This window comes from Euprymna scolopes, chromosome 9, assembly GCF_053919585.1.
Source record: "Euprymna scolopes isolate OS-2025 chromosome 9, ASM5391958v1, whole genome shotgun sequence".
NCBI classification, from domain to species: Eukaryota; Metazoa; Mollusca; class Cephalopoda; order Sepiida; family Sepiolidae; genus Euprymna; species Euprymna scolopes.
The window spans coordinates 35,327,339-35,399,427 of record NC_136490.1 but is presented as its reverse complement, the minus strand read 5'-3'; positions in this window follow the sequence as shown (position 1 = coordinate 35,399,427).

The window sequence follows — 72,089 nt, the reverse complement described above, 5'->3', positions numbered from 1 at the left end:
ATATAAATATACATATAAATATAAATATACATATACATATAAATATAAATATACATATAAATATAAATATACATATAAATATACATATAAATATAAATATACATATGCATATATAAATATAAATATAAATATACATATAAATATAAATATACATATAAATATACATATAAATATAAATATACATATAAGTATAAATATAAATATAAATATACATATAAATATACATATACATATAAATATAAATATAAATATACATATAAATATAAGTATAAATATAAATGCCGACTTTCAATTTTTCAGTTTTGACCTCTTAGTAGCTATCGTTACCGGCTAAAAGTCTAATCGAATTTGTTTCTGAATCTTCTTTATATCAAGCTTCAAGTCTGCAGACAAAATTTCGACACGGTCACTTTATATATAACTAGCGAGGGGTACCCGGCGTTGCCCGGGTGTTTGGAGGTGTGTGTGAAAACTCCGGGGGTTAAAATTAAAAAAATGTTTCGGTAGGTAGGTATGAGGATCGAACCCGAACCGTTGAGGCAAAGTTGGAAATTAAAGTGTGAAAAAAAAGAGTGCGACGGTTGTAACCATTGGGCCACCGCGAGATGCTAACGGAAACACGTTTGAATTTATTTAATTACTTGGATTTGGCAGGTGCACGTTTTAATGAGTTAACGAGGTCAAGTTTGACTGCGGGATAGTATTTCATTTACTGCGGGAATGCTTTTTTTATTTTTATTTTCCCAAGATGTTGGGGGGACCAGCTCCCCTTGTCCAAATTGAATAGCAATTGTTTGATATATGGAAAATATTTCCACATTGATCAAAGCTGATTGCTTTCGGACATTCCCGCCGATAGACGGAAAATACCGCCAGAATTAGTGTCGCTTTCATTATAGGAAAAAGACTAATCCACATGCGGCGAGCGACAAATGTTGAATATTTATCTTCCCGAAGTCGAGCAAATTACATAGACAGGCGAGCTTCGTTGTTAACACTGAGATATTACGATTTATATGTGATATAAAAAGTTGTGAACCGACCGATCGCTTCTCTGAAAAAAGCCTTTTGTAGACATACAGAGAAAGCGAACACACATACAAACATACATACATACATTTTCGCTTTTATATTCATAGACTAGCGAGGAGTACCCGGCGTTGCTCGGGTGTTTGGAGGTGTGTTTGGAAACTCCGGGGGTGGGGGGTTAAAAAAAAGTATGAGGATCGAACCCGAACCGTTGAGGAAAAGTTGTAAATTAAAGTGTGAAAAAAAAACATGTCACTTTAACCATTGCCCCACCGCGAGATGCTAACAGAAACACGTTTGAATTTATTTAATTACTTGGATTTGGCAGGTGCCTGTTTTAATGAGTTAATGAGGTGAAGTTTGACTGCGGGATAGTATTTCAATTACTGCGAAACGCTTTCTTTTATTTTTATTTTCCCAAGATCTTCCCGAAATCGAGCAAATTAAATAGACAGGCTAGCTTCGTTGGTAACTGTGAGATATTACGATTTAGAAATGATATAAAAAGTTTTAAAATGTTGTGAACCGACCGACCACTTCTCTGAAAAAAGCCTTTTGTAGACATACAGAGAAAGCGAACACACATACATGCATACATACATTTTCGCTTTGATATATATAGATTATCTCTTTTTCCTCTTCTAAGTTCAGCAATTATGGGTTAACAATAACAGTTGCTACGTGCGTCTTTTCACTCCAAACCTACACCATTTCCTATATTTTTACTTATTACAAAATTATTACATTTATTCCTAGATTACTGCCTTCTAAATAGAGGATAGTAAGCATATTATCTCCCTATAGAATATCTACCAACACGCCACTACTATACACTGGGTTATTAGTTTGTACAAGGGAAAATGTTACTGCACCGCTAGATTACATGATGAAAGATCTAAGAGGGATCACTACGAAAAATAGTTACGAGTTGTCGCCCTAAGATTAGTGTTATTTTGTTTTTTTCTGAATCCAATATTACATTTTTGTTTTTGCATTTTATTTCTTATGAGCTAGTTATATTTTGTACTTTTTAGAAAAGGTAGATTGGAGGGAACAAATGTTTTGTTTCCTTTGCTAAAATAAAATATGGCATTAGTTTTGAAATTTAATATGCATGTAGTTTTGGATAAACAATTGTTACGAATACGATACGACCCGATGGGTTCCAAATTGGAATTCTCGATTACGTGTCGTATTAAGAAAAGAAAAAAAAAGCAATATGCTGGTCATGGTACGTTACGACCCAAATGGCAAGGTAATCTAAGGTTCTTTTATCCCAGAGCACAATTCGACAAGACAGGAGAAAAAAATGACCGGACATAACAAGGAAAAAGTGGTATAGTAGCGAGGTTCCTCGGCGTTGCTTGGATCGAGAAAGGAAGTGGGGAGGGGGGATAAAAAAGTGGAATATTAGCGGGGGCAAACAACAGTAGGCAATTTGTGTGGAGAGGAAAAAGTGATAGTAAACAGACAGGCTCGAACGTGTAACGCGAAGGAAGAAAGAAGGAAAAAACGTGACGTCTTTGCCGATGTCTCCACAGTCCTACCGGAAGTTCGGAACGTTGAAACTAAGCGAAGTCAATCCAACTGATACGATGACTTGCAAAAATAGCGATGCGAAAAAAATTGACCACTCCTTGTAGAAAACCGCCCAGTTTAGGGTAAAGGAATTAATGTTTTGTTGGTGAATTTTTCGATATTTGGCGTCCGAAGGGTCGAGCTTTAAAATGATACCGATCTTGTGGATCTCTGTCGCCACTGTCGAAAGTTTTTGCGAGACATAAAAACGCACACACATTTTGCCTTTTATATATAGAGACTAGCCTGCGTGCCCGGCGTTGCGCGGGTGTTTGGAAGTGTATGTTGAGCAAAACAAAAAAAAACAGAAAAGGTAGTAGGCAGGCAGGCTCGAACCCGTACTGCGAAGGAGGAAAAGAACGCGAAAAGAAACGTAACGTTTTTGCCATTGCGCCCATCGCCAAACCCGAAGTAGCGAAGGTTTAAATTAAGATTAGTCTTTCGAAAATATCGGCAAAAAAAAACGACTCCTCATTCTAGAAAAGTGCCCAGTTGAGGGTGAAGAAAGTAATGTTTTTAGCCAATTTTTCGATATTTGTCGTCCGAAGGGTTGAGTTTTAAAACAATACCGCTCGCGTGAAAATCCGTCTCCTCTGTCAAAAGTTTTAGGCAAACATACAAACGTACATTCATACATACATTTAAACACATAGGAGAGGTTTATATGATAGATAAGACTAGTCTGGGTGTCCGGGTGTTTTTAGTTGTGTGTTGAGAAAAAAAACTGTAGTGCGCAAGCAGGCTCGAACCCGTCACGCGAAAGCCGAAAAGAAGGTGTGCGTAAGGGTATTGGTTGAGCAAAAAAAAGAAGGAAATTGCGAGCGCAAAAAAAAGTGGTAGCAGGCAGACAGGCGCGAAGGGGGAAAAGAATATGAAAAAAAAACGTAACGCATTAGCTGTTGCCTCTATCGCCAAACCGGAAGTGACGTAGGTTTAAATTAAGCCTATGACTTTCGAAAATATCGGCAAAAAAGCGACTCGTCTCTGTGGAAAAATGCCGAGTTGAAGGTGAAGGAATTAATGTTTTGGGCCAATTTTTCGATAATTATCGTCCGAATGGTCGAGCTTCAAAACGATACCGATCTCGTAAAAATCCGTCCCCTCTGTCGAAAATTTTTGCGATACATACAAACATACATACATTTAAACAGACAGCTGAGATTTATATTATAGATAATATATAGTCACACCAAAACAAATGTCTGAAGATTTGAGTTTAGCTATTCATGGGAATGGATAGAAATGAGATATAAAAAGGGGGAGTTGATAATCAGAGAGTACTTATCTCTTGGAAAAGGTATAATACGGAGGAGATGAATGGTCCTCAGAAATAAAGTATCCGAGAGAAGTCATCGTCAATTCCGAGCTTGCCGGAACTTTCATAGTTCTTTGATATTCGCGGTAACATGTCCGTTCCCTGACTTGCGGTAAATATTATTTTTTGATGTGTCTGCCTTTTTTTTTTCTTTTTTTTTTTCTTTTTTGCTGCTGCATTGATAAATACATATAAGCATATTGGCCTTTTATCCCGTGCAGTGATCTCCAAATTGAATTAATTAGGGTGAATTTAACAATTTATTAACCACAGATTCTGCGTCTGTCCCCGTGACGGTTGACTTCCGAATAAGTTTCTTTTTTTAATATTTTCTACTCCATGTGTTTCATTTGTGTGTCAATTTTATTTTAATTTATTTGCCTCTCTTCTCTCTCTTTATTTTTAGAGAGAAAGAACGAATATGGGGAGGGTAAGAAGATAAAGAAATGTGTGATGTGATGAGGTGTGGAGTGGCTGTTTGTCTATGCTATTTTCGTTAATAACTTCACGCGTGGGTGTCATGAATGTTCCGCTTTTCTTTACTTTTCGCCGATCGAATAAACAATCTAATCAAGAAAGGAGCGAAATCTTTATCATCACGCATGTTAACTGATTCGCGTAACGGTTCTACCACTTAATCGCGAACGCGCGTAACACCTTCATTCATACCAGAAAAAAAAATCTTTCCTTTTTTCTTTTCTTTTTTTTCCTTTTTTTTTACGAGTTAGCGTCGCTCCCCCCGATGCAATCTTATTCCAGGTTTCATTTCTGCAATATTAAGTTCCAATTTTGCAGTATCGCCTGTATTTCTTTTCTTAGCACTGTGAGTTTCTCATTGAGAACTATAGAATTTTTCCATTTTACTGAGGTATTTCTCAATCGCCCTTTGCCTCCCGCTGTCATGTCATTCATATTGGCTTGGTCGTTATTTCCTGCTAATAACACAGGTCTGCCGGTTCTCTTCGTCCGATATTTATGATCCGTGTGGGTTTCTCGTCTCCTCCCTGGCGCATTTCTTTTACAATTTGACTTGTCGATTCTATCGACTGCTTCATAAAGGCCTTTATATTTTCGTCGAAGCGTGAATCCTTCACTGATGCCCGTAACCCGACTTTCTCGTTCACGCAGTTCTCTGCCCCTCGACTGTTTAGTAGGTGCTCTTCTCTGTAACTGGTGTTTTTTCCTTGAGTCGACGGTTAAGTCACCTGTCGTTTGGGCTGTCGGCCCGGATTGGAGATTTCTTCATCTCTCCATTTTGATTTGCTTTCCCGGTCGCTTTATTTCTCCCAGGGTTTTTCATCGAATATGGTAACTCAATGGCCGCGTCATTTCCCAGTAGTAAGGAGGCTCCTTTGATCGGTATCTAATTAACCCCACATCGATTTATTTTGCCCTTCCGCTCACTGTTAAATTGATCGAACATACGAGTCTTTTCTCCGATTCCTTTTAATAATATGTGTTTACGCGGTTTTTTGAGTTCGCCTCTTGTCATTTTCTAAACATGGTGATTGGCATTTTCGTCTTTTTCCTACCCTGGACAAAGCCATGGATGAATGATTAATATATATCATTCCTCCGACTGGTCCACACGGCTCCTCGTGGTTTGACCTCCAGCTGCGATCCGTTTGACGTGGTTTGACCTCCAGCTGCTATATGTCTTGATTTTCCGCAGTTGAAACACAATTTGGGCCTCATTTCTCGTCCTACTAACAGTCTGCTAGCTGAAATTCGAGAATTTTCGATCATCTAACTGCTGCCGTATTGATTACTATAACGAACAAGCAAACTGTTTATATTACAACGTGTGTTTATATCGTTCTTTTTTATGTCTAAGAAGTCCTCGATTATCAAGGTCGATACGCTACTCGAGGATAACTGTTACTGAGTTCGTCAAGGGGATAGTAAAACAACGTGAGAATTGGTATCAATGGTTGGGCCTGATCAGAAATTTGATAATTTAAGAGGATGACTCAACAAGAATTAGTTAACATTAGACTTGAAACGTCCACGTTATAGTCATCTAGAAAGCAGCCCCATGATATTGTGTTCTCCTGGCGGATAATTATCGGAAAGAAACTTTGCTCAAGAAATTTTCATTTTAGGCACACAGAAGGAATAAGGAAAATTATCAACAGTTGTTGTAAGTAGACGAGTACATACTATATGTTTTATAAGGTAGAACCATAGATTGGAGCTCAGTCGAGCACCTACATTCTCGTGTTAAGCAGTATCCCACTTATGTTCATTTTGAATGCCGATGATAACAGTTCTATCATTGTTTTCTTTCATTCTTTGCTTGTCGCAGACAAATATCCACTCCTCGCCCCACCCTCGTCGTTATCCCTCCCCCACCCATTGAGCAAGATCTTTGTGCACCCAACCCCTAGTGAATGAAGAATCAAGAAAGAAACATTTAAGAAAGCAAGAAAATAAGTTTGGCATAAAGCGTGGGAACTTTTTGGAGGTTCGGTTTCATCATAGATTTAAAATTATTGGCCTTCCACTCCACACACGCACACACACACATAGCAAGTAAAAAAAGATCTTCAAATTATATATATATATATATATATATATATATATATATATATATATATATATATATATATACTAGCAGGTAGACCCGACGTTGCCGGGGATTGAATGATGATCAACGAATGTTTTATACTCCCATATTTTTATTGTCATCGAAATCGGTGAAATAGCCTATTGATTATAGCAAATCGATTGATTGTCTGCTCTAGTTGAGGACACATCGCGGTGCACCGGGAAAACCTTCACATGTCTCCTTGCAGTGACTTAGTCCACAATACATTGTAGTCTATATTGCATTGTAGATAATTCGCTGTTCATTTTATAAAATTATTTTAATGTATAATGGATTGAATTTAAAATGCAAAAGTCAAGTATCCTAGTTCAATTTGCTCTAAACAGAAACAGTCACTTCGAACGCGCCCCTGTCAAATAAAAGAGCTTACTGTTGAATTTATGTCAAGCCTTTTGGCTTGTGTGGTAATAAAACTTCTCAAATGCACTTGTGATGTTAGGCTGTGTTAGGTGTTAACTTTAATCAAAATCGCCTGTTCGTTCTTTCATCTTATTTCGAGTATAGATACTTATCGAAGACATTCCGACACAATGCCTATCTAAGAACATTACCTTTGTGTAAAATTTTATAAAAATCGACCCAGTTGTTTTCGAGTTCATAGGGATCGAACTCGCAGAGGCACAAAGTTCCTTTTATATAATAGTAGAGAAGAAATATTTAATTTCGTTATCACTTTGTTCAATCTGGAGATGGGGCATCCTACCGGATCCAAAGCATTCACTAACTCAGATATTCCAACCAAGAGATCTTTTTTAAAGATTCTAACCGTTCCTTTAAGTGCAATTGTTTGGATCTCTCTTGCACTTGATTCACCGGGTATGTTTGCCAGATAGTTTTTAAGATTCTTTTTCATGTATGTATATGTGTGCATATATATATATATATATATATATATATATACACACACGTGTGTGTGTGTGTGTGTGTGTGTGTGTGTGTGTGTGTGTGTGTGTGTGTGTGTGTGTGTGTGTGTGTGTTTATACTGAATCAAATAAGATTCTGTGAGCGGGGCTAGAATTACTCAATGTAACAGTTTGTACTTTTAAGAAATGCTTCGCTTTTTCATCATTTTCTGAGGAGAAAAAGCGCGCGAAGATTTATATGCGTATGATGTAAATCGAGATCAGCGATGGATTATTTTTATGTTGTTTATAGAAAACGAAAACGATATTCGTCTGAGACTATAAACTCCCTAAAGTATTTAATAGCTGCTAAAAACTAAGTTTGTAGCAGTGGCAAACATTAGCAATTTCTTCTTCTTGTGGAGAGCAGACCTATTGAGGTGGTTTGGTCACACAATGACTAAACAGCCTTCAGAGATTGTTAATTCCGACTGGAACTTTGAATAAATGCATTAAGACCTTTACGAAATTACGAACATGGTGAGCTTCTGGGCACCCACGAAAAAAAAAATTCTTGTCTTGCACGAAATATTTGGTCCAAATCGCAACAATCATTCAGTGAATGAAAGAAAGGAGATGTATAGTTTGTGAATGTTGAGAGTGTAAATGTGGTAAAGGAGGAGTAGAGGTGGAAGGGAGAAGAAAGAGGTGGAAGTACGATCCCGTGTGGTCAGGGTGTCGCAACAGGGAGATATTGGTTTCATTTTTACAGCGGTTATTTATTGGCCTAAGTTTTTGTTTTGATCTGAAGTAATATTATACCCTCATCGCTGTCGCTTCTCTATCTTAAGTCTTGGTAGCTGGTTTTTCTTTTCTGGTGGCGACTTCCTTATCCATGTATTTTATTGATATACTGTATTTATTATATTCCTTGTTTTTTTATCTATTCGTTTGTTTCTCGGTTTTAATTATTTAGTTATTTATTGTTTATTTATTTCAATGTGAAATATAAGTGCACATAGTCGAATTAACAGTCAGTGAACAAATATACAAACTTATTTATGATTTTAAATGTAGTTTACACGTTTTTTTTTTAATTTCGAAGAATCAAGAAGTAATATATATTTTTTGCAACTTTTAACGAGATTTAAATTTATATCTTTTGCGTTTGAAAACATTCGAAGGTGGATATACTAAACATTTTCGTCTTAATACGAAAATTTAAAAACACTTCTCGGCAACGTCGAGTAGATACAGATAGAATGAAGTAAATAAAATCCATTTTCATTAAAAAAAAAATTATAGTCATTATTTACACTGTACTGTCAGATTGCAAGCAGTATGCATAGCAATGCACAGAGTAGCCCATTTAAAAGTAGCCTGATCTCTCATCTTTCTCTAATCAATTTATTTTAGATTAAACGACCCACTTAAAAGTGGCCTTTCTCTTACCGACCAACTGACACCATATGACAAAATGCAATTCTTTTTCCAACAAGATGGCGCTACATGCCACACGTCTCACAGAGCACTAACACGAGTTCATGACATGTTTACGGAAGAGAGAACAATAAGCAATGGGTTATGGCCACCACATTCCCTAGACTTGTCATCAGGTGATTTTTATCTTTGGGGGACTTTAAAACAAAAAGTTTATGCAAATAATTCTCACAATCTAGACAAACTAAAAGAGAACATTACCAACGCTATCAGGGGAATCACCAGAGAAGATCTACAGGCAGTATCTGCAAACGTTGCATTAAACGTGCCCAGAAATGCATAAATGTCAACGGGGGGCATCTTTTATAACACTACAGATAATTATTTAAACAACACTACATGTAATTTAAACAATAAAAGAATGCTCCTCCTCTCTACTACATTTTCTAAAGCACCCAATGACCTTTAAAACAGATTCTATGGTCATACACTGTCAATGAATAATAAAGCATATGCTACGGACACCTCGCTCTCAGCATACTACTGGGAGTTAATCGAAGCAAACACAACACTTTTAGTCGAATTGAAAATCCTTAGGAAGGCTAAAAATACGTAGGTCATTAACTTCACCTTGTTATTTAGCAGAGAACCCTGAGATTATTAGATTTAAAGACCGTGAAAAATGTCGGCTTTTTTAATGGTTAGTAACTTCCGTCTCTCCCTCAATAAAGATGGGACGAACATAGATAGATGAATGAATGAATGAATAATAATAATAATAATAATAATAATAATAATAATAATAATAATAATAAAATCAAAAAAAAAATAATATTAGTTAATAATTAAATGAGAATACAAATAGTCTCGGTCCTGAAGGAAAATTGTCTCAGTCCCGAAGGAATTCTTATACACAGATCGAGGATAATATATGACTGAGAATTTTAATTCTTTCTAGTTAGTTTTTTTCTAAAATAAAAAAAATAAAAAATAAAAAAACGGTTGCTACTTACACGAGAGACCATATGGAGGTTGCCAACATCTTAAGCGAAAGTGTCTCCGTCGAACGAACTGGATTTGAACTTCGCACACTTCGATTATCAGTCCATGTCGTTTATCACTCAGTCACTGTCACCTTCTCCCCATGTTAATCTGTGGTGTATAAGTAGATTTCATTAATTTGAAAGAGTGCAACTTGAAAAAAAAGTGCAGCTGTTAGTTCAGATAAAGAACAGAGAGAAGACCAAACTATAAATCCATCCACAATGCCTTCAAGATTCGTCTCTTCCGGTCTCAATTAGAAAAATCTAAACATATTACTTGAAAACATGCAGCTTAATTGCGTGAGGTGTTGCATCTTAAATGGAGTCTTGTTTCCAACCAAGTGAATAGCCGGTTAATGCTCGATCTTATATGATGCTGCACGATCCGAAACGAGAAACGATTTATCTCGCAGCATGCTCAAGATGTATCTCTTTCAACAATAGAGGTTGTAAATATATATATTATAGTATATATATATATTTATTATAGTATATATATATTATAGTATATATATACTATATATATACTATAGTATATATATACTATATATATACTATACTATATATATACTATAGTATATATATATATACTATATTATATATATATACTATAGTATATATATACTATAGTATATATATATACTATAGTATATATATACTATAGTATATATATACTATAGTATATATATACTATATATATACTATAGTATATACTATAGTATATATATAGTATATATACTATAGTATATATATAGTATATATATACTATAGTATATATATACTATATGTATATACTATAGTATATATATACTATATATATACTATAGTATATATATAGTATATATATACTATAGTATATATATACTATATATATACTATAGAATATATATACTATATATATACTATATATATACTATAGTATATATATAGTATATATACTATAGTATATATATAGTATATATACTATAGTATATATATAGTATATATACTATAGTATATATATAGTATATATATACTATAGTATATATATACTATATATACTATAGTATATATATACTATATATATACACTATATATACTATAGTATATATATAGTATATATACTATAGTATATATATAGTATATATACTATAGTATATATATAGTATATATACTATAGTATATATATAGTATATATACTATAGTATATATAGTATATATATACTATAGTATATATATACTATATATATACTATAGTATATATATACTATATATATACTATATATATACTATAGTATATATACTATATATATACTATAGTATATATACTATATATATACTATAGTATATATATACTATAGTATATATATAGTATATATACTATAGTATATATATAGTATATATACTATAGTATATATATAGTATATATATACTATAGTATATATATATAGTATATATATACTATAGTATATATATATAGTATATATATACTATAGTATATATATAGTATATATATACTATAGTATATATATATACTATATATATACTATAGTATATATATACTATAGTATATATATACTATAGTATATATACTATATATATACTATAGTATATATATACTATAGTATATATACTATATATATACTATAGTATATATATACTATAAACAAAAGTATAGAGGTTGTTTTGTTTGATCAATGTTAAAAGCATACTTAACATAAGTAAATAAATAAAATGCTCATGTGTATGCATCGATGATAGATAGTTTAAAGAATTTATTAATTTGTGTATAATATATTTATGTGTATGTATTTATATATGTATATATAGGTATGCATTCGTGTATGTGTTTTGCTGTTCGTCCGTCGGAACGACAAGAACCATATGATCATCCTGTAGAGTAGGGTGAGAGGAGTCATCATCGGTGAGTGCGGTGTCATCATCGGTGAGTTTTCTTTAAAAGTTCTACTGTAGTGAGAACAGGGAATCGTAGCAGATGTCAAGGACTTCAAAACATTGTCCTTCCCGCGCTTGGCTCTATTTAAAGCTGTCTGCTGCCATAATGACAAATCAACGTTGAATGCCTTCGGTGATGCTTTCAGAGTGTCTTTAAATAGTTTTCTTTGGCCGCCATGGGGACGCTTGCCATGTTGGAGCTCAAACAGAAGCTTTTTGGGCAGTCTGTATTCTGGCATGCGGGCTACATGACCAGCTCAGCGAAGCTGAACCTTCATCAGGATAGTGTAGATGCTTGGGAGTCCAGCACGAGTGAGGACTTCTGTGTCTAGTATCCTTTCCTGCCAGCCTGTGTCAAGCAGTTTCCTCAGTGTGGTGGTGTGGAAGTGATTTAATTTGTTACTGTCCGTTGGTAGACAGTGCACCACTCACATAGAGTAAGACTGGACTAACGTGTATATGTATATATGCATTATATACGGCATAACACGTTGATACAGTGGTTTTTATCAGATCACGGAAGTTAAGCAACGCTTAGCCTGGCTAGTAACAAATGGGTAACCATTTGGGAATTCTAGGTGCTCTCCGCTTATCTCGGCATTGTATTCGCTCTCTGCTTATCTCAGAATTGTTTAAATGTGCTGTGAACAAATATCTCGCGCACTGACAAATTCATAATCTACATTACTTTTTGTGATGTAAGGGAAACCATCCTTAACAACTAAGGAAAATACAGACTTTACACCAAAGAGCAAACGTAGAGCTGCTGACTATTAAATTGCAGACTCGAATTAACCAGCATATTCCAACAAAAAAAAGATTGGGTAAGCCTTATCGCTCTCAACCCCTCTCTTCCACCTTAGAATCTGCCATTAGCCAACATCTCCATGAAAATCCAGCATGTGCCAATGTGTATAAAATGGAGTGTTTTAGGATTTTGCGCTGGGCTTACTCTCAAAATCACTTGCGGATTTTGGAGTCGGTCTCCATTCTCTTACGCAGACCTTCTCTCTGTCGACAGAAAGAATTCGTTAGGTCATTCGACTATTTGGGGATATATTTTAACTCTCACCTTTGCCCCCATTTATATATATATATATATTTTATATAATTGTAAATATTTTATTAGTATTGCCACCATTCATTCCTTTTTTTCTTCTCACCCTCGGTAAAATTTACGCGCACACCTCATTAAGTCTGTTATTGCGAGATACTTTATTTTTCTATGATCAACGATTAACTCCTGGGGAGTCTATTGATGAAAGTGGACCGCGGGTTTTGCCGGCTATTTTCTTTAAAGTAATGTGTGTGTGTGTGTGTGTGTGTGTGTGTGTGTGTGTGTGTGTGTGTGTGTGTGTGTGTGTGTGTGTGTGTGTGTGGATATGTGAAGCTCTTTGGTTGTAAATTAAATAAACATACGAGCACTATAAGAGTAGAGGTGAAATGTTTATATAGACATTTGAGGAAATCGTTTGCTAGCGCCAATCTCATAAGCTGGAGGTTAGAACTATCGATTATCAACTAGATATGTGTAGGTACGATTCCTGACACTGATTGGTGCTAGTCTAACCACACTGAAGAACTGTGATACAGCGAATTAGTCTGTAGATGACTAAATATATATACATGTGTGTGTGTGTGTGTGTGTGTGTGTGTGTGTGTGTGTGTGTGTGTGTGTGTGTTTTATACACATGTGTATATATTATAGACTCGGTTAATTCTTGGTTAAGGGTTGACTACAAAACAAAAATATAACATTGTGTGTGTGTGTGTGTGTGTGTGTGTGTGTGTGTGTGTGTGTGTGTGTATGTGTGTGTGTGTGTGTGTGTGTGTGTGTGTGAATGCACGCATATATTGAGATATTATACAATTGTTTTCTAAACTGCAGTCAACACACACCAAGAATGTTACAGACAGGCAATCATATACCTTAGATTCACCCTAACTTTTGCTCTTCACTAGAGAATCCGAACTGTTAGACACTTGCCTGCGAGATAGTAACTCTGATGCTGAGTTTGGATGTATTCTACTGAGAAGCCTAAAGAAGGGTTAAACTCAATTCTAAGATTTTCGTCTGTAGCTGGCATGGTGTGTGAGAGATAAAGTGTTAAGTATGTTATAGAAAATGCTCATAGGCTAATATATACGTAGAAAGTTATGAAAATATATTTATGGCTATTAAGCTCCACACAGGCGCACACGGAAGCCTGTGTGCAGTTTAATTGTCATAAATATATATATATATATATATATATATATATATATTATGTTTTATAATTTACTATCTAGCTCTACTGGCGTATGAAGCACTGCTAAAATGAATACTGAAAATCGATACATAATGTATTACATCTATTTATAATATTTTATGTGAATACTTAAAATTAGGCACCGCCAAAAATGGCCGCAAAATCAAGTTGTTGTTGTTTTTTAAAACGAAATTACGTTTATTAAAATCCATTATTTCTGAGTAACTTTTTTTTTCCAGAAAGATAAAACCCTGAATTTTATCATATAGAAAACAGAATAATGTAAAACTTTTTCTACTATTTTTAATTCAATTTTAAATGTTAAATTTTCCCAAAAAGTTAACAATTGACATTTTTTGTCTTGCACAAAAAACGTACTTAAATATTTAAAAAAAAGGGTTTTTGAAATAATTAATTAATTTATTTATTGTCTAACTAAAATTTAGGATGATTTTCTAAGAGAATATGCAAAAATATTATAATATAAGTACCTGAATTTCAAATAATTCCACTTATTCATATAGGTAACCAGATATTCGCGTTGACGTAGAGTTCAGATCGACTCTGTTTACGTTTTCGTCTGATAAAAAGCAAACTATGGAAGACCAAACAGGCCAAAAAAAACTTATTTTTCAGTGACGAAAATTTCAATGTATTATTAAGCTGAGGCTGGCCAGTACCAGATGGGTGACCATTTGTATGCGTTTGGTTTTTAATGTGTATGTGTGTGGGGGCCAGACTCCCCAAAATGGGGGGGGGCAATTTAAAGCAGAATAAAAAAAAATTATTTCAGCGCGTTTGGTCCACCATAGTCGAAAGGCGGCAAACGTTTTCAAACGGGATCGAAAAAAAAGATGCTATTTTTAACACAAAGGGCACAATATTTATCGAATTTTTTTTTTTGGTATCGATTATTCAAAGCATGCCCTGTTTAATAATGGTCATGCATTATTCGGCTCGCTAAAAAAAAATTGTTAATTTATTTATCAAAAATTTTAAAATAGCTTTTTTCGTATAAATATTAAAAAAAAATTTTTGTTGTTTTGCTTAACTTAAATTAATTATTTTACTTAACATATTCACCGAATTTCACACTTCAAAACTCAAAAGCGGGATAATTAAACACAATCGAAGTTCTGATATTCAGACGTCAAAATAAGGTATGCAAACAATTTTTTTTTTTTTAATCTATAATTCTGTCCCTTACAACACAATATGTTGATTTCAGTCTCAGATGATTATTTTAAGCATATTTGTTCCCACTTCAAAACAAGGGGGGGTTTTGTAAGCAAAAAAAAAATATATATAAATATCGTTTATGAAAAATAAGTATACTGTTATAAAGTTCATTCTTCTCCTAATAATCGCTGAAAATTTCGTATTGATCGGATAATTACCTGATTTTTGGTAGATTTTTAAAAAGACGGTCCGTCAAAAAGTACTGACCTGCCCCCCCCAGTTTTGGCGGTGCCTACTTAAAATAATATTAATATATATGACTTACACATATTAGATATACTAACCCCAAAATTCGAATGACGAATATTAATCACGGTCTATAATGACAGTTCGGCGTTTAACTTCTGAGCTAACTTCTCTACTTCTATAAATTGTGTGTGTGTGTGTGTGTGTGTGTGTGTGTGTGTGTGTGTGTGTGTGTGTGTGTGTGTGTGTGGCCTTGAAACTAGTGAACGGAGAAACCCTAGAGATTCCTTTTATGATCCGTCTACGCAAATACTGACCGACATCCTGAAGGTCGTGAAAGCTCCTTAGCCCTAAATCACACAAAGTAATTATATTTATTAACATTACTAGTGTGCTGCTGGCTATGTGGGTCGAACCTTCTTACATTTAGAGATACACATTAACCAACATATCCCATCACAAATTATCCCTCCTTCTACCCTGGAATCTGCGATTATTCAACGCCTTGAAAATCTACCGTATGCCAATGGGTACAAAATGAAGAGCTTTAGGCAGTGTAGTATATGTTCGTTTGTTATATTACTATTCTTCCAATCATTACATCCTCCTTTTTAGGGGTGAGATTGGAGTGTAGTATCTGATAAGTGGTCATGATACAATCCCCGGGGACTTGCTTCAGCTGATATATATGACAAAACAGCTGTCCGTAGACGCTGCCCTTATTTTTTCCTCGAATTTCAGGAGCGATGTTTCTAACAAAGAGAGAAAGATTGTTGCATTTTGGGGCAAAATTCATTCAATCTAACACATATCGTTGGCATTTTTTTTTTACTTTTAAGTAGTAGTTTAACTGCTTATATCAAGTGGCTTGTCTGGAGCGATGTGTGTGCGTGCGTGACCATCCTCAAGATGTAAATCCACAAAAACTCGGGTGTTTATCAACATTTTCAAATAGCAAGCAGAGTGTAATCATAGTATGTTCATTTATACAAATATTATTGGCTACATGTGTGCATACATTTTTTTTTGTTGTTGGGATTTCCTGAATTACCATTTAAAATACGTTTTCATGGTAATATCTGGCCTGATGACGTTTCATTTCGAATTAAATCGCAACGGAAACATCTGCACACACACACATATATATATATATATATATATATATATATATATATATATATATATATATATATATATATATATATATATTGTAAAATAGGATTTGGATTTAACTTTCCATGATGAGAATTAAGGTGCATGTTGGGTGATTTAACGTCTTAAGGACGTGCCAGACTGGGGAAATCTGAAGAGAAACTGATTTGATTTTTCCTGGTAAATCTCTATATAGGGAGGTTCTATAATGTTCCAACCAGTTTACTATATCTCTACGCGAGAAAACATACCATAGTTCCTTAATTCTATGCACACGAGTGGCTTGATCACGACGTTGTGTCTTTGCGCCTTCTGATTGCTATGAAATGTTCCTGCCGTGGATTTGTTCTGGCTACACTACACATTCTTATGAGGAAAGGAATATTTTCCATAGAGAGCTATGAGAGTTGTCCTGTTTTTAAATCTCCGAAATAGCAACATGGTAAAACACTGATGACTCCGTTTTTTATTTAATTAAAATTGACGTTTCTGTTTTTTGTTTTTGTTTTTTTTTCCAATGTTATATAATTAAATCCTCTCTTGTAATTGTGAATTTTCTAGCATTAAGTCGGCTAAGTCTGCGATAAGTTGGATTTAGTTTTTAAACTGTATTTTTTATTTTAGCATTTTATTATAGATACTCCAAGCTCAGTTAGACACACACACACACACACATATATATATATATATATATATATATATATATATATATATATATATATATATATATATATATATATATATATATACAGTGATGATCATATTTATTGGCACGGTAAAATAAAAGTTTAATTTTGTCTAATAAATTCTAAAAAAGGGATAAAATTAAAGAAAATAACAAAGTATATTATGTATTTTTAACTGGCCTTTCCGATGCAGCAATCGGATTTTAGAAAAAATAAATAACAAAGGAACAACAAACATAATTGCAAAAAACCCTTGTTCAAAATTATTGGCACGGCTTTGTTTTTCTTTTAGTATCAGTATAATATCAATCAATTTCCGGTTTACGTGCTTTCTGAACTTTTTTATAGCCATATTATGCTTGTTTAACGCTAATTCAGTGAATAATTTTTTCAGATAATTTTTAGATAGCGATTTATTTAAACTATTATAAGTGACTAAATTATAATTTTCAATCGCCATGGTTAAAACTAAGGAACACAGCGAAGACGTCAGGAAGCTTGTTGTAGCATGCCGTACCAATGGGGAGGGCTATGATAAGATTTCAAAGAAGCTAAACCTTCCCAAATCCACTGTTAGAGCCATAATAAACAAGTTCAAATCGCAAGGCCACGTTATGAGTTTAGAGGGTAGAGGGAGAAAAAGGATTCTTTCCCCAAGAGATGAACGGAAAATTGTTCGACAAGTAAAACAAAACCCAAGGATCTCTGTTGGGGAGATTGTTGATGATCAGAGCACCTCTGGAGTGAATGTATCTCGACATACAGTTGGTAGAGTTTTGAAGAGAGCTGGTTTAAAAGCATGTCGTCCGAGAAAGACTCCCTTATTGAAGCCTATGCACCTGAAAGCAAGGCTAGCCTTTGCAAAACCTCATATTGATAAAGATGTTGCATTCTGGAAACGTGTTCTATGGACTGACGAAACGAAAATAGAGTTATTTGGCCATAATAAAGTGTCTTATATTTACAGAAAATCTGGCGAAGCTTTCCTGCCTAAGAACACCATACCCACAGTGAAGCATGGTGGAGGCAGTTTGATGTTTTGGGGATCCTTTGCTGCCTCTGGACCAGGGCGACTTGTTAAGGTCACAGGTGGCATAAAAAAGGAAGATTATGTTAAAATATTGGATGAAAACCTGAAAGACTCTGCTAAAGAGCTCTCACTTGGTCATCGTTTGTGGTTCATGCAAGATAATGACCCAAAGCATTCGGCTAAACTGACTAAGAAATGGCTTGAGGACAATCATATTAATGTTTTGGAGTGGCCATCACAAAGCCCAGACATTAATCCAATTGAAAATTTATGGAGAACATTAAAATTGAGGGTAATGCAAAGGAAGCCTAAGAATCTTATTCAATTGGAGGATTATTGTCAGGAAGAGTGGGCTAAAATTACTACTGAAGAGTGCAACAACTTGGTTGTAAACTATGAAAAGCGACTGAGGAAGGTAATCAAGGCCAAAGGCTGTACAATTGATTATTAAATAAATCGTGCCAATACTTTTGAACAAGGGTTTTTTGCAATTATGTTTGTTGTTCCCTTGTTATTTATTTTTTCTAAAATCCGATTGCTGCATAGGAAAGGCCAGTTAAAAATACATAATATACTTTGTTATTTTCTTTAATTTTATCCCTTTTTTAGAATTTATTAGACAAAATTTAACTTTTATTTTACCGTGCCAATAAATATGATCATCACTGTATATATATATATATATATATATATATATATATATATATATATATATATACATATATATTAGTTCACATATAATTGTTTGTAAGAACGACACCTCGTTCAGTATGCGTTCTTCTTTTATTCTGATGTGTCAGAATTGTTCTTCTTGTCATATTCATGAGACAATTCTCTTTCTCCTTTGGCGCTCTTCATATTTATATTGTTGTGCCTATTTACAATGCCTCCCCACAGGACAGAGTTAGACACCAGGGTCGTTTTTTTAACGTGGAGAAAAGGTACAAAAATAAAAAAAAAATTGTCTCAGTCGTGAAGAACTGTTCCTCCACCGAAAGAGAACGAGAAATGGAAGTGCAGTATCTGCCAGAACAGATACTACACTTTGATCTTGGCCAATATTGTTGTATTAAAAAGTGACAATTCGCTTTGTATGTCGCCCACCCGCCGCCTAAACTCTTCTCGTCATACAACTTGAACCTTGTTTCTAAAATCGCGTCTTTCTTGATTTTGTTCCGCGCATGCGCTATTACTGTAAGGTCGAACGGATTGACACCATGTTGAATGATCATCACAAGATGGAGCCTTTTCGATGTTGTATAAAATTGAATACAACGACAGATAATTAGACTGAAAAGATTGCTAGGAAAGGTTCAATGGCATTTCTTGGTGATTAACAAAACAACCATTACTTAAAATCTGCAATAGTATCCATACTTTGATTGGCAGTCAATAGTGACAACTGCTAATCGGTGATCCAACCACCTTAGGTGTGTGTGTGTGTGTGTGTGTGTGTGTGTGTGTGTGTGTGGTTTTGTTTGTAAAAAAAACAAATGGGGCACTTTAAAAGTGGCAGTCAATATATGTATAAAGACATTGGAGATTTTTACGGTCGCCGATCCCATGGCTCAGTGAGTAGAACTGACAACCATCAAGTAACTAGTTTTAGGTTCGATTCCTGACTTGAAATGGATACTAGCCGAGCCACACTGAAGAGAATCGGTCTGTATTTAACTCTCTCTCTCTCTCTCTCTCTCTCTCTCTCTCTCTCTCTCTCTCTCTCTCTCTCTCTCTCTCTATATATATATAGCAGTTTTTGCTACACATTTGCAGATCCAGTTGGAAATTAGCCGAGCTTCTACAGACCAAGTTATTGACAGAAAGGCGAAGAGAAATTTTTCTCGTTTCTATCTTTATATCAAACCTTGGCCTGAAGAAGCTCACCTGGTATCTAACTATAGCTTTAACATGTCTGAAAATATGTGACCAACATTTTTGTATAAACATTTATACTAAATAAATGCATATCTTGACTTTTTATTGTTCATTATTACAATAGAACCCCGGGATACGGTGGTCCTATGATAGTTTTTTCAGGTTACGATGTTTTTCCGACCCCTGATTACGGTATTCGCCCCGCATTACAGTGTTATTTATAATGTTATTTGATTATATACATGTGTATTAGATACTGTACTGTATTTTGTTACTAATTTTTTAATGCCGTATCCCGGGGTTATACTTGTTTTTTATACAATAAACTTAAATTTATTCTAGTGGATCTAATTTAATGAGTAAAGTATTTATTCCAGATATGATTTTGATTTCATTTCAAGAAAGGAATCATCATATAAACGAAATGCTTTAGAATCGACTATATAGGTTAATGGATTCACATAAATTATGGTAGATGTGCGAATTTCCCAAAATTTTCAAGAATATATTATCTTCGTGAGAAGACAAATGTAGCTGAGAGCTGTTTTACGCTTCCTCGCCTTCCCTGACAAAGAGATATATTTTCGAAAAGAAATTAGGGAGGATCCACACATCTACCATCATGTGCGACACACTATGTTCGAAAATAAATATGTGTAATCGAAAATTATTGAAATTCCTTCAATATTGTAGTTGTTAGTTGTTTTACTAAATAGACTGTTTCCATACACCACATTGTTATAGCCCTCAAAAACAGCCTTTCTTAGATGTTGCACAATACTTCGAGCAAAGGACAAAATCCTCATAATCCTTTTTCGGTCTGATGAGATCTCACTAAATTGAGATTCCACTGAAACATGTATGCACATATGTAACCAATAATGTTTGTATAATAAACAGACTATATACCTGCTCTGTTCTTCTATCGAGTACTCTTTAATAAGCACAAGGGTTCAGCAGTTCTTCATCTAGGAAGCCAAACTACACAACCAATATATATATATATATATATATATATATATATATATATATATATATATATGAGATCAAAGAAGTATTGAAAAATCATTGGTTGGTTGATAACATACACTTAGAAAATAACTATTTCACAATACGATCAATGGACATTCATTAAGTAATAAAGTTCGATATGATTGTTTTAATGTTTCCAAATTTTTGTTTAAATTATTCACCTGCAACCCCATCGCGTTGCACCAATTTCTGTTCGCAAATTATGGAAACTACTGTTCTACGGCCATCCTGTTAAAATACTATGCGAAAAATACATGCTCTCGTTTCAACATTAAATAAATTATTTGTTCATTTGCATTTTGTTCATCGTTCGTGTCTTAATAAAAATGTATTTCATATTATAAGTAACCTCTCATTAGCACGATCCTGATAGTGCTGCGCAATCTATTCCTTATATCATACTAGAAGGGCTATCCGGTGTTGTCCGGTGGCAAAAGTGTAACATATTTCTAATAACATTTCTATCTCTTTATCCGTCTCTATCTTTGTTTTTACTCGTTTCCCCTCCCTCTCCCATTCTTTCTTCTCCGCATAGGCCATTCCTCTCTCTCTCTCTCTCTCTCTCTCTCTCTCTCTCTCTCTCTCTCTCTCTCTCTCTCTCTCTCTCTCTCTCTCTCTCTCTCTCTTTATAGATACCTTGATGAAGAGAATGAACTTTTTGATAAAAAAAAATCAGTTATTTCCCTTTACTTAGTGCATATTTTTCTTGGGAAATTTAACCCCCCCTCCCCTTCCTACAAAATTTGCGTGAGTTTAGTGTAAAAGGAGGATTTTTTTTTTCCTAAATTTTAGATATTATTCATCCGGGGCAACGTTGATCAAGAAAATATCAACTTTGTGGGCATTTCGTTATTTTATTTTTGTTTTTGTTTTTTGTTTTTTAACTTTTAGCTAAACTTACAAAAAATATACGCAAAGACAATTGCCGTTTATATTATGGTCAATATAATTTAAAAGCATATTTGCACTTAATACATTTTTTATATTCTTCGATAATTTGTTCTAATAAGTAAGGAGAATATACGGCATAATCGTGTTGACACAGACCGGTTCTCGTCAGATCACCGAAGTTAAGTAACGTTGAGACTGGTTAGCACCAGATGGGTGACCATTTGGGAATTCTAGCTGCTGTATGTCTTTTCTGCTTATCTCGGCATTTGTTTCTAGTCGTCCTGAACATATATATATATATATATATATATATATATATGACTTACCACTGGTATTTAACAATGTTGACTCAGGAGAGGTGTGGTTGGAGATTGCGCAACTCTTGTTAGAAAGATTTCACGCGCAGGCACCTCTATGGTCGGTCACAACGTGAATTCCGCGTGACCAACGTACCGTTCAACGTGAATTCCGCGTGACCAACGTACCGTTCCGACGTTTGAAAAGACTACCGTAAAAACAACAAACGGAAATATAAAGAACTTTTTATAAGCATAAAACCTTTTTTCCAAGATAACCGGATTAATCATTAAATAAACAATAAAAGGGTTAATATGCCGTAAAACAAAACCTTTTAATCTCTCTCCTTTGTCTCCCTCTAATTCTTTCTTCCTCCGCTTCCTCTTCTTTCACTCTTCTCTATTTCCCTTCTTTCTCTCTCTCTAATTCTTCCTCCTCTTTCTTTCCCTCCCTCTCGTTCCTGCTCTCTCTTCTTTCACTCCTTTCTTTCCCTTCTCTCTCCCTCTAATTCTCTCTTCCTCTGTTTATATCTCCACCCTGTTCTTCTCTCTTTTGTTTCCTCTCTCTCTCTCTCTCTCTCTCTCTCTCTTCCTCCCACTCCTTTCTCTTTCCACCTTCTTTCTATCTATGTTGTTCCTGTTTCTTTTCTCGTTCCTTCTCCCCCCCCCCGCTCTTTTTCTATAGAAAAATACCAAATGCTTATTGAGACGAATAATCAAGTTGATTGTTCATTTTATTTTGTTTTTGTTGTTTTTGTTTGTTTTTGTTTTTTAATTAGCCATAGTTATGTCCCTTGTATTTCGAAATATTCAATTAGATTGACCGGCGTTCAGCCTTCTCAAATTCTTCAAATACAAAACGTATATTAGGTCGTATAGTTCTAGTCTCCATCTCCTTCTTTCGTTCAAACATTATTTCTTCAACGTTTGAGTTTTGTTGGGTGTTTTTTCCTGCGATTTTTAAATCAATTCTGATTCCGTTTCTTAATACACATCTGCTTTTTCATTAATAATTCCTTCATATGTTTTTTTTTTTTGTTTGTTTTTTCTTTATTTTTATATTCCCTTTTTTTCCGGGCGCGCGATTTGATCTCTCGATCGTTATCGATTCCTTTCCTTTCCTTAGTTCCATCTCGGGGGAAATCAAGACCAAAACGGAATATTTATGATGGCACTGGCAGCAAATACTCGAAAATAAGGCGGAAAAGGAAAAAAAAACGGAATCTGTTATAATCTAACCTTATGTTCAGTGCACACGGTAACTTATTGTTTCTGGTTTTTCATATGCTTAAGTATTCGAGCAAAAATAAATTAGAATAACTATACTGAAAACTCTGGTAAACATCGCCTCCTCCCCTCTTTTAAAGATTATGTATAAAAAGATAGTCATGAATTTGACTTCTAAGTTTTTTTTTTGGGGGGGGGGTAGATATTGGTGTTGAGTAAGGAAGACAAAAACAAATGATATTCTATAAATTATATATATATATATATATATATATATATATATACGATTTGGGACGAAATTTCGGAACTCGTAATACTGAATTTCACATCAAAACTATGGTATCTACATATTCCTCGTATTTTTCAGATGATTATATCCAAAAATTACGAAAATCGATAAGTTAGAAAATTATTTATTAAAGAAAATAAAAATAGAATTTGATGAAAACGATCGTAAGATACAGGAGAGTTCAAAAGGGAGGTAATTTTCGTTTTGATTTAAACAAGATGGTGGCAATTTTTCACCTGCTAACACGATTAAAGTTGTCTTATTTAATAATTCAATAATATCCAGGTAATTTCGACTGCATAATTTGGAAGCTACCATTGTGACTTTTTAGAATTGACAAAAAATCAGTTGAAACCATTGGTTTTTATCTGAAAACTCCATTTATTGACTATAAAATCTCGTCCCAATTCTGTAGAAGCGCGTTATTATTTTATCAATAATAACTCAAAAAGTAAAACTTCTACACAGTGATCTACTGTGTGCGAAAGTAATCTATAATATATTTCGAGGAAAGTCTTGTTTGTCAAATAGCGAGTGTTTCAAATCTCAAAACCGTGTGGACTTGAACTGTAAACTATGTCGCAGTAAATAAAATAAAGTTATTTATATTTTTGTGGGGGTGACTGTGAGTTTACGTGCTAAGTGTGTTTACTTTTTCTCGTTTTTATAGAAATATATAATTATAATAAACTTTTTTAATAAATCTTAACATTATTTTTATACCTACATACACTAGTGTTTAATGCTTACGCAATCATCAGTGTGGAAAGTGATAATTACTGCTAGTGGTATTGCAGTCACAAAGTTATCCTTGACTCCATAGACTTGCATTTTATCTCTAGATCACAAACAACTAACACAAGCATTGAAAGAAATTAGGCGGCCATATATTGTTAGGTAAACGCCGGACAACGCCGATTAGAACGCATTTATTCAGTTATCTATCTATCTATCGGTCTAGCGGAGTAAATAACAGATTGAATCGTAGGAAACAACAAGTTGAACAAGCACGCAGGTGCAGAAAGGTTCAAAGGATCATTTTGTGACATGTATCAAACTTGCTTGACCGGTCAGTTTGCACTGGAAGTATCCAAATGAGGACCTGGCGTGACGTGTCAAATGTTCCTGTTTGAATAAGCCGACTTAAGTTTAGAGTTAGGTTCGAGATGTCGAGGAAGCAAGATGGGTTAAACAGGTCTCTCCATAAGGGAGCAGCGTTCTCCAAATAGATGCAGAGAAACGCCTCAAGTCCGAGATCGTCGATTTCACTCCATGCTGTGGAAGATGTGATGCCTGGGAGTGAAATAAACCAATATATAAGAGCACACATCGTCTGTCTTGAAGCATTTTCTTTAAACAGAACCCAGCTCCCCAAAATGTTTGCAAATCCCCCAGGCAGTGGCCAAAAGACAGAAGGCCACGCTGCAACAGGTATGTCGTTATAAATGTACTGTGAGTTATATGTAACACTCACCCACGAACACTAGATGAGTCATTTAGGACACGAGAACAATAGTCCGTTAACTAAGCAGTTAGAAACACACAGTTAGATAGGAACTTTATACAACAATATGTCAAATCGGTGGACGTACATAGTCACGAGTATTCGACAACTGGATGTCAGAATATTGCATTTGCGCTAAATCCGTCTGGTTTTTCTTAATTCCCTAAAGTGAGTTCAACTTTAATTTCTCAAAAAGGCTTTATGAGTATATCTTTAAAATATTAACATTTTTTAATACAAGTGTTTCATTAGTGTATGAAGTGATACCTACTACTGAGATTATATATATAATATATATAAAGCTGAATGTCTGTGTGTGTGTGTGTGTGTGGTCACGAATAGGCTCCTATATGGTTGACTATTTTAAAAAACTGATTACATATAATGATAGAAGATGTATCGAGACACAGGAATGGGTATGTTTGATCTGGCAGAACGGTGGTTCATTAAAATTGTGGGGGTTGCATTCGCGCCTGGTCCACAAAGTATGGAAATAAAAAATTTTAAAATTAAAAAAAAAAAAACATTTACAAGTGTTTTTGATATAGATGTATTTAAGAATACTTTGATAAGTATGTTTTAACTTAAATAGGGATGGTATAATAAAATTGTGGGGTCTGCGTTCACGCCTGGCCTCCATAGAATGGAAATAGGCACAAACTTTAATAAAGACTTTTCATATCTATCTGCGTAAGTATACTATGATAATTATGTTTCAGTTTGAAGAAATATGGTATAATAAAATTATGGGGTGTTCATTCGCACCTGACCTCCATAGAATGGAAATATGTCACAAAGTTTAACAAGGTTTTTTAATATAGATCCACAGAATATTGTGATAAGTGTTTCAGTGTGGACAGGTATGGTATAATAAATTATGAGGTTTATCTATTTTATTTTTATTTTGCTTTGGTTTTGATACCCCCAAATTCAAAGCTATCTCTTTATACCCCTTCCTTTTCATAACCTATCATACTTTAATAAATCAGAGTCCATTTTCTGTAGGCTGTTTTTGAACCCAGTCAACAACGGGTACTTTTGCTAATATATATATATATATTAGTGCGTTTGAATTACCTTGACGTTAGGCCATTATCTTTGAATGAACTCACTCCACCGCGTAATAATATTCCACATTTATTCTTCAAATCACTTTCTTTTTTGGATAACTTCACAGACCGGACCCCTTCATCTGTGCCTATCCACTAAGATATTTATTCTTTGGACCTTTTTATAATATCCAACAACATGCTCTCGGACTACTATAAACATGGATATTTTATTTCTACCACCGTAGATTCCATATAGAATTCCATATAGATTCCCATGTTTGAAAAAAAAGATGCATCCGAAGAATGTTGGAGGTTTCATCGGCCGAAACGTTCTGGAAATAACATACATGATGAGAATAGTAGTCCGACTAAAACAAATCATCTCAAAAACGTGCTTAGTTTTTATTTTAATTGTTTTCAGACTTAATATTTTGTCATTTGACAATTGAAAGATGAGTTAATTAAATTGCAGTATATACACATTTTATATTGTTTCTAATATGAAAATTTAAAAAATATTTCTATTTCACTCTTCGCATCAAGATGAAAATATAGTATCTGTTTTGTCAGGCAAAGGAGCATATATATTTCTAGACTAAAACAATATATCTAAGTGACCTTCTGTACGTGAATGCGTGTGTAACAGACGGGGGGAGTGCAGGTGGCAAAGGTGGACGGTCGGCTGTCCGGGCTTGCGAAGAGGAGTCAAAGGAAAGTCAGTCTGTCAGATACAAGGTCAAGGCAACGATCCTGAATCCAGGTGCCCGAGAATGATGTTAAAGAAGTCAAAATGGAGGACGTAGAATCCCCGGGGATTAGATCAACAAAATTGACTGACATTTCATCCGTGCCAATAAAATAGAGGCAGCAGACAATGACGGGAAGAAAAAGAGAGCAACAACAACAGGCAAGACAAGCAGATATATTACCTCTGTCATTCTGCACACACCCACACCCACACACATCCTATCTTGTAACACCTCCATGCTGTCAGCGTTGTCACTAGAAAATAAACATTGTCAAATCATCCATGCCACTGTGTATTTTTTTAAAAGTTCAAGAGACTTTTTTGTGTTTGCATCTATTGTAGAGGTATGCCTAAGTTGTACGGATTTCAAACAAACGCTGATTAGCGATTTGGCTAGTTTTTTATGAATAACACAACGTGTGTGTGTGTGTGTGTGTGTGTGTGTGTGTGTGTGTGTGTGTGTGTGTGTGTGTGTGTGTGTGTGTGTGTGTGCGTGTGTAGAATGGTCTCTATGAAACTACTTTATCAATTTTTTGTCTTCAGACTTGAAACTTGATATATGCATTATTCAAACCTGTGGAACAAATTCGATTTGGTTTTTAGCTGTAAAAAAAAAAACTGTTAAAAGATCAAAATTGAAAAAAAAAAAAAAAAAAAAAGTCAACTAAATGTGTATCTTCTATGCATGTGCAAATATACATTTATACGTTTAAGTACCTTAATTTTTCAAGTTTCGATATGTGTATGAACTTAGCTCAGATGGTAATGAATAACGCTTGAGAGCTACGTGTTTTGGTTTCGATTCTAGCCAATAACATCTCCAGCTATCTTTTCAATTCTTAAATCATTTCTCTCTGGTAGGTTCATAAGAGTAGTGGTTGATGGGCATAAATCAGAAGCTCACAGTATTAATGCTGGAGTCCCTCAGGGGTCCATCCTAGGCTCAACTCTCTTCTTGATCTACATTAATGATCTTCTAAATCACATGCTTATATCATTCATAGACACTGATGACACTACTATCTATAGTAGCACATCTAAGACTGTAAATGACCAAATTCTCTCCGATTCTCTCTCCTCTGATATTGAGCAAGTGATACAATGGGGAAAGAAGTGGCTGGTTACTTTTAATGCATCTAAAACCAAGCTTTTATCTTTACATCATCAACGCTCTGATCCCCATCTGGCATCAATTGAAATGACTGGCTCTCGTCTTGAGGAGGCCTCATATTTTGGCAAGCTTCTGGGCTTGACCTTTACTCCTGATCTGAAATGGAACACATACATCAAATCCGTTGCCAAGGTCGATGGAAAAATGGTGGGATCCTTCTATCGATTCAGTAGATATCTCACTGCTGATACAATTATCTATCTATATAAGAGCCAGGTACGGCCAAGGATAGCGTAATTTTGCCACATCTTGGCAGGAGCTGCTAGAAAGGACATCCTGCCTTGATAGAGTTCAAAATAGACTTTGTAGCCGCGTAGGAGATGTCCTTTTCTCTTCCTTGCAATCTCTTCCTCACAAAAGAGATGTTGCGAGTTTGTCTCTGCTTTATCGTTATTTTCATGGAAAGTGCTCATCTGAGCTCCAATCTATGGTACCCCCTCGCCAAACTTTCATGATAAACACTCGTCTAACTGAAAACACTATCAATAATTTCCCCCACTCTTTATCTGTGCCTAAACCTAAATGTAGATTCCATGAACAAAGTTTCTTTCTTAGAACTGCACGCCTGTGGAACTGTCTTCCGTTTTCTTGCTTTCCAGCTGACTACAATATGGTTGTCTTCAAGTCCAACGTAAACAAGTTTTTGATTAGCTGTTCTACTTAAGTTAACAAATTTACCGAATTTCCATTAAACCCTTATCTTCGAGTGGCCTATCGGCCTTGATAAGCTGTGATGCCTATGTAAAAAAAACAAAACTGTCGAGCTTTCCATGTAGCTTTTTGTTAAGTTTCCTATATTTCAGTAGTTACTAATTTTCATTTTGAAATCTGTGTGTGGTTTTCGGGTACATTCTAGTAAAAATATTTGGTTGACGACGACGAATTTTCTTTTCACCAGATGCTTTCATTTGACGACTAACACATAAGATAATAACAAAAGTAAAGATACACATCACAAAAATAATTCATGCTTAAGAGTTATGTTTTTGCTTACTTTGTCGACGGCTTGGTGCTGCACAAAGCATAATCGAAAGTTTGGATAAAGAGACAAACTCAATTAGCTTAAAATATCAATGTATTTATTGTATGATTATCTAAGAGTAACAATAATAATGACGATAATAAATATGATGATGATGATGATAAAAATGATTGATAATAAAATAATAAAAATAAAAATAATGACAATAAAAATTATAAAAATGATAATAAAAATATTGATAATAAAATAATAATGATAAAAAAATAAAAATACTGATAATAAAATAAAGATGATAATAAAAATAATAAAAATAATAATACTAACAATAATCGTAAAAATGATAATAAAATAATAAAAATAATAATAAAAATGATAATAAATTATAATAAAAATGATAACAAAATAATAATAAAATAATAATGAACACATAAAAATAATAAAAATAATAAAATAATAATAATGATAAAAATAATAAAATAATAATGATAATAATAAAAATGATAATAAAAATAATGATAATAATGATAAAATAATAATGATAATAATAAAAATGATAATAAAAATAATGATAATAATGATAAAATAATAATAAAAATAATGATAAAATAATAATGAAAATAATAATAAAAAATAATAATAGAAAAAATGATAATAATAAAAATGATAATAAAAATGATAATAAAAATGATAAAAATGATGATAATAATAAAAATAATAATAAATAATTAAAAAAATAATAAAAATGATGATAATAAAAATAACAATAAAAATAATAAAAATGATGATAATAAAAATAACAATAAAAATAATAAAAATAATGATAAAATAATAATAAAGATATTAATAATAAAAATGATAAAAATAATGAAAAAAATAAAAATAATAAAAAAATAATGATAATAAAAATAATAAGAAAAATAATAAAAAATGATGATGATAATAAAAATAATAAAAATGATAATAAAAATAATAAAAATGATAATAAAAATAATAAAAATGATAATAATAAAATTATAATAAAATGATAATAAAAATAATAATAAAAACATAATAATAATAATAAAAATAATAATAATAATAATACTGATAATAATAATAATAATAAAAATAATAAAAATAAAAATAAGAATAAAAATAATTAGAAGAATAAAAATAATAAAAATAAAGATAATAAAAATAATGATAATAAAAATGATAAAAATAATGATAAAAATAATAAAAATAATAAAATAATGATAAAATAATAATAATAAAAATAATGATAAAAATAATCATAATAAAAATAATAATAAAAATAAAAATGATGATGAAAAATGATAACAATAAAAAAAATGATAATGAAAATAAAAATAAAAATGATAGTAAAAATAATGATGATAATCTTAATAACGTTTCTTTCTGATCGTTTATATGGACTGTAGCTTATTTTCTTTTTAATACCTACTAGCAGCACTGACCAGCCGTTACCTATGAATGTTAATACTTTCATGTTTATGTGGAATTACAAGGAAAAATTTAAGAACCTATGGTTTATGACTTTCACATTCCTCTGAGAAGTTGAGGAACGCAAAATTCTTATTAATTTTTGAAAATTTTATATATCTGACGAAACGCGAGTCAAATAAAATCTATTTATAATTTCAATTTTATTTCGTATTGGCCTAAAACTGTAACATTAGCTAATAATTAAATGTATTTGTTGGTTCACACTTAGTCGGATTTGGACCTTAGAATTCACCTTCGTATGTCCGTTCGTTCCCAAAATTCTCAGTAACTACACATTACATTTTTCTGAAATTTTGTATGAAATTACACCTACCCAAGTTAAAAAATGTAACATTCTCGGATTTTTTATAAAAATTCTTGTTACGTCCTCAGGGAGATCAAAAGTGGTCAAAATGACCAATAATAACACTTTCTGGGACAGAATATTTTCCGACCATTAGATTCTGCTGAAAATTACTCAAAAGCGAAATCACATAGATATATATCTGGAATCATAGTATTTGACCTTGCAAAAAATCTGGTTGAGTCCACTGAGGGTCAAAATGGCCAAACATGGCACTTTTCGGGAAATAGACTCTCTACTGACCATGAGATCTTGCTGAAAATTACCCAAAAGCAAGACCACAGGGATATACATCTGGAAACGTAATATTAAATCCTGGGAAAATTCTGGGTCTTGAGCCTCAGGATGTTTTATGGGTGAAAAACACACTCTTTGGGGTTAATTTTTATTTTTCTCTTAAAATTCATACTTGTGCCTAAATACAGGTTTTAAATGGTGCCGAATTTAAAAAAAAATTAAGGCGTCATTTGTCATGAAACAGTGTCATTTGGCTGTTTTAGCCCAGTGTTTTTTACATCAGGCCAGGGGTTTAAATGGGCAAAATAGGTAACAGTTTTACGATTGATTTTGGCTAACAGTACAATGGGGAGTTACTCTTGTTGACTCGACTTTACAAGTATTGATTTTATATTCATACATTGAACTTTAATATATGCGATTGGTTTACAATATAAGTTTATAAACTAGTAAACAGGTAATTAATTTTTTAAAGTGCCTTCTACATATGAAGATCCGACCTTTATCCAACTATACTCTGGTCGGGAGGCAAGTAAATAAGAACATGTCGATTCGGATTTGTTTTACAGTCCAAATTGACTATATTATGTATTTATTCCAATTCATGTTTGTTACCTGAGAAGTTTAAATAACAAACTCTCAGCTAGTGTTCATATGCAGACATGAAGATTTCGTCAGTGATAAGAACATTCAAATTTTTGCACTTGGTACGTAGATCATTTAGAGTTTTATCAGAAAGGGTTTTTTCTTGATCTGCCATGAAAAATATAAAGATGAAAAGCTGCATGAAGTGTGGTACTGCAACAAGAACAGCTGGATGTTCCATATCCTTGGGAGAAAGTGTTCGCTTGAGGTAATCAGTTATAAGGTTAACCACATGACTCTTTCCAGTCCCACCACAAAAATATGACGAAGGCATCAGTCGGGGGACCATATAGTTTTTGGCTTGTTTTCATTACTCTTATCTCTCTGTAAAGGAAAAACATATGTATACATATATATATGGTGAATATTGGCTGAAGAGAGCTTGATAAGGATACCTTAAACGGGCCTTATTATCGGGCTTGAAACCGACGGTACCAATGACCTGTCTCAACTAACAACTTTCTGTACACAAAATATATATATATATATATATATATATATATATATATATATATATATATATATATATATATTATTTGCTTTTGTTTTTGTGATACGTTTTGAATGAATTCAATTATTTACGAAAGTATATTTTTTTACCTAAATGCGAGTTGGGAATAATTTTCCCTTTAACCAATTTGGTACCCCCATACCCTATATATATATATATATATATATATATATATATATATATATATATATATGTGTGTGTGTGTGTGGAATTCGATGCTATGGATGATATTGAATAAGGACAAACTACAGCCAAATACATTACACACATTTTATTCCCACAAACGCAACAAAGATGAGTAACATAATATACAATGAAAGGGTTTTACTCAATCTCGTGGTGGGCTCTACTATACAAGGTAGGTCTAATTTACATGGAATTCGGCTCACCATGGAAAAAGCATTTGTATTCTTAATAAGCTGAACCATAAAGAGACTTTCAAGTTGTGATATAATCAAGAACATCCATATTATACTTTATCATTCTCAAGCAAAAGATTGAGATTGAGATAAAGTATGGATGATCCTAGTGTCCAAAAGTTTTGTTTTGCCTTTTCACCCCAAACAAGGCTCAGTGCCACTTTGATGTAGGAGGCTATTATCTGGGACATACTATGCAGGGAGTTGAGTAGCAAAATGTCTGTTTACATTACACTTTAACTTCTGCATATCAGTACATTTGAGGAAACGGGAACCGGGAGGGGAGTTCTAAAATCTAGGAGATCTGGGGAAGAAACTATTAGAGTAGAAGGCTTTCTGATATCTGGAGATCTCTACTGTGTAGGAGTGGGGTTTTGCTGACTGTCAGGTTTGTCAGAGGTATTTACTTTGAAGGGATACAAAGGCTTGTAGTTCGTCAGATCATATACCCTTAAAATACTTGTAAAACAGACAGAAGGATGCAACATTTCGTCGGTATGAAAGAAGCTAAAGCCTAGCTGATAGTTCGGGACCTATTAGGTTGGTGACTCTCCTCTGAATCCTGTCCAGAAGTGAGAGACAAGTAGCAGATGTACCAGCCCAAATGTGACAACAATACTCCATACATACTCGAATAGTGGCCTTGTAGAGGTACAGGATACTTTCAAGCGTAAGTAAGTCTAGTATGGTAGAGGGAACCCACCTTTCTCGCATCAGCCGTGGCAATGCCCTCGATGTATCTGTTCCAGCTCATGTTCTCTGTGAAGGTTAAGCTGAGGAGTTTGAAGTACTTTCAGGTAACGATCATAAGCCATAGCTATTGGTGGTTTAGGTTTCTTGTGATTATTAAAGGAAACAAGCTTAGTCTTGGTAGCATTGAATGTGACCATCCATTTTTGACCCCATTCCATTACAGACTGGAGGTCTTCCTCTAGAGTTTCTGTCATTGCCTTAGATATGTATTCATTTGTTTTCCCTTCATGCCTGCCATAGAGCATGGTGTCATCCGTAAAAATCTACACATCTCAGAAACAATTTTGTCAAGGAGGTCATTTATGAATATCAGGAATAATAAAGGTCCAAGGATCGATCTCTTAGGCACACCCGCATTTATATCATATTGTTTTAATATACATCCATGGAGGTCAATCTGGATTCTTCTCTTACTTAAGAAGGATTTAATTATGTTACGTATTCGTCCAGTAATTGCATAGGATTTGATTTTCCTGAGAAGACTCTCGTGCCATACCCTGTGAAAAGCCTTAGATATATCTAGGGCAACTGCCCTACCTTTCCCTGCTTTATTCAGTGCATGGTAAATATGTTCAGAGATTACAGTTAGGATATTAGCAGTAGAACAGGCTTGCCTAAATCCATATTTTTGGTGGAACAGAAGTTTAGCAACTGTAAGGCAGTGGACTAGAGCTTGATTGCTGGTGCAACCTCAGCGGAGCATTTTTTTTAATAGTACAGCCGGAATGAGATCAGATCAACATGCTTTTGAGGTGCCTAGATTTTTATCATATCATGCACTTGAAGGGGTGATTTTCAGCTCATCTATTGTGGTTTTTGTCTGCAAAGAAAAATCAGGGAGTGAATGGTTTGCTGGGTTCAATGTAGAGTTTGGGGCAAACCGATTGGCAAGCATGTTCGCCTTCTTGGTTGCCATGCAAACAATCTCATGATTGTTGGATAGTGGGGGAATTGTTGCTTGCCTATTATTTTCAACACTGTTATAGATTTTCCAAAAATATGCGTTCCTAATTTCTGTGCTTCAATGTGTGTCTCTGGTAGTTTCCATGTATTCTCTCTTGGCTGTCGCTATTTCTTTCTTGCAATTACTTCTAGCTTCTATAAATTTTTGTCTGTTTGTGCCAGACTTGTGTCAGATAAATGCTGCCTTTGAGCAATGGCAGCTACACAAGTAGAAGTAAACCATTGGGGAGAGTGAGGTTTGCTATAGAACTTCCATGTGGAAATATGTGCTTCGATTGCCACTTTAAACCATACAGTGGTTTCATTTGCACACTGTTCTGCAGGAAGAGAAAAGATTTTTCCCCATGGGGCATCTCTGATGAGATCTCTGATGGCTTCCCAGTCAGCTTTCTTATAGTACCTTGTCGTTTTGAGTAATGGCTCTTCAGCTTTGGGTTGGGAGCTTAGAGCGATTTCTACCATTATCACAGTGTGATCATCATTCCCGAGTGGGCTATGAGCATTCGTTACACAATCATCAGGAACTGTGGTCAGAAATAGATCTAGAAGTGAGGCTTGTTGATCTTGTGAATCTGGAAGATTGGTCGGAAAGTTTTGATAGTTTGTAGAATATTTGACACTCAAACTGCCTATTGTTACATTCCTCAGGAATGTAAGAACAGAATCTTGCCACCCAGCCAGTGAGGAATGTTCCGGTTGTTGTATATGCCGTCAGGTCTGGCATGGATAGAGCCCTGAACCATCGGGAGAATCTGTCAATACACGTCAGAAGATAGTACTAACCTTCACATTTAGGAAATGATTCAGTGGTGTCGATGCGTATGTGCATAAATTTGGTATTGGAAACGTGCCTAGAGGAGCCCGAGTTTGGCAACCAACCTTGGCTTTTTGGCACTTCACACATCTTTATCCACACTCTTACATCCGCTTTGATCTGTAGCCACCAGATGTATTGGTCAGTTAGTAACTTTATCGATGTATTGGTTTCACCATGCACTGAACTAAATATATCTTTGCATAAGGATGTTGGAGCATATGGGCACAGTTTGTGTTGGTGTCACATACAATTTTGTTGTTGTTGATAATGAAGTTGCATTGTTCTACAAAAGATAGTGTGGGTACTTCGCTTTCTCTTGTTCATTAGACAAGGTGTTAGGATTGACAAAAGATTCCAAGAGGATGGAATAAATCCCACGTGGCAAAGTGTCTGCTAGGATGTTGTCTGCTCCCTTGATATGCCAGATGTAAACTGAAGGATGTAGTCGATCTAGCCAATCCATCGGGGAGAGTATTTGTGGAAAGAAAACTGCAAGGCACTTAATAAAAGCTTATGGTCTGTGAGGACATAGAACTCTTAATCTTCCAGGAGTTGATGGAAATGGCATATTGTGGAGAATGTAATTAGCAATTCTCTGAAAATGTGCTGTAGCGTTTTTTCATCACCGTAAATTTTTTTTGAAAAAGAAAGAAATAGGTTTCCAGTCGATGTCACATTTTTGTTGCAAAACCACTCCAATATCAATTGCAGTTTACAGTTTCATTGGATGTGCAACAACTTGATGCTCAATCGACTTAAACGAACGTCATTACTGCATGCTCTGATAGTGTAATGTCACAGTTCTTCACAAAAGTACTTAGGTTCCTCCTCCACTGCACCCATGGCAAAAGTTTACAAAGCCTAAAAATTGCCATATAAGTCATAGTAACATGAATCCTTTCCCTGATACAGTGTCGTAAAAATTTGACTTTAGATTGGGCGAAAATATTTTAATGGGTTTAGGACTATGCTATATTCCTTCAGGCATTCAAATACCTGTCACATATGGGCGATGTGATCATCTATATTCTGGCTAGCAATGAGCACATCTCTTATATATGTGCAGACGAATGGCAAATCGGACAACTCTTGGTCTATTTATATTTAGAATGTTCGTGCTGAGTTTAACAGCCCAAATGGAACTCGCAAAAACTCAAACATTCTGAATTATATGTAATTATAGCCGTTTTGTTTGATGTGTACAACCTCCACCAGTATTGGATTATATGCTCGAATCAAGGTCAATTTAGTGAAAAACATTATTTTGAGCCGCTGTTGTTATGTCCTTGATATGTAGTAATAGATACCTATCAGGTTTAGTAACAGCGTTCAGTGCTCTGTCGTCCCCAAATGCATGCCATGTGTTAGGGGTTTTGCTGACTAGATGAAGCCTATTTGCTCTTTGAAGGGCGTCTATGCCTGGGTTCAACATCTCTTGAAATTCTGCCTTAGCAGCTACTGTCAATTTTGGTGCTAAATACCTAGCTTTATTATTATTTTGTCTATGTAGTGTATAATGGAATGTGACAGAACTTCTTAATGAAACGAGACAGAAATTGAAGGATATTCCTTCAAAGGTCCCTGGAAAGTATTTTGGTCTTCATGCGCCACTGCTGGATATAACGGAGTACCAGCCTTGATAATACCACGTTGTCAATTGTGTTTCTAGATCTCTTAAACACAAGCCTGTTATATCAACAACCAGCACCAATGCTTGCAAGTAATCAGTACCTAAAATAGCATATAAAAATGTGGGTAAATACTCTGTGTAGGTTCAAGGTTATAGAACCATACACTTTTCCTGATACGTGTGTATCAACAAACCATTTATGGCTTGTAGTGTAAACATACAAGGAGATTTCTTGCTGGCTTCAGTTGCAGAAACGAGGAACTCCTGTGCCCCACTGTTCACTAAAAAGGATGTTCCCAAGTTTTTGTCTACCACATACTATAGGTGGCACCGACAGTTGAGTCCACTATTTTCTGCCTTAGCAACTGATATTCTTCTCCATTATTCCCCATAGATGAATATAGATTCTTTTGAATGTTAAACAACTGGTAAAAGTTAAATCGCATATATATATATATATATATATATATATATATATATATATATATATATATATATTAGCAAAAGTACCCATCATTGACTGGGTTCAAAAACAGCCTACAGAAAATGGACTTTGATTTATGAAAGTATGATAGGTTATGAAAAGGAAGGGTTGTAAAGAGATAGCTTCGAATTTGGGGGTATCAAAACCAAAGCAAAATAAAAATCAAATAGATAAACCTCATAATTTATTATACCATACCTGTTCACACTGAAACACTTATCACAATATTCTGTGGATCTATATTAAAAAACCTTGTTAAACTTTGTGACATATTTCCATTCTATGGAGGTCAGGCGCGAACGAACACCCCATAATTTTATTATACCATATTTCTTCAAACCGAAACATAATTATCAAAGTATACTTATGCAGATAGATATGAAAAGTCTTTATTAAAGTTTGTGCCTATTTCCATTCTATGGAGGCCAGCGCGAACACAGACCCCACAATTTTATTATACCATCCCTATTTAAGTTAAAACATACTTATCAAAGTATTATTATGTACATCTATATCAAAAACACTTCTAAACGTTTTTTTTTAAGTTTTAAATTTTTTATTTACATACGTTGTGGACCAGGCACGAACGCAGACCCCACAATTTTAATGAACCACCGTTCTGCCAGATCAAACATACCCATTCTTGTGTCTCGATACATCTTCTATCATTATATATAATCATTTTTTTTAAATAGTCAACCATATAGGAGCCTATTCGTGACCAGACACATACACACACACACAGACATTCAGCTTTATATTATATATATATATATATATATATATATATATATATATATATATATCGGGGAATGCATCTCTAAATGTTCAGATTATAAAAAATAGCTTTAATTTACTTCTGTCATTTTAAAATGTACATGGATTTTATAACTAAATAATCTAATTTATAAAACTCACTATGTCTGTCTGTCTATCTCTATATTTTCAAATAACGTCTTCCGAAACTAAAAGTCACAGATTGGCGCTATGGGCCTCAAATGATTAGATTTTTATGGATCATTCTTTTATGGTTTTAGTCTGTTAAAATAGTTTTTAAGAATTGACAAAATTGAAAAAATCGTTATATATTTTTGTACATTCATCTTAGTTTATTTTTAAATCAGTTCATATACATATGTACAGTGGTTACGTCACCAGCTTTGAAAGCTACAGTTTTGCTTTCGGTTTCGATTCTAGTTAAAGGCACTCAAATGTTTTTTTTTACTTTTGAAATCACAACTCTATAATAATATATGTGAAATCTGGACAAATTAAAATATCAAATTTAAGCGTATTTTACGACCAGACAAGGCCACCCCCACCCCAAGTAAATTAAATAATTAAAAGAAAAAAACTAATTTTATTAATTTCCTTTAATATCCGTCTGCACATTAATTTTTAATACGTCTTAAAGTAAACAATTAAAAATCAATTATGTGTTATGTTGTGTTTCGACCAGACACTTAGGACTCAGACAAAAATAAACATGACTATACAAGTCAGAGAACAATAAAAGTGTATTTAACTTCAAATAAATGCAAATATAAAATAAGCAGGTTTGCGGCTTTTTAAGAAGTCCAAAAAGCTCTTATTTTAACGTCTTCAGTTTGACGGCCCCATTCAAGTTCGGAAAGAAGAGAGATGAAAGAATAAGTCTTTCCTCCACAGAGGTTTAAATGAAAGAGAGAGTTTAAAACGGATCTCTAGTTCTGCTTAATAAATAGGTTTCCGTGATTGGTCGATGAGCGGCACCTTTGGCCAATGAGACAGGGCCTTATTTAAAGTGTAAGGAAAGGAAATGAGAAGACAAAAAGGGAGGTAACTCTAGTTTTTTTTTATATTCTCCCAACAACAATAAAAATCCGACGAATGAATTCGTTGCATGTCCATTTAGGATTTAATATTTAAACATAAACGCTTAACAAGAGCTAATAGCTTGTTTAAATAAAGTTTCCGGCATTATTATGGTCCGATTACAAGAATGTATATATAGTTTTTAATAATTTTTTTTTATTTATGTCACAGGCATTATTATGGCCTGATTACAAGAATGTATACACAGTTTTTAATACAGAATTTTTTTTTTTTTTTAATAATACAGATATTCCAGATTAGACGTTGGTTTCTTGATTCTCTTAGATTTATAAGTAACAAATTCTTCTGAAGCATTTGCTGGTCCCATATTAGGACTCTTACAAACTTCAATAGAAGAGGGTGCGCCTTCATTGGATTCCTCTTCAGCTGGAGTGTCATGAAAATAATTATGAGTTAAAGACAACTCCAATGGAAACAAATGTTTGAGGTTATGTGTTTCCACTGCACCATCGCCTCTATTTATTCGAGCAGAACGAACTTTGCCATAACTCCCACTAAACAGTTCAATAACTCTGCCCAGTTTCCAGAAAGGCCTAGGCTTGGCAGGATTCTTTATAAGAATCATATCATTTGCATTGATTTTATTGTGGAACTCCATTTCATGCAAATCCTTGCAACTTTCCCTTAGACTCAGCAAATATTCCTTATGCCACAGGTCTTTGAATTTAGAAGTCCATTCTCCTGTTTTCCAAGATACTTACAAGGAGATCTTGTGACTGGTTCTGTTTCAACTAAACTGGGGTTGTCAGCTTGAAAGGAAAGTTAAGAGTTTATGTTAGGATGAATAAAACAGTTGGGTGTTAAAGGAAGTAATTCAACATTAGTAGAACATCTGTAGGTCAGAGGTCTGGAGTTCACTGCCCTTTGGATGTCTGATAGAAGGGTTAAGAGTTTAAAATAACCGATTTTGGATCGACCTAATGTTTTAAACAAGCATGATTTTATTATCCTGATCATTCTCTCCCAAGTATTACCAATCCAAGGGGAGTAAAGAGGTATTTTTATGTGCATGATAACAGAGTTAGTAAATGCATTATTGAATTCATTGTTGTTGCGATGTTTAATTACATCGCCACCTAAAGCAGCATTGTATGAGTGGGTACTCCATAAATATTAGAAAAACGAATGCGAGAATGAAAGCTTGAGTGCTCATATCCGGAACAAACTCAATGTGAATAGCTCTCGCATTCATACATGTGAAAATCAAGATACATTTTTGTAGACTTTCCTTCTCTTTGTAGCCAGATGTGACCCGTGTAATCAATACCGGTATGTTGAAAGGGATTTATTAGCCTAACTCTGTTTCGACAGATTTGTTAACTTGGGTATTTAAAAGCCAAGCTGAATTTTTTACATGTATAGCAGCTTGAGATTATGACTTCACTGACTGCCTTGCTTGGGGAAGCCAATATCCAGACAACCTTAATTTTGTTATTGTCGTGCCTATGCCCAAATGTCTGCACCGATGATGGCTATCCAAAATTATTAATTTCGTTAGTGGATGTTGCTTGGCAATCAAAATTGGAAAGACCAAATTCTGCCATCCACTCTTAAGATCCCGTCAGAGTTAAGAAAGATGTTAAAATTCTTAACCAGCGAGGGAATCTTCTTATCAAGGGGTCCTTCAAATAAGCAATCTCAACATCAAAGGCTTGCGATTGCATCATTTTCATCAAGTAAATCTTAGCAGCCTGTTTTGGATTAGATTGTTTCTTCACTCGTTTACATTTATTCACAAATTTGAATACAAAGGCATAACTTGTCAAAACTCGAGAACCTGTCAAAAGGAATTAGTGGTTTACAAATAGTTTCATCTATTGTACTATGAAAAACATTTTCCACACGTTGCTGGTTTTCCGGACTTGGGCAGCTCAAGGTACTTGTAGGCCAATTCTCTGGTTCCTGAACTAGCCATGTAAGTCCATAAGTCCAGTAGTCCAATTTTTCTTTAAATTTTTCCAGGCTGACACCACGAGAAAGCAGATCCACCAAGTTTTCTGCAGAAGGGACATATTTGTAGTGAATGTCCACTCCAAATTCTTTAGTAAAATTCTCTTTGATATCATGAATGTCTCTTCTATTCCTGGTATATAGGCTTTTTGCCTTTACATCGTCCGAGAGAAGCTATGACAATACGACTTGGGCATCCACAGAAACAATGTTCTCAATTTTGATATTAGAGTATGTTCTCAACAACATGATCAATGCTTTGAATGCAATGTATACAGCAAGCAACTCCATCATTAAAGCTTTGAATGCAATGTATACAGCAAGCAACTCCATCATTAAAGCTTTGAATGTAATGTATACAGCAAGCAACTCCATCATTAAAGCTTTGAATGCAATGTATACAGCAGGCAACTCCATCATTAAAGCTTTGAATGCAATGTATACAGCAGGCAACTCCATCATTAAAGCTTTGAATGCAATGTATACAGCAAGCAACTCCATCATTAAAGCTTTGAATGCAATGTATACAGCAAGCAACTCCATCATTAAAGCTTTGAATGCAATGTATACAGCAAGCAACTCCATCATTAAAGCTTTGAATGCAATGTATACAGCAAGCAACTCCATCATTAAAGCTTTGAATGCAATGTATACAGCAGGCAACTCCATCATTAAAGCTTTGAATGCAATGTATACAGCAAGCAACTCCATCATTAAAGCTTTGAATGCAATGTATACAGCAAGCAGCTCCATCATTAATGCTTTGAATGCAATGTATACAACAAGCAACTCCATCATTAAAGCTTTGAATGCAATGTATACAGCAAGCAACTCCATCATTAAAGCTTTGAATGCAATGTATACAGCAAGCAACTCCATCATTAAAGCTTTGAATGCAATGTATACAGCAAGCAACTCCATCATTAAAGCTTTGAATGCAATGTATACAGCAAGCAACTCCATCATTAAAGCTTTGAATGCAATGTATACAGCAAGCAACTCCATCATTAAAGCTTTGAATGCAATGTATACAGCAAGCAACTCCATCATTAAAGCTTTGAATGCAATGTATACAGCAAGCAACTCCATCATTAAAGCTTTGAATGCAATGTATACAGCAAGCAACTCCATCATTAAAGCTTTGAATGCAATGTATACAGCAAGCAACTCCATCATTAAAGCTTTGAATGCAATGTATACAGCAAGCAACTCCATCATTAAAGCTTTGAATGCAATGTATACAGCAAGCAACTCCATCATTAAAGCTTTGAATGCAATGTATACAGCAAGCAACTCCATCATTAAAGCTTTGAATGCAATGTATACAGCAAGCAACTCCATCATTAAAGCTTTGAATGCAATGTATACAGCAAGCAACTCCATCATTAAAGCTTTGAATGCAATGTATACAGCAAGCAACTCCATCATTAAAGCTTTGAATGCAATGTATACAGCAAGCAACTCCATCATTGGCAAAGATTTTGCTTTCATTGGTGCTACTTTCACTTTAGAAAATATATGGGATTTCCCATTTTGCACCCCATAAATAACAAACCCATATGCCTGTGGTGAAGCATCACAGAAGATATACAACTTCAGTAGACCATAACTGTCTACAGCCTGTCATGAGAAGGACAGATTCCTCAAACCAGAGATCCTCAGCTAAATTTGACCAAATTGTCATTATGTCTGTTGGTACCTTTTGATTCCAACTCAATTCGAGCAACCATAATTTTCTGAGAAGGATTTTTGCTTTAACTGTTACAGGAGCAGTGATAAAGATCAAATATTTTTGCTGTCTGTGCCAAAATATCCATTTTAGAGAGTATATTTTCCTGAAGTGTAAGAGATGCTGATAGTATCTGATTCAGGGTGGTATTTATACCCAAGAACCTTTTCCTACTCAGTTATGTTGCACAATTCTGCCATCCTCAATCATGATTTCTTGTAGGACTCTATAATTGGAATTACATGACCTTAGTTGGAAATTTCCCTTTTGCAGTCGAGGCACAGCATTTTTATAAAGGCTGATTATCTCCCCCGAAGAATTGCTTGTCATACACAGGTTGTCAACATAAAATCGACTTTTCAACATCTTAGTACACGTGCCATTTGAAAAGTTACTCACGTGGTGTTGCAGGACATAATTTAATATAAAAGGGCTTGCACTGAAGCCAAATATCAATGTGCAAATAACGATAACAAATCAACTCGTTTTCATCTTTCACAAAAAAACAAAATCTATTTTTATCTTCATCATAATTGAGTCTGATCATAAGAAAAGCTTTTTTTATGTCATCTAGCAGAACATATTTATCAGTGACGAATAAAAGTAAAAGTCCAAGCATATAACTCAACATATTAACATCCGGGTAACATGACTCATTAAGAGAATAACCACCTCCAGCCTTTAAAGAATAATTAAAAACAGGTCTTATTTTGGTAGTTACCTGTTGATCAAATTTGAAAACTGGTCTATGGGGTATCCATATATATTTGTGAAAATCCTGTGGGGCAACTTCAATTCTCTTGATAATTCCTTCAGCCTCTTATTGATGAAAAAGTATAGCCTCAGGCATTTTTTTCTTTTCCAAGGAAAGCATAGTTCTGTCAAGTACCTTCAGAGCGACTTGGTAGTTGAAAGGCACAGAATTGATTTTATCTTTATGCCAGGGTAAATCCACAAAATGTGAGTTGTTTTGAATTCAATAGACTTCTTGAAGCTATCGATTTTATTTCGGTCATAATCCACAATTCCTCAAGGGAAGTGCCATCAGTTTCCACAGCAAACATCCTTTCTAAATTTCTCTCCACATTTGAAAATTCAAATATATCAGAATGGATCCTAGTAGGTTAATTTGGATTCCAATATAGCCTTCAATTGATGCTCTGGGCAACGGGCATGTTCCAATATGCTAGTATGATAATTAGCACAATGATTGGATTTTCCAGTTCCTACATAAAAGATTTGATCGACATATAAAAAATGCTGAACATTACCAAATGGAGCAATCCCTTGAGGTAAATCCCATGCATTTAATAATTCTGGAGTTAGTCATAAATTGAAAAATATCTACACCTAGGATACCGTCAATTTTTATAGCATTGCTCTGTTTCTCATTAGAAAATGCCAACCTGTATTTTAATTTATTTAGGTTGGACTTTACTTAAATTTTCAAACTGAAATTGAATACCAAATTGGTCATTAACTCCGGAATGGAGAGTTGTCTCCCTTTACCAACATTAACATTCACAACAACTTGTTCAAGACTCTTTACCGTAACACCTGCATAGGTTTTCATCTGGTAATCAGTAAGATTCAAATCTCCATCAGGATATCTTAGTTCCTTTAATATTTTTCTGGAAAAATAAGATCGCTGACTTCCAGTGTCTAAAAGGCAGTAAACCGTAGTTTTCTTTGTTCCATTATGTAATGAAATAGCTACAACAGTTAATATGATGTTGTTTTCATCAACATGGGAAAATAGTGAAATTATTTTTGGGGGGGATTATCATATAAAGGTGTAATATGTGCCTTAGATAGACATAGTTTGCAGGAGAGACAATTGTTCTGGCGTCCAGGGCAATCTTTGCTTTTGTGTTTATAACTGAAACATCCGATACACAATGTCAACTGTTTACACCTCTCAACTCTTGCTTTATAAGTAGAGAATTTGCTGCACTTCAACATAGTGGCCACATAATGAGCAAAGTTTGCAGTATGTACCGGCATAATTAGTAGAAAAACTCTGTAAGGCAGCATCTCCTTTCCCCATTTCATGATTTTTAACATGTGTTCCATCGCCTTTAGAATTAGTTTCTGCTGATCACGAATATTTCTTATTCCTCAACAGAGCACGAACAGCTTCATTATAATTGTCAAATGAGTCAAAGACGGGTAATTTATGCCCACTCTGTGACTAATTTCCCTTAAGACCACAGCTAACTTTTCAAACATAATGTGACTGATCAACAAAAACCCAGGGGAATTATTCTAAAAAAAATCGATCTGATATGACGTTTTCAGTTCAGATAAATCCGCTCTCACTTCCACAAGGTATTGTTTCACAGACTCAAATTCAGGGTCATATTGAGGAGAAGCAGAAATTATCTGCTTAAAAATTTCGTTAATAATAAAGGAGATATCTAAAAATTCCTTTGTCAGTAGATCGACAGCAACATTAAAATTTTCATCTTCCAATGTTAGATGAGAAACCAATTGTAAAGCATAACCACTTAAATAACCTTTTAATAAAACCAATTGTAAGGCATAATCACTTGAATAACCTTTTAATAAAACAAATTGTAAAGCATAATCACTTAAATAACCTTTTAATAAAACCAATTGTAAAGCATAATCACTTGAATAACCTTTTAATAAAACAAATTGTAAAGCATAACCACTTAAATAACCTTTTAATAAAACCAATTGTAAAGCATAATCACTTAAATAACCTTTTAATAAAACCAATTGTAAAGCATAATCACTTAAATAACCTTTTAATAAAACCAATTGTAAAGCATAATCACTTAAATAACCTTTTAATAAAACCAATTGTAAAGCATAATCACTTGAATAACCTTCAATAAAACTAATTGTAAAGCATAACCACTTAAATAACCTTTTAATAAAACCAATTGTAAAGCATAACCACTTAAATAACCTTTTAATAAAACCAATTGTAAAGCATAATCACTTAAATAACCTTTTAATAAAACCAATTGTAAAGCATAATCACTTGAATAACCTTTTAATAAAACAAATTGTAAAGCATAATCACTTAAATAACATTTTAATAAAACCAATTGTAAAGCATAATCACTTGAATAACCTTTTAATAAAACCAATTGTAAAGCATAATCACTTGAATAACCTTCAATAAAACTAATTGTAAAGCATAACCACTTAAATAACCTTTTAATAAAACCAATTGTAAAGCATAATCACTTGAATAACCTTTTAATAAAACCAATTGTAAAGCATAATCACTTGAATAACCTTTTAATAAAACAAATTGTAAAGCATAATCACTTAAATAACCTTTTAATAAAACCAATTGTAAAGCATAATCACTTAAATAACCTTTTAATAAAACCAATTGTAAAGCATAATCACTTAAATAACCTTCAATAAAACTAATTGTAAAGCATAACCACTTAAATAACCTTTTAATAAAACCAATTGTAAAGCATAATCACTTGAATAACCTTTTAATAAAACAAATTGTAAAGCATAATCACTTAAATAACCTTTCAATAAAACCAATTGTAAAGCATAATCACTTAAATAACCTTTTAATAAAACCAATTGTAAAGCATAATCACTTAAATAACCTTTTAATAAAACCAATTGTAAAGCATAATCACTTAAATAACCTTTTAATAAAACCAATTGTAAAGCATAATCACTTGAATAACCTTCAATAAAACTAATTGTAAAGCATAACCACTTAAATAACCTTTTAATAAAACCAATTGTAAAGCATAACCACTTAAATAACCTTTTAATAAAACCAATTGTAAAGCATAATCACTTAAATAACCTTTTAATAAAACCAATTGTAAAGCATAATCACTTAAATAACCTTTTAATAAAACCAATTGTAAAGCATAATCACTTAAATAACCTTTTAATAAAACCAATTGTAAAGCATAACCACTTAAATAACCTTTTAATAAAACCAATTGTAAAGCATAATCACTTAAATAACCTTTTAATAAAACCAATTGTAAAGCATAATCACTTAAATAACCTTTCAATAAAACCAATTGTAAAGCATAACCACTTAAATAACCTTTTAATAAAACCAATTGTAAAGCATAATCACTTAAATAACCTTTTAATAAAACCAATTGTAAAGCATAATCACTTAAATAACCTTTTAATAAAACCAATTGTAAAGCATAATCACTTAAATAACCTTTCAATAAAACCAATTGTAAAGCATAACCACTTAAATAACCTTTTAATAAAACCAATTGTAAAGCATAATCACTTAAATAACCTTTTAATAAAACCAATTGTAAAGCATAATCACTTAAATAACATTTTAATAAAACCAATTGTAAAGCATAATCACTTGAATAACCTTTTAATAAAACCAATTGTAAAGCATAATCACTTAAATAACCTTTTAATAAAACCAATTGTAAAGCATAATCACTTAAATAACCTTTTAATAAAACCAATTGTAAAGCATAATCACTTAAATAACCTTCAATAAAACTAATTGTAAAGCATAACCACTTAAATAACCTTTTAATAAAACCAATTGTAAAGCATAATCACTTGAATAACCTTTTAATAAAACAAATTGTAAAGCATAATCACTTAAATAACCTTTCAATAAAACCAATTGTAAAGCATAATCACTTAAATAACCTTTTAATAAAACCAATTGTAAAGCATAATCACTTAAATAACCTTTTAATAAAACCAATTGTAAAGCATAATCACTTAAATAACCTTTTAATAAAACCAATTGTAAAGCATAATCACTTGAATAACCTTCAATAAAACTAATTGTAAAGCATAACCACTTAAATAACCTTTTAATAAAACCAATTGTAAAGCATAACCACTTAAATAACCTTTTAATAAAACCAATTGTAAAGCATAATCACTTAAATAACCTTTTAATAAAACCAATTGTAAAGCATAATCACTTAAATAACCTTTTAATAAAACCAATTGTAAAGCATAATCACTTAAATAACCTTTTAATAAAACCAATTGTAAAGCATAACCACTTAAATAACCTTTTAATAAAACCAATTGTAAAGCATAATCACTTAAATAACCTTTTAATAAAACCAATTGTAAAGCATAATCACTTAAATAACCTTTCAATAAAACCAATTGTAAAGCATAACCACTTAAATAACCTTTTAATAAAACCAATTGTAAAGCATAATCACTTAAATAACCTTTTAATAAAACCAATTGTAAAGCATAATCACTTAAATAACCTTTTAATAAAACCAATTGTAAAGCATAATCACTTAAATAACCTTTCAATAAAACCAATTGTAAAGCATAACCACTTAAATAACCTTTTAATAAAACCAATTGTAAAGCATAATCACTTAAATAACCTTTTAATAAAACCAATTGTAAAGCATAATCACTTAAATAACCTTTTAATAAAACCAATTGTAAAGCATAATCACTTAAATAACCTTTCAATAAAACCAATTGTAAAGCATAACCACTTAAATAACCTTTTAATAAAACCAATTGTAAAGCATAATCACTTAAATAACCTTTTAATAAAACCAATTGTAAAGCATAATCACTTAAATAACCTTTTAATAAAACCAATTGTAAAGCATAATCACTTGAATAACCTTCAATAAAACTAATTGTAAAGCATAACCACTTGAATAACCTTCAATAAAACTAATTGTAAAGCATAACCACTTAAATAACCTTTTAATAAAACCAATTGTAAAGCATAACCACTTAAATAACCTTTTAATAAAACCAATTGTAAAGCATAATCACTTGAATAACCTTTTAATAAAACAAATTGTAAAGCATAATCACTTAAATAACCTTTTAATAAAACCAATTGTAAAGCATAATCACTTGAATAACCTTCAATAAAACCAATTGTAAAGCATAATCACTTGAATAACCTTTTAATAAAACAAATTGTAAAGCATAATCACTTAAATAACCTTTTAATAAAACCAATTGTAAAGCATAATCACTTAAATAACCTTTTAATAAAACCAATTGTAAAGCATAATCACTTGAATAACCTTTTAATAAAACAAATTGTAAAGCATAATCACTTAAATAACCTTTTAATAAAACCAATTGTAAAGCATAACCACTTAAATAACCTTTTAATAAAACCAATTGTAAAGCATAATCACTTGAATAACCTTTTAATAAAACAAATTGTAAAGCATAATCACTTAAATAACCTTTTTATAAAACCAATTGTAAAGCATAATCACTTAAATAACCTTTTAATAAAACCAATTGTAAAGCATAATCACTTGAATAACCTTTTAATAAAACCAATTGTAAAGCATAATCACTTAAATAACCTTTTAATAAAACCAATTGTAAAGCATAATCACTTGAATAACCTTCAATAAAACTAATTGTAAAGCATAACCACTTAAATAAACTTCAATAAAACCAATTGTAAAGCATAACCACTTAAATAACCTTCAATAAAACCAATTGTAAAGCATAATCACTTAAATAACCTTTCAATAAAACCAATTGTAAAGCATAATCACTTAAATAACCTTCAATAAAACCAATTGTAAAGCATAATCACTTAAATAACCTTCAATAAAACCAATTGTAAGGCATAACCACTTAAATAACCTTTCAATAAAACCAATTGTAAAGCATAACCACTTAAATAACCTTCAATAAAACTAATTTAGACTGGATTTAAGTCTGTACAGTTTTTGAATTGTGAAATAAAATTCTTGAATTTGGATGGATTAATTCCACTGAAGGTTGCACATTGTAACTTGGGCATGGATAACGGAGGTACAGAGCCAACTTCAGATTTCTCCGATGTGTTCAACTGTCTTCGATGTCGGCAAGACAATCATTAACATTAGTTCGAAATTCAATTTCTTTCTTCTGTCCGTCAATGAAACCACAGTTCTTCAAATCAAATTCTGCTTTCATGCATATTGCTTTAATTTTTTCATTCAAGGAACGAACTTCAACTAGCATCTCCTTGATAATATATCTTCCTCTTTCTGGAAAGTCCTTAGTCCTTCACACTATTCCAGCATTTCGATGTTAAGTGTAATATCATCTTTTAAGACTTCCCAGGCAACTTCGAGAGCCCTTACACTCTTCAATGTCTTAAAATTATCCATTTTAGGATTCACTCTTATTCATTTTAAATCAAGATAAGCAATAAATAAGCTTTGCTTTAAAAGGGTTTATTTTCTTGTCACAATGACAAATAATAGTGAAGAATTTTTTTTTTCGATATTTCCAAGTCCGCACGAGGTCATAAAGATGTCTACTCGTTCGCGCCTTGAGAATTTTAACACAGTTCGTTCATGTGTGTGTAGAAATTTTTTTATATATATATAAATAGGCGACTTCTTTAAAAGTGATCTCCTATATTTCATTTTTTTTTTTTTTTTCGCAACAACGAGCTAAACTTGAGAATTGTTTTGCAAAATGTTGTTTCGACCAGACACTTAGGACTCAGACAAAAATAAGCATGAATATACAAGTCGGAGAACAATACAAGTGTATTTAACTTCAAATAAATACAAATATAAAATAAGCAGGTTGCAAAACAATTTCGTTTGCAGCTTTTTAAGAAGTTCAAAAAGTTCTTATTTTAACGTCTTCATTTTGACGGTCCCATTCAAGTTCGGAAAGAAGAGAAATGAAATAATAAGTCTTTCCTCCACAGAGGTTTGAACGAAAGAGTTTAAAGGGAATCTCTAGTCTCGCCTAATAAATAGGTTGCCGTGATTGGTCAATGAGCAGCACCTTTGGCCAATGAGACAAGGCCTTATTTAAAGTGTAAGGAAAGGAAAGGCAAAGATGAAAAGGGAGGCAACTCTAGTTTTTTTTTTTTATAGTTAATGATTTATTTAAAACTGATTTTTAAACTAAATATTTTAATTAGCCATTATTTGCTTGTGTAAAGTGTATTTGTACATAAAAAAGAATCCAGGCACACTTTTATTTTTGGCCTTCAGGATTACTGTTGGGACGATTAACTAGAATCGGCAAGTAGAAAAATAATATGAGCCTTTTTTTTTTTTTAATCTCGCCATCAAATAAAAAGTTTAACAATCATTGTTTGGTTTTTATTCCTTTTATTACTTTTTGCTTTTGTTAATGTAAAAATATTAATGTTTGAAACGAATTGTAACAAAATACAAGCATAAAATCGAGAAAATTACCTCCGTTTCTTTGTCGGCATAAACCACCATGCACTAAAAGAGGCAAATTTATATTTAAGAAAAAAAAAAAAATCCCTATGGGTTACAGATACGATCGTCGATCTAATGGTTTATTTTATAAATGTTATTTTTTAAATAAGGACGTGAATTCATCCATCGATTGTAACTGTAAAAAAAAAAAAAAAAAAAAAAAAAAATATTGACAAATAAAAATTTCCAAGCGATAAGCGTAAGCGTGGCGTCTTCATATCATAAGGGTTTCATGTAAATGTTGTTCAATGTTCAGAATCCGTTGACTGTAAATAGTAATTTTTTATTAATAAAATTCTATTCATTTATTTTCCATCATTTTTGGTGTACATTAATAGTTTTCACTAAGTGATATTTGTAAGTTTTTCCTGTTATTTTATTTCAGACTGTCATATTTCGCATGTATCTCAATAAAAATAAGCACCAAAAAATGACTTATGTTTTATTTTAAAAATTAAAAAAATATTTTAGTATTCCGAATTCTATTTATCATCATTCCCTTGTTGAAGCGCCTCGGACGATATGCAATAAACTAATTCTGAAAAAAAAAAAAAAATGGTTGACAAACAGAAAGTATAATTATCCCCCTTTGTATGGAGTTAGTTCCCCTTAATTCAAAAAGTTACTGTTTTCAATATTTTTTTTTTTTTTCTTTTAGAAAATCAGATTTTCATTTTAATATATATGCCTTAAATAACTAATAATTTCGAATTTGTTTACAAACCACAAAGGTACGAAAAAGTTGTCCATAACAAATATATGAGAAATAAATGTTACCAAAATCAAGAGAAGTTACTTTTCTACCTAGCTGAATAAAAATGACCGCGATATCCCTTACATCTTTGAAGTCTTAACAAAGACTTGGGTGGGTTTCTACCACCGTTTTGTTTTATTTTTGAAGTCATTGTTGAGACTTCAAAGATGTAAAAAGATATCATGGCCATTTTTCTTGTTCTCGCGTAGCGCTCAACACTACTTGTTTTTCGAACATTTTACATTAGATAAAAAAAACACTAAAAACTTATCCAGCTAGGTAGAAAATTAACGTATCGTGCTTTTGATAACATTTATTTGTTATATATTTGTTTTTTGACAACGTGTTCGTACCTCTGTGGACTGTAGTGAATACTAACCTAGCATAATAATTTTTTTTAAATACTAAATCAGCAATAATAATGTGAGTAAAGGAATCAAATATGGAATATTATAATGGTCAAAATAGTTCTTTTTTTATGAATCGGCATGATGCAATGTTTCAGGGGCAGATTTTCAAAATCTGTTCCATTTGTGAGCGAGACAACTGCATTTTATTTTTACATAAAAAAGATTTAAATAGTATACTTTACAGCCATTAAAGGAGGCATGAAAGATCGTTCTTAACAGAGCGGCGCTAGGGGCCTTAAATGATTCGATTTTTTATGGGCCGTTCTTTTATGGATCTTTAGCCGGTTAAATTAGTTGGATGAAGTAAAGAATAGATACCCTGTAGCAGACGACGCCGCCTGGCGGTGCCAGGCGCACAATTCAACTAACACCGATGATTCGACCTTTACATTGGCACAAGCACATGGCGTCAGTTGTTTTTAAACACGTCAAATAGCAAACATGCTCGAATATTCACCAGCATTTTTTTAAAAATATATTTACAAAACCTTTGAAGATTTAAAAGAAAAAGTATATATTTACAAAACATTTTTTTTAAAATAAGTAACAAAACGAACGTATTTAAATAAAAGATATTTAAATAAACGGGTGTCTCTTTCTGTTTCGGATTTTTGCGACCAAGATTGATTTTTATGTGCCGTGTTTTGGAGGGTTCTGTGTGCGTTTTTAAGACAACTCAATATTTATTCTTTAAAGCATTAACTTCAGCGACAATTAATATATTTTCAAAATAATATTTTTACATATTACATTTTTACGAATATTCGCGAGCAAGATTTAAAAAAAAAAAAAAAAGACGAGGTGTTTTTTTTTTCAATTAAATTATAAACTTTATTTGAACTTTCAACAAACTTTTACAGACATAAAAATAGACTTTATAGATATTTTATAATAATTTTTTAAAAATATATTTAACGAAAAGTTTTTTTTTTTTTATCATTTCATTGGTGAATAAAATTTCAAAGTAATAAATGGTGAAAAAAAATATCTCGAAAAGAAAAAACACCTCGTCTTTTTTTTTTTGTTTTAAATAAAACTTTAATTTTAAAATTTCGATGTTTGAAAAACAGTCCATAATATATATTTCATTATAAAAGTTCTATTTTTGTTTGATAAAAAGAATAAAACAGTTAATAAAAAAAACAGTCCATTAAGTTCAAATAAAGACTGTTTGAATAAAACTTATAAAAAAAGATATGAATAAAATAATATATTTTTTTATCTCGATTGTTTATACTTGTGATTTTATTATGCATAAAAAATTGCCTCGGCCTAAAAGGATTTCTCCTTCACTGACCACCGACATACATCGCACTGTAAATAAATATTGAATTGTATCAAAAACGCACAAAAAAGAAATGGCCACAACCGTATAGAATGAACCTTTTTTTATAAGTTTTATTCAAACAGTCTTTATTTGAACTTTTTTTTTTAATCTTGCTTGCGAATATTCGTAAACATGTAACATTTAAAAATATTATTTTGAAAATATATTAATTGTCGCTGAAGTTAATGTTTTAAAGAATAAATATTGAATTGTCTTAAAAACGCACACAGAACCCCCCAAAACACGGCACATAAAAATCAATCTTGGTCGCAAAAATCCGAAACAGAAAGAGACACCCGTTTATTTAAATATCTTTTATTTAAATACGTTCGTTTTGTTACTTATTTTAAAAAAATGTTTTGTAAATATATACTTTTTCTTTTAAATCTTCAAAGGTTTTGTAAATATATTTTTAAAAAAATGCTGGTGAATATTCGAGTATGTTTGCTATTTGACGTGTTTAAAAACAACTGACGCCATGTGCTTGTGCCAATGTCAAGGTCGAATCACCGGTGTTAGTTGAATTGTGCGCCTGGCACCGCCAGGCGGCGTCGTCTGCTACAGGGTATCTATTCTTTACTTCATCCAAATAGTTTTGAAGGGGTCAAAAAGGTGTAAAAATTGAAAAATCGTTATACATTTTGTACATTCATCTAAGTTTATTTTTAATAAGATTATATGCGTATCACGTTAGTACAGTGGTGACGTGACTAGCTTTGAATGTTACAGCATTGCTTTCGGTTTCGATTCCAACTGGTGGCACGCAATTACTTTTTTTATTTATTTATTTTAAACTTTTGAAATCACGATTCTATAATAACATATACGAAATCTGGACAAATTAAAATATCATATTTAAGCGTATTTTACGACCGGGCAAAACCGGGCGCCCCCACCCTTCCCGCTTGTAAATTATAATTTCACAACTTCAAATGACAAATATGAATAACAAACTCTTCATCAAGATACACCTTAATTTTTTATTTTTTATTTATTTATTTATTTTTTTACTTTCTTTAAAATAACGTTATTACTATCGTTGTTAAAATGTTTTCGTTCATAGAAATTTTATTGTTATCATTATAAATTTGAGAGAAATTATTTTTGTCATCTACATAATACATTAAGGCATTTCATTTTCGTACGTACATTATCACCCTTCACACATTAATACGTAAAGATGGTGATTAATCTGATTTTACTAACGTAAACAGTTCTCACCTTACCTATTTTAGAATCAGTTGTTCTCAAATCATGCCCTCCCGTCGGCTAAAATAGAATTTTAAATACGTGTCTCCAAAAAATTGGGATTCGTTTATTGCAAAAATACAGATTTTTTTTTTTCTTGTTTTACGTTACATTACGGTATTAAATAGCTACAAATTTAAAGAACTAAATAAAGAGATATACTCGTGTTATTTATTTGAAGAATATTCAGCTGATAATTATTTGTAAAGACAAAGCAAGTAATGGCTCTGATAGATAATTATTACTTCCAACGGAATATTATTATTTGTTTTTTGTTTTTTTTGTTTCTTTCTTTTTTCTTTTTGCCAAGAAATCGGTAATTTGATGAGTAGGTCTATGACGAGAGAATATTCTTTTCATTATTTTGACTCTCGAGTATATATCTTATGTTTTTAGATAATGATGTGGTTCTCGATTGATTAACTGTGTCTGTGTCGGATATATACTTGAAAGTCAAAACAATAAGAATATTCTCTTGTCACAGCCCTATTAATGAGTTCATTGCAAACTAGCAAGCTGCCGGCGTTGCCCAGTCAGTAAAATATGCTTAAATATATTTTAATTTATGCAGATTTCGTTATTATAAAGCCAATACTTTATCGATTATTTTTATTATATTGTACCCAATATGTAAAAGTCTTTTGTTAACAAATGACTTGGTGCCATCAGCTAGAACCGAAACCAAAACATTTAGCTCTCCAACCTTATTCGTTACCATATGCACTATCAACGAATGGATATCAAAACTTTAAAAATGAACGCAGTTAAACATATGAATGTATATTTGTGCATACATAGATACACTTTTAGTCGAATTACGCCTGACAAACTCCCTTTTTCCAATTTTGATCTCTTCATAGCTATTGTACCAGCTAAAAACAAAATTGATTTTGTCAAGTTTTGGTCTACAAGCTTGGAATTTGATATATAGGGAATTCGAATCTATGGAATAAAGTAGTTTGGTTATGACTGTCCCACACACACATTATGGAAGTTTATATATATATATACAGTGATGATCATATTTATTGGCACGGTAAAATAAAAGTTAAATTTTGTCTAATAAATTCTAAAAAACGGATTAAATTAAAGAAAATAACAAAGTATATTATGTATTTTTAACTGGCCTTTCCGATGCAGCAATCGGATTTTAGAAAAAATAAATAACAAAGGAACAACAAACATAATTGCAAAAAACCCTTGTTCAAAATTATTGGCACGGTTTTGTTTTTCTTTTAGTATCAGTATAATATCAATCAATTTCCGGTTTACGTGCTTTCTGAACTTTTTTATAGCCATATTATGCTTGTTTAACGCTAATTCAGTGAATAATTTTTTTCGGATAATTTTTAGATAGCGATTTATTTAAACTATTATAAGTGACTAAATTATAATTTTCAATCGCCATGGTGAAAACTAAGGAACACAGCGAAGACGTCAGGAAGCTTGTTGTAGCATGCCATACCAATGGGGAGGGCTATGATAAGATTTCAAAGAAGCTAAACCTTCCCAAATCCACTGTTAGAGCCATAATAAACAAGTTCAAATCGCAAGGCCACGTTATGAGTTTAAAGGGTAGAGGGAGAAAAAGGATTCTTTCCCCAAGAGATGAACGGAAAATTGTTCGACAAGTAAAACAAAACCCAAGGATCTCTGTTGGGGAGATTGTTGATGAACAGAGCACCTCTGGAGTGAATGTATCTCGACATACAGTTGGTAGTTTTGAAGATAGCTGGTTTAAAAGCATGTCGTCCGAGAAAGACTCCCTTATTGAAGCCTATGCACCTGAAAGCAAGGCTAGCCTTTGCAAAACGTCATATTGATAAAGATGTTGCATTCTGGAAACGTGTTCTATGGACTGACGAAACGAAAATAGAGTTATTTGGCCATAATAAAGTGTCTTATATTTACAGAAAATCTGGCGAAGCTTTCCTGCCTAAGAACACCATACCCACAGGGAAGTACGGTGGATGCAGTTGGATGTTTTGGGGATCCTTTGCTGCCTCTGGACCAGGGCGACTTGTTAAGGTCACAGGTAGCATAAAAAAGGAAGATTATGTTAAAATATTGGATGAAAACCTGAAAGACTCTGCTAAAGAGCTCTCACTTGGTCGTCGTTGGTGGTTCATGCAAGATAATGACCCAAAGCATTCGGCTAAACTGACTAAGAAATGGCTTGAGGACAATCATATTAATGTTTTGGAGTGGCCATCACAAAGCCCAGACCTTAATCCAATTGAAAATTTATGGAGAACATTAAAATTGAGGGTAATGCAAAGGAAGCCTAAGAATCTTATTCAGTTGGAGGATTATTGTCAGGAAGAGTGGGCTAAAATTACTACTGAAGAGTGCAACAACTTGGTTGTAAACTATGAAAAGCGACTGAGGAAGGTAATCAAGGTCAAAGGCTATACAATTGATTATTAAATAAATCGTGCCAATAATTTTGAACAAGGGTTTTTTGCAATTATGTTTGTTGTTCCTTTGTTATTTATTTTTTTCTAAAATCCGATTGCTGCATCGGAAAGGCCAGTTAAAAATACATAATATACTTTGTTATTTTCTTTAATTTAATCCGTTTTTTAGAATTTATTAGACAAAATTTAACTTTTATTTTACCGTGCTAATAAATATGATCATCACTGTATATATATATATATATATATATATATATATATATATATATAACTTCCAATGGAATATTATTTATTTTATGTCAAGAAATGAGTTTATTGCAAATTACGATTAATTACAATTAAAATATATTTTTAAAAACATAACTTAATCCGAAAACCAAAATATATTTTAAAAACAAACGTTGATTTACTCAGTTTCAGTATAACAATAAATACAAAATAATGGAACGCGGAATGGGAGCAATTTAATTTAAAAAAAAAAAAAAAAAAAAAAAGTCAAAAGCCAAATGCACCCTCTGAAGAGACAGACTAACGAGAAGGCGCATTTTGATTAGGAGTGTGCTGTCACTCACACACACACACAAATAAACGAACGTTTACTCATTTCAATTTCCCCGCACATTTTGCACAAAAATAAGTTCTTCCAGTAACGACATAATTTCAAATACGCCCACACGCTTTTCTTACAACAAAAAAGTAAAATGGACATATTTCTGGCGGACGTGATTGAAGACAGTACCACGTGACACAAGCGACCAATGAGAAAATTTAGAAGATTGTCTTTTTAACGCTTTTCCAGAAACTAATGTGTTGGAGCCGGCCCAAAAAGTATTTAAACGCAACAAACATTCTTTCTTCCCTCCTTTTTCCTTTTCTTCTTCTCTTCTCGCTCCGACGTGACACGAGAACATGCCTCTCGTTTTCCTCTCATCGTCGCTTTCAAAGCTGCCGAAACGCGGACACTCAAAAATCACACTTTTGCATACACACACCCATTCCGTTCATTTTCTATAAGAATTAATAACAACGGACTATGTTCCTCATGGGACTTTTGAATAAGGCAAACATTGCCAACCAAAACACAAACCTTGAAATAAGGACATTATTTTCACACAAGACTTTCACCTTCTACTCTTATTAATTCAACGAAGGACTTTCATCTAATATTCTGATCATAATAATTTCTCAAAAACTCTTACCGATCGGACCTTTGCATTTTCATCTTGTTATTTTTGTTGAAAAATAAATGCGGTGCATTTTAAACGAGAAGGAGGTGTCATTTTGTTTTATGACCTTTTTTTGGGGGGGGGAGAAATTTAATTTTACTTAAACTTCTTTCCCCTACAGGAGCAAAGTGTGGTATATGTCCTAATACAATGATGTATCCTTTTCTGCTTTCGGATAGTGAATAAGAAATCCTTCTAGACGGAGGCAATTTTATTTTCATTATAATCTAGAGTGTGCCTGTTTGAAAGAATCAGTACTTTTTTCCACATTCGAAACTTACTCCGTGTTTAATTTTGACAGTAGGTGTGTATTGAAGCGAGGGTAAATAAAGGGGAAGAGGAGGAGAGGAAGAAAAAACGCGAGTTCAGTGTTCGCAATCTCTGCCACTTTGTCATGCTTATGAGGATGAATACTCGTGGGAATCCTAAATAATTTTATGAAAATATTGTGAGTTTAACATTTTTTTCAGATTTAATTTTGCCTATAAGGTCGGTTTTTAATGTGGGGGAAAAACTACTCGGCTCCCACAAAAATGGCACTCTGGATTGGAATAAAATTATACAACTTCTTCACTACCTGAAGACAGAAATGCTGAAGTGTTGTATAAGAACAGATACTACACTTTGCACCTAGCCAAAAAGCTGAAATTCCTGTTTAAATTTTGCCAAATGTAGCACAAGAAAAGATACTACACTTTTTCGTAACCAATAACATTTAATATAGCCATAATTAAAATGAGAGTTATCGCCCCTACATGCTAACAAGAGAGATAACTTTTGAATACTAAAAATGGGGCTGAACGGTTGATTTCAAGAATACGTAATATTTCCTCTCGCAAGCCTGTCGACCGGTCCTTTGTAACGATTCAAGTGTAGTATCTGTTGTTCCCTGGCCTGTTCTGTCCTGTCCCAAGGGTCGAGCTTGCTTAGAATCCTACTAGTTAATGAGAATAATTTTGCGCGATCTAAAGAAGTCACCCCCGGGCATTACCTGCTCCTTTAGAATGAGCGATTCGTTTCGCTGATCACATAAGGGTTTAATTCCAGTAATAATAGGAAATTGAATTCACGAAAAAAAAAAAACTTAAAAACTACCTGGCAAATGTACCCGGCGAACCAAGTGCAAGATAGATTCAAACAATTGCACTTTAAGGGACGGTTAGAATCTTTAAAACCGCTTTTAGTTGGAATATCTGAGTTACCGAATGAATATTTGGCATCTGGTAGAACGCTCCATTCCTAGCTTGAACAAATTGATGAGAAATTAAAAAAAAAAAAAAGACAATCTTGTACCCGTCTTAAATGTCAGCTGTTTGTAAATTTTAACTACCCCTCCTCCTTTCATTATATTGATATCATGTTTAAAGTTGCTTTAGTGGGAAGCACGTAAATAATCTCTAGTTTGATTTTAGTTAATACTAGCGTGGGTGCCTGGCGTTGCCCGAGTGTTTGGGGGGGTATGTTGAGCAAAAACAAAAAATGGTAGTAGGAAGGCAGGCTTACACTCGTACTGCAAAGGAGGAAAAGAACAGGAAAAAACCTGACGTCTTTGCTGTTACGACCACTGCCAAACCGGAAGTGACATAGGTTTTGATTAAGGCTAGATAATCGAAGGGAGAGGATGACTTTCGAAAATATCGGCGAAAAAAAGCGACCCTTTCCCCCTGTAGAAAAGTGCCCAGTTGAAGGTGAAGATATTAATGTTTTTAGCCAATTTTTCGATATTTGTCTGAAGGGTCGATCTTCCAAACGATACTGATCTTGTAAAAATCCATCGTTTTAGGTAGACATGTAAACATATATATATATATATATATTGGTAACTCAACTTTTCGACCCAAACCGATTAAAAAGTTTGCCATATCCCTGAATACCCTTTATGTCAAATTTCAAATGTTTAGACCAGAAATTGTCTCAGTAATTTGGTAGAGACCGAAGCGGTCAAATTTTTTTAAACTTTGAACCCTATTATAATCCCTTAACATTTATTGTTTTCGGCTCAAATCAAATTAAGTTAGATCCATGTCCAATTAACCTATATTTAAAATTTCAAGTGTTTCGACCCAAAATTGGTGGAAGAGTTTGATAGAGTTCTCAGAGGTCAAATCGTTGAACTTTGACCCTTAACAGCCAAATTTCTGTCCGAAAACCGATGACAAAGATTTTCCCAAATCTCAATACCCTGTATATCAAATTTCGAGTCTGTAGACTGAAAATTTACAGAGTTATTGGTGTAGGGAAATGTAGACAGACAGACACTTTCATTTTATAGATATACAGATAGATTAACTTAAGGGAATTTTACAATTTTCTTTTTTTTTTTTGCCGCACAATTGCAAAACACCTCATTGCATTAGACCATATATATAACAAATGTACATGGTCGCGACATTAGACATGCTAATGTTTCAGACAAATACTAAGTTAAAACCAGAAGTCCTCGTCAGGCGACTTAATAATTGGTTGCTTTCCATAGAAGAAACTGGTACTCAAATCTTCTAGTTTCAAATCTAATGGTGTCTTCTGCTGAAATCAACCATTTATTAAGTCGCCTGACGAAGACTTGTGGTTTTAACCGACTATTTGTCTGAAACATTAGCACGTACTGTGCCGCAACCATGTAAACTTGTTTATATTAATAAAATATAATTTTCTCTCTTTTTCATTATTGAATATTTTCATTTACCTTGTTACGTTCATTAGTTATCACTCTTGAATACTTTTAACCGGGTGTGTGTGTGTGTGTGTGTGTGTGTGTGTGTGTGTGCGCGCGCGCATGCGCGCTCTCTCTCTCTCTCTCTATTCCAAAACCTAAAGATGTATTTAATTCACACTCAAAATATTTATTCATTTTTATGAAGTACATCTTACATGTGTTTTGTGGAATAGCGGAAGCCCACTAAAAAGACAAATATCCGTTCTTTAAAAACAGTCGGAATTTTTTAATATGGAATGAAAAAGGATTTGGAGAAGAAACTAATATAGATAAAAGGAGATGGAAACCTTTAAAGTTTGCACAAACATAAATATAACACTTATTTATTGAAGTGTTTATAGGCACCCATCGCGGGAAAAAAAAATAATTGAATTCAAAGGACACGTGCGGAAGTCATCTTATGTCGCGATATTTCCAAGATTTCGTATTTCGGTTCTAACTAAAAATAAGTCAAAGAAAACCTTGGGAGACAGTTTCTAAAATATTTATAATAAAAAAAAAATAGATTAAAATGTAATTAGATTTACTAGCCAATCAAAAGTTCACATAACAATTATAAAAAATTATCCAGTTTGGTAGAAAAGTAACTTATCTTGCCTTTGATAACATTTATTTGTTATATATTTGTTTTTTGACAACTTTTTCGAATCTATGTGTACAGTAATACAAACCCATATATATATATATATATATATATATATATATATATATATATATATATATATATATATATATATATATATAATTCCAGTAAATAAATAGATTTACTTCCCATTAACGAAATGTTATTTCTGATTTTTTACTGTACTAATATTTTATATATTTATTACCTTAGTTACTAGCATAAGACAAAAATAATGTTGATTAACATTTCATTTTCAGGATTTATCCACGCTAAATTACTCATCCGATAAAGAGAGTGTATGAAGTTCGATAACTAATTTTTTTTTTGTTAATAAAATATATAGAAGTTATTCCCCTTGAATTATTTAAAATTCTTTTTTTTTTTTCTTTTTTTTTTTACTAATATTAATAGATTCACAAATAATTATATTTACAGAATGTCTCTTACCAAAACCATCCTAGAAAATTTAAATATACATCACTATTCAATGAGAAATCAAGAAAACCCTAGATAATTATTAACTCGAATTTTTCCTATATGAAGCACTAAGCAGTCACCTCGACCAACGAGAACAAGCGTGTCTGTTAGTAAAACAATTTCTATATCAAAGAAGATTTTCTTCACGAAGATGATCAATAAAGTCGTTTTAAATGTCAGAATATGAGACTGTACCTTTCTATTCTACACTGTTAGTCTAAAAATAGATACTACCTCAGATATCATAGTCATATCAAAGAGTCTATGAAAAACCAAAGAACAGCCTCCATTCAAACTTTAAAGGAAATTTAACACATAATGCTTTTGGAGATTATGTTTGTATTCATAGTTTTATCAGGTTGGAAAGAAAGTAATTTTTTTTTTTTTTTTTTTTTACTTCATCACTTATCAGCCTGCTAAGTTTTACAGTTTTAGATTTTTTTGATGAATTGGTGTGTTTAATATCTTGCTTTGGTAGAGTAATTACTGGGAAAATTGGACGTAAGGAAAGATTAACAAGATGTTGGTTTACGTTACATTTAAACTTCTGCATATCAGTACAGTCAGGGAAGCAGGTAGGAAATTCCAAAGTGTAGCTGTTCGAGGGCAAAAAAACTATTAGAGTACAAAGCTTTCTGGCATTTAGGGACTTCAATAGTGAAGGGGTGAGATTTTGATTCTAAGCAGGTTTGTCGGGAATATGTACGTGGAGGGAGCACAAGTGCAACGAGTTCATCAAAGCACATTTCATTATTTGTAAAACGGGCATTGCAGCGATGGGAAAGGATTGGGGCCAAGTTGACAATGTGGGACCTATTAAATTGGAAACTCTTTTTTGGACCCTATCCAAGAGGGAGAGGCTAGTGGTAGATGCTCCAGTCCTGATATAACAACAATACTCCATGCACAGGCAAATGGTAGCTTTATAGAGGTACAGAATACTCTCAGGTATGAGTAGTTTTCTAACTTGATAGAGGGAACCCACCTTTTTTGCAGCAGACTTTGCAATGTCCTCAATGTATTTGTTCTAGTTCATATTGCCTGTGAATATTAGGCCAATAAGTTTGAAGGAAGAATTCTCAGGTAGGATGTTATTTGTCATGGATATCGGTGGTTGGAGAGGCGTCTTGTAATTGTTAAAGGAGAGCAACTTGGTCTTACCAGGATCAAATGTTACCATCCATTTACGGACCCATTCCACTGCGATCTGGAGATATTTTCTAACGATTCTGCCATTGTCAGATTTATGCACATCCGTTCTTCTCTCGTGCATGTTAAAGAGTAGTGTATCGTCAGCAAATATACCAATCCCGCACACAATATTATCAGAGAGGTCGTTTATGAATATCAGGAATAATAGTGGTCCAAGGATCAACCCCTGAGGCACCCCCACATTAATGTTATGCTGCTTGCATGTACGTCCATCAATGACAACCTGGATGGTCCTATTGTCTAAGAAGGATCTAATTATATTTAGTATACGTCCTGTTATACCATACGATTTGATTTTCATTAGCAGTCATTTCTGCCAGACCTTGGATATATCAAGGACTACAGCCCTGACTTCACTTGCCTTATCCAGTGCATGGTATATACATTCAAAGATGTTAAAATATCTACAGTAAAACGACATTGCCAACATCCATACTGTTTGTCAGAGATTTGTTTTTGCAAGGTGGTGGACTAGTGTGTGATTTGATAAAGGTCTCAAAGATTTTAGCAAAGAGGGGGGGGAGTGAGGGCAATAATTGAGAGGGTCGGCCCTTTCACCAGCATTCTTGTACACTGGTACCACAGAGGCCAACTTTCAGCTATCAGGGGGACAAGATTCAGCAAGGCATTTATTGTAGAGCTTTGAAAGTATGGGGGCTAGCTGAGCATTTCTAAATTAGTATAACAGGGATGAGATCAGGCCCACACGCCTTGGAGGTGTCTAAGGTTTTTATGATATTGCAGACATGCGAAGGGGTGATTTTCACATCATCTAATGTGGCTTCAGACTGCATAGGGAAATTTGGGAGGGAGTTGTTTGTTGACTCTAAGGTGGAGTTGGAGGCGAATCACCAGACAAGCAGCTCCGCCTTCTCCATTGCCGTACATGCAACCTTGTGCTCAGTGCAGGAATTACTGATTGCCCTTTATTCACTACACTATTATAGACTGGTCCTGGATATGACCTAAAACTATATCTGGTGGTGAAACCCCACATTGCAGGCCTTGGGGAGTGTGAAGCCACCCTTTAATTGCCATTGCTCCCAGGTACACTCTGACCCGGAGTGGTAGTACCTGTTAGGGTCCCAACTATGGGTTGAATAGAATCTGACTTTAAAAAAATATATACTTCATTAAAAATCGTTCCTCAAAATAACTAGATTCGGCATTAAATAACCTGAAAAAGGTTGATATGCCGTAAAACAAAAACAACCAACCAACCAACCTATTATAGATTTTCCAGAAATCACGAGTTCCTATCTTTACCAATTCTATGCATTCCCTGATTATTTCAGCATGCTTTCTTTTGGCTGCCATTTCTCTCTTACAATGATTTTTAGCATCTTTAATTTTTTGCCTATTTGTAGTTGATTTATGCCGGGCAAACCAGTGGAATGCATGCTGTCTTTTGGCAGCTGTACAATCTCTAGTGAACCATGGGTTTGAGTGGGGTTTGCTATAATACTTCCGTGTAGGAACATGTGCTTCATTGCCCACTTTACACCATTCAGTTGTCGCATTGGCACACTCTTCAGCAGAAAGAAGATAACGGTCCATATGTCATCTCTTATGTGTTCTATGATGGTTTCCCAGTCAGCCCTTTTGTTTTTGTTCTGTCTCCACTTCCATTAATAAAATCTTTGTGTATCTATATATAAAAGCGATCTTGTATGTGTGTATGCAAAACTGTCTCTATCAAACTACCTTGTAAATTTTTGGTTTAGAGACTTGAAATTCAATATATGGGGATTTGGACCTGTGGGACAAATTCGATTTAGTTTTAGCTGGTACAAATAGCTGCTAAGGAGTCAAAATTGGAACTCAACGTGTGTAAGTCGGCTAAACATACAACTTCTACACATGTGCAAATATACATTTATACTTTAACAACGTTATTTTTTCTTAAGTTTTTATATGCGATCTTAGATGGTAACAAATAATGCTGAAAAGTTATGCTTTGAGATGGTACCCAAGTCATATTTTTATTATTTTTGTTTTGACTTTTTAAAATCATCACTATATATTGGGTACAATATAATAATCATTAAAGAATCGGCTGTATTATAATACAAAATCTGCTTAGATTAAAATATATTTAAGCATATTTTCTAACCAGGCAACCTGCTAGTATATATATATATATATATATATATATATTAATCAAAATTTTACATTTCCAAATCAATTTGAGGATATCTTAAATCGGCCCCAAGTGTAAATATGATATTGTGGTGGCAAAGCCGATTTTAGACATTTTTTTTTTTTTTTAAATTTTTGACCAACGACACTCTTCTTCACAATATTTTTGAATGGTTTTGTGTCTAATTTGATAATGTATTTTTTTAATATTTCTGCAAATAAATACTGCAAAGTGTAGTATCTGTTCTTATATCACACTTCATTTTTTTCTATCCTTGGTTAGTGAAAATGAAACCCTTCTAGAACGAGGCAACTTTTTTTGTTGCTTCTTCCATCTCAAATGTCTCTTTTAGGAAGCTGTATCTCCCCAACATTAAAAATCGACCTTGTGTCTAACTTTGCCGTTGTGGGAAGGCAAGTAAATAGTAATCTTCATAGTTAGCTAATGAAATATTCAACGAAAATGTTTGAAACTAACTGCAAAGATATCATGACTTGCCAACTTTCAGGGATGTTTAAAGCTACAAAACAAATTATGTAAATGAGCACTTAATAAAAATTGTTGTAATATATATATATTTTTTTTTTTTTGTCCATTCATAACTTTTGAAAGTTTCCGCATGATCAAATATTTATTATACAACATAATCTAGTCAATGCTAACTTTTTAACTGGGCTTCAATCAAAAAACACAAAATTCTTATTAAGAAATCGTTGCTTTTTAGGCCCTCCTCACATCTCTATGAAGCAGTGGCACTCACTTTAGGCAGATTGAACCAGTTTCCTCCAAAGGAGGAAGTGTTATGGGAATATTAAATTTACAAGTAGTTTCCAGTCGCTTGTATATCTCTCATTGAGGAAGATAAGATGACAGCGTTAGGTTTTTGCAGGGAGGTGTTGACATCTGCTTATATACAGCGCCTGGTATTTCCTATTAATCAACATATTGTACTGACCAGGTTCAACGTTGCTTAACTTTGGTGATCTAATGAAAACTGATGTGTCAATATTGATCATTCCACACATTACATATCGCTAGGAGTATCAGTCAGTTTGAGATCACATTTCCAACAACTATCGAATTGATGCATTTCTAAGTATTTCCATAATAAGGTCTGTCCATCAGTTGCATTAAAATTTTAAACATTTTCGTTTGTATCGTTTGAACTACTGTTTTCAACTTGAATGTTATTCTGACATTTCGGTTGGGAGGTTGAAGGTTCAATCTTCAGTTCAGGCAGTACCGAGAATACAGTTGCAAATTATTTAAGACTTTTACATGGTCTTGCCTGACAGAACGAGAGTATTCTACCTTCATGGATTAAATAATGGGTTCTGTTCGAAATACCATGCAGATTTCAGAGTTAAAAAGAGTAGTTCTAGAGTTCAACAAGGTACACCTGAAGAATTTCAGTGATTATATCAACCAAAACGTTGTAGAGATTTGATTATTTAAGGGGACAGCTCAACAATAATTTGTTTAAATTGTACTTGAAGATGACCATATATAGTAGTCAGCTGAAAAGAAGGCTTGGGAAACAGAATTGCACAGGTGAGCAATTCTAGGAAAGAAGCTTTGGAATTTGCATTCAGATTTAGGTGCAAACAGGAAGTGGGGCAAATTGTTGATAGTAGTTGTAGCTAGACGAATGTTTCTGTGACGGTTTGGTAAGAAAGAAGACAAGAGATTTAAGCTTGAACTTACCATGAAAATAACGATAGAACAGAAACAGGTTCACAACGTGTGAGAAAATATTTTACATTTTAAAATAAGACTATCGTGAATATAGTTTTTTGTTTTTTTTAAGAAAACATTATCATCTTGTGAGTTAGTAGCCATTTTAGTTTTATGCAAAAATTCGTTTCTGTAATTTAATCAAATGAAAATCAACCTTTCTTAATGAGGTTTACATAGAGACAAAAGGGAAAGTCTGTCCATGCACCCATGAAGCAATCTTGGTAAAATGTTAGTCAATGAGCAAAATCTTTTGTTCAATTATTGTGGAAAAAAATGTGAGGAATTGACTGGTGATTATATCACTTCATTTGGAGTTTTGTAAAATTTAATAGTTTTAAAGTGTGAGAACAACACATACCATCATGTAAATTCGACAAATCAATGATGAAATGTTTTAGCATTACTGTCAAATAAACTTATTATTGAAAATTGGATTGGTTAAAAAATAAAATTAAAAATATCTCTTTAATTAAATAAGTTCGGTTTCTTGTGTGTGTGTGTGTGTGTGTGTGTGTGTGTTTTAAAATCATTCCAAACATTGCATGAAGCTAGATGATGTAAGAAACAAAAAAAAAATTCCTTCAAGATCAAAAAAAACAGGCCGACAATAAGTGTGAGATAGATTTCGACCCAGAAAACAGCAATTCTGAGAATTGCCAATTCTCCACCCTCTCCTCTTTATCCGAAACATGGCTTATTAAATGCGAGAACTAAATAACAAAATAAAGGAAGCAAAAGTTACAAGGCTGCCAAATTGCTACAATTAAGTATTAAGTAGTAGGTTATCCCCCTTGGTTGCATATGAATTTAGAGTTATCTTCCTTTGGATCATGTTGATTATTATTGTGTGCCGTCTTATAGTCTTTTCTTTCTTTTTTTTTTCTTTTTTTCATAGCTACATATTTTTCACTGGTTTGAGTGTACAATTCAACTTTCTATAATAAACGTCTTCAAATATAGAAATTGTATTTTTACTGAATATAAGTTTATGTAAAAGTAAGTTAGCTGAGAGTAAATAATTAACACCTTTAAACTATTAAATTATCATTTTCTTTCTTTTTACTATTATTATTATTATCTGTATCTATCTATACATATATAAAAGGCAAAATGTGTGTGACCATTTCATGTATGTTTCGCAAAGGCTTTTCTCGCACATGCTACTGAGGGGGGGATACTATTGCTTAGAACTGTTTATATAGGCCGTAGATAATAATATCTAGGATTTGAGAACGCATGTAGCGTATAGATTTATTTACGTCGATTTTTACAAAATTATTGCTATTTTGCCTTCTCGCGTGTTGATTGGGCTTTTTCGTATAAAAAGCGAAACTAATTCAAAGCTAACATTCTTCCCGGCATCACACCCGGGAAACGTCCAGAAGCAATCAGCTTTGATCAATGTTGCTATTTAATCTGGACAATTGGGAGCTGGTTTCCCCCTCTTCAACATCTGTTGGGGGAAAAAAACAGTCAAATTTGGGTAAAGAAACCCAAACGCTGTCTCGCAGCAAAAGTTAACTGTGTGACTTCTATTTGACCTTCTTAATTAGGTCAAATGGAAGCAGCAGAGTTAACTTTTATTGCGGACACCTGTTTTTAATAGTTAAATAAATAAATTCAAATGTGTCTCCGTTGTATGCCGCAGTGGCCCAATGGTTAACGTCGCACTTTTTTTTTTCACACTTTAATTTCCAACTTTGCCTCAAGGGTGCGGGTTCAATCCTCATACTCACTTACCAAAACTTTTTTTTTTATTTTAACCCCCCCACCCACCCCCGGAGTTTTGATTTACCCAAAACCACACACACCTCAAAACACCCGGGCATCGCCGGGTACCCGCCTCCCGCTAGTCTATAAATATAAAAGTGAAAATGTATGTATGTGTGTTCGCTTTTTCTGTATGTCTACAAAAGGCTTTTTTCAGAGAAGCGGTCGGTCGGTTCACAACTTTTTATATCACATATAAATCGTAATATCTCAGAGTTAACAACGGAGCTCGCCTGTCTATTTAATTTGCTCGACTTCGGGAAGATAAATATTCAACATTTGTTGCTCGGCGCATGTGGGTTAGTCTTTTTCCTATAACATCTTGGGAAAATAAAAATAAAAAAAAGCATTCCCGCAGTAAATGAAATACTATCCCGCAGTCAAACTTGACCTCATTAAGTCATTAAAACGTGCACCTGCCAAATTCAAGTAATTAAATAAATTCAAACGTGTTTCCGTTAGCATCTTGCGGTGGCCCAATGGTTAAAACCGTCACACTCCTTTTTTTTTTCACACTTTAATTTACAACTTTGCCTCAACGGTTCGGGTTCGATCCTCATACTTACCCACCAAAACTTTTTTTTTTATTTTACCCCCCCCCCCCCCGAGTTTTGATTTACCCAAAATCACACACACCTCCAAACACCCGCGCAACACCGGGTACCCCTCGCTAGTATATATCTATATATATAAAAGGTAAAATGTGTGTGACCATTTCGTGTATGTCTTCAAAAGGCTTTTCTCGCACACGCTCCCGGGTTCGTTACTATCGCTTAAAACTGTGTATATAGGTCCTATATAATAATATCTAGGAATTAAGAAACCGCGTAGCGTATAGATTTATTTACATCGATTTTTACAAAATCATTGCTATTTTGGCTTCTCGTGTGTTGATTGGGCATTTTAGTATCAATAAAGTGAAACTAAACTCAAACGACGTCTTCTCGGCATTGCGCCGGGAAAAACGTCCAGAAGCAATCAGCTTTGATCAGACAGTTCTGGACAATTGGGAGCTGCTTCCCCCCCTCCCCAACATCTGTTGGGGGAAGAAACAGTTAAATTTGGGTAAACAAACCCAAACGCTGCGTGACTTCTATTTGACCTTCTTAATTAGGTCAAATAGAAGCAGCAGAGTTAACTTTTATTGTGCACGCCTGTTTTTATAGTTAAATAACCTGCTTAATGTTGTCTGTCGCCGTGGCTCAATGGGTAACGTAGTACGTTTTTTTTTTTCACACATTAATTTCCAACTCAAAGTTACGGGTTCGATTCTCATACTTACCTACCAAAACATTTATTTTATTATTTAACCCCCCACCCCGGAGTTTTGATTTACCTCAAGACACCCGGGCATCGCCGGGTACCCCCCGCTAGTATATATATAAAAGACAAAATGTGTGTGACCATTTCGTGTATGTCTTGCAAAGGCTTCTTTCGCACACACTCCCGGGGTCGTTACAATCGCTTACAACTGTTTATATAGCCTCTAGATAATAATATCTACAATTTGGGAACGCGGGTCGGCTCTACGTCGACTTTTATGAGATGCGTGCTATTTCGCTCTGTCGACTGTTTGTCCTGCTTTTTAGTAGAAATAAAGTGAAACTAAAAATTCAAACAGACGTGTTCTCGGCATCACGCCGGGAAACATCCAAAAACAATCAGCTTTGATCAATGTGGGAACAAACTCCTCTCATATCAGACAATTGCTAATCAATCTGGACAATGGGGAGCTGCTTTCCCCCTCCCCGACATCTGTTGGGGAAAAAAATAGTCAAAGTTGGGTAAACAAACCCAAGTTAACTATGTGACTTTTATTTCACCTCAACAATTAGGTCAACTAGAAGCAGCAGAGTTAACTTTTATTGCTGCCACCTGTCAATAGTTAAATAAATAAATTCAAACATAGTTCCCTTGTATGTCTCCGTGGTCCAGTGGTTAACGTCGTACGTTTTTTTTTCACACTTTAATTTCCAACTTTGCCTCAAGGGTTCGATCCTCATACTCACCTATCAAAACTTTTTTTTTATTTTAACCCCCCACCCCGGAGTTTTGATTTACCCAAAACCACACACACCTCAAAACACCCGAGCATCGCCGGGTACCCCTCGCTAGTTATAATATAAATCTCACTTGTCTGTTTAAATGTATATATGTATGCATGTTTGTATATCTGCCTAAAACTTTCGACAGCAGCAATGGATTTATTTTGAAGGTTGACCCTTCCGACTACAAATATTGAAAAATTGGCCAAAAACATTAATTCCTTCACCCTCAACAGGGCACTTATCTACAAGGAGTGGTCACTTTTTTCGACAATATTTTCGAAAGTCATCCCTGATTTTCGATTGACTAGCCTTAATTTAAACCTCCACCACTCCCGGTTTGGCGATTTACGCAACAGCAAAGATGTCATATTGTTTGGGGTTTTTTTTCACATTCTTTTCTTCCTTCGTGGTACAGGTTCGAGCCTGCCTGCCTACTATCACTTATTTTTTTTTTGTGTCTTAACACACACCTCCATACACTCGGGCAATGCCAGGCACCCAGGTTAGT